Source organism: Leopardus geoffroyi, chromosome C3, assembly GCF_018350155.1.
Source record: "Leopardus geoffroyi isolate Oge1 chromosome C3, O.geoffroyi_Oge1_pat1.0, whole genome shotgun sequence".
In the NCBI taxonomy this organism is placed as follows: domain Eukaryota; kingdom Metazoa; phylum Chordata; class Mammalia; order Carnivora; family Felidae; genus Leopardus; species Leopardus geoffroyi.
In genome coordinates this window covers 35773691-35845779 of record NC_059338.1, presented here as the reverse complement: position 1 = coordinate 35845779, position 72089 = coordinate 35773691, and the positions used below count along the sequence as shown (strand labels likewise).

The window sequence follows — 72089 nt, the reverse complement described above, 5'->3', positions numbered from 1 at the left end:
TCGATTCGGGTCTGACCAGAGATCGGAGTATATTGAAAAGAAGTGGTGATGGATTTCTCTTTCATAATCGACCGAGTGGTTTCCAACAAAGCATTTAGTCTCTCTGAATCTTGGGGGTTAATGTCCTTCCTGGGGCTGACCTGATTTTATTCTCTGAGTATATCTAAGTCTTTGGATAGAGAGGCTTCAGCTGGAGCCAGAAATGAGGCACAGATACTGATTTTTTGGACATGATATCTTGACCTTGGCTCAGGACCACCATGAAGTGGAGTTCAGAGTTTCTCCTGTTGCCTATAGCCTAGCAGAGCTCTTGGAGCTGCCCTATAGCTTTGGAAATTAGAAAAGCCCTGTGGATATGTGGAGGCAAGATTGAAATTGGGCTGGACCGGATTGGATCAGTGGTGGTTCTGCTAAGAAGAGTCTGTGTTCAAGCCAGCCACACCCTCGCTTGCTTTCCTGAAGATTTAATTCACGTTGCACCCCTCCAGATGCTGTTTATAGCATCCATTGTGTCCTCTGATCACATGGACCAGCATCTATGACTTATTTCTCTCCTCTGGTCTTGCTCTACCCATCCTCTATGCTGCTGTGTGGACTTTATCACATTCCCCCCCCCTCCGCCCCCCCCGGATGCTCCTGCCCGTGGTGATCTCTTGCACTGACCTGCTTTGGCTGTTACATTTTGGATCCTTCAGTCTAGCTTTTAATGACATGCTGCTTTCTATTGTCCTCTCATTGTTTCAGGTATACTGTTTACCTCCTCACAGCCTTTCCAGATTGTGTGTTTCCTGGAGCAGAAGACCAAGTCTTCTGCCTTTCTTGTATCGCCCAATGGCCCGAGCTTGCTGGCCCACGTCTGATCTCTCATGGTCACAGGCTTTGTGCTAGATATGTTCTTCACTGGAGACTTTCCCCTGCCTCCACGCACCTCCCCCAGCTCCTGCCAGTGACAAGCCTTCCTTTTCAGCTGGGAACCTGTAGCTGCCCTAGCACGCCTGCTGCAAATCAGCTTGAAGTAAGCTGTCTGTAAGTGCCCTGGTGAGTCAGTTGCGGCCCCTCCTTGGAGACGAGGAATTCTGAGGTCTTACAAGCACATGCCTGCCCATCTGTGGAATCATTCCATGGCTAACCCTCATCTTGCCTCTGGGAACGCTCCTTACTTTTTACCTTGCTCCTTCCCTCCTCCACTAAGCTTCTTCCCTCCTCCACTGGCTGCCCTGACTTGTCAGGTGTAGATGGCAGGGCAACTCTGAACAGCCAGCCGTTGGTGTGGAGAGGCGGGACGTCTGCCTTCTGGGGCATTGTGGAATTCTGGTGGGTTTACTGTGGTAAACCCAAAAGAAAGAGAAAAAACCACTGAATCATGGTATTTTTGAAGTCTTCCCCCAAAGAGAGAAAGAGTAGGGTGGGGAAGAAGTGACCTGGGCTCTGATTTGGCTTGGCCACCAATTAGCTGTGTCATCTTGTGTGACTCATTCACTCTCAGCCTCCTTTTCTGTAAATTGAGGTAGTTGCGTTAAGGCAATAGCTTTCAAACTTATAAAACAAAGGAGCCCTTTTATCAAATGAAATAGAGTGAAGCTTTTCCGTTTCTAGAATGGGAGAGCAGAGCCATTACGGTTGAAGCAGGGGTGCCAAGGGGCTCTTGGTTTCCTCCTGGGCTTTCCAATGATCCCCTGAAATACCTTATCGGAACTTCCCAGGGACCCAGTATGAAATGCACTGAGAAGGATAACCTCTGTGGCCTGTTTTGGCTCTGTGCGTCTCCAACCTTTGCTACTCAAAGGTCCTCAGGCCAGCAGTGAGCGCCAGGGGGCTCCTTAGGAGGGCAACATTTCAGGCCCCACCTTGAGACCTGCTGAATCAAACTCTGCACCCCCAGATTCACAAGATCCCCAGGTGATTTATTTCAGCTTGAGAAGCACTGGCCTGTGTCAGTGCTCTGTGACCTGGAGAGCCAGGTAACACAGGGACCAAGGGGGCATCACATCTTTCGCTGAAGTAGGCGGGCCTGGTGGACTGAGGTTGGAAGCGTGAGCCACATCTCTTTCTTGCTTCAGGGCATTAGCTGTCCCCTGGTTGGGGAACCAGTCATGGGAATCAGCAAGACTTGTTCTTAAGCTTAGCTGAGGAGGGCAGAGGGGCGGCTACCACGTGGCCCGACAGAATGTATGGCAGGTAATGCTGCAGCCGTAGCATTTCTAAGAAGGATTCACGTTCCCAGTATGGAAGAGCTCATTGCAGATGCCATACTAGCTTGACTGTAGTAGGCATTCATTCATGCTTCCTAATGTCTGTCTCTCTCCCCATCGTGCAGGACCCCTAATCTCTCTTCAGTACCTGGGGTATGACAGATGGGCTCGGATTTCGAAGACCTGCATTTTAGTCAGAGCTCTGGCCTTTGGTAGCGTTGTTCCCTGGGGTGTCTCTACCTTCTCTGGGCCTGTCGGCGGTACAACGGAGGATGATGTCACCATCACGTAGCTGGGAGGATGAACCAAAGTGTGGAAGCTCCTTCTTTCAATTGCGAAGTGCTCAAAGTGAAGGGATGTTTTTATGTCACTTTTGGTTGGTCAGGATGTCCACAGTCTGACCTTACCAACAATGCTGACCCAGAGACCGCTAGCACCCTTGGGACTAACACCCTGGTTTCGTGTGTCAGGCTCCACTTTTCCCCAGAGTGTAGGTTTCTCCAAAGTTGGGCGGCCCTGTTGGTGGTCCTTTTTTTTTTTTTTTTTTTCAACGTTTATTTATTTTTGGGACAGAGAGAGACAGAGCATGAACGGGGGAGAGTCAGAGAGAGAGGGAGACACAGAATCGGAAACAGGCTCCAGGCTCTGAGCCATCAGCCCAGAGCCTGACGCGGGGCTCGAACTCCCGGACCGCGAGATCGTGACCTGGCTGAAGTCGGACGCCCAACCGACTGCGCCACCCAGGCGCCCCGTGTTGGTGGTTCTTAAAAACCCTTCCACGGGACTTGATTATATAGTATTGTGGGAAACTGAAAAAGAGAGGAAAAGTAAATCTAAAACATTTTAAGACGGAAAGCCAAAGTTTATTAAAAATCCAAAAATAAAAGAAAAAGGAAAGTGAAGACAAGGTTGGGAGCCTCTTCTTGGTGCGATTTTTTTTTTTTTTTTTTGGCTAGAAGCTGGGGAGAGATGGGTTTTGAGTGAACCCTGCAAATAAACTTGCTATTTTTCTCTTTCATTAGTTAATGTTTTAACGGCTATTTTCTGTGGAAAAACTTCTTGGTAACCTAGAAGCACATTTTTGCTGTTGGGTGGGGATGTTTCGGGAAGATCTCTGTTTCTGGTGCTTTTATATTTATTGACAGAGGAGTTTAAGTGTCATCTAATAATAAGATCTTTAGGATTTTCTTCTGATTTCTCATTTCCTCTCTCCTTTTTGAAAAATGCAATCTTCCTCAGCCAAGAATAAACAAATTTAGCCCCAAAGGGGTGGGCTTGGTTTGACATCTAAGCATCTGGAATTTAAGTAGGTTTATAGCTTGGCAGGTAGCCTCAGCCACGCCCCAGCTCTGGTCATGCAGGGGTGGGGGGTACTCCACCCTTTTGCCTTCTCATTGCTCAGCTCGGCCCCTGCCTTTTCATTCCACCTCACCTACGGATGGTCTCCTTTTGAATGGCGCCCACAAAAGTTCTATGCCTCCAGGAAAAAATGCTTTGGGGAATTCTGTGCTAGACTTGGTGGGGGGACCTCTTTGCTTATTGTGGTACTGCCATATGGCTGGAGGCAAGTCTGAGACAGATTGGGAAGATGTTAAAGCTCTTGGGATGGAGCCAGGTCAACTTCCTTTCAAAAAATAATTTTAAAAAGTATTGAATCTGCTGCTGACTTCCCACCCTGTGCAATCATTCTAAGGAAGCTGGTTTGGGCGGTACTGTTAAGCTGAGCCCAGGGGACTCTGCTCGTAAAGCCTTCTTTACCATGCTTCTATGACATTTGAAAGGTCCTGCCGTCACTGGCCAGGCCTGGCAGAATCGAAAGGGAGGGTCTGTGCAGCTGTATCTGCCCGAGGCTGTTTGCCTATTACCAAAAGATGCTGACCCCTTGGGCCAACTGAGGCTGCCTTTTGTGATTTCATGGAATTTTCCTCATTCATTAAGCATCTTTCTTTGAAATCTAGGCCAATGATCAATTCCCAACGCACCATGGGATTTTCATTTGGATCTTCTTACCTCTTTGGGGGCTGGAAAGATACACAGATCTTCTCCAACCCTTCCTTTCTTCCCACGTAACAAATTTCCTGAACACAGTGCCTCCAAAATTCATGTCTTTAGCCCAGATCTTCGTCCTAAGCATAGATCCATTTACCCAACTTTCTCTTGAACATCTCCACTTGGATATCTCATATGCATTTTAAACTCAGCCTGTCTGAATAATCAGATTTCCCCCCAAATTTGCCCCTCAAACATTCTTGTATTCCTTTTTTTAAATTTTTGTAAATGGCATCAACTTTCACCCAGTGGCTCATGCCAGAAATTTAGGAGTCACCCTTGATTCTTCTCTTTCCCTTACTCTCCACATCCTCTATTGTCACCAAATTCCATCAATTCCACCATCTTGATTGGCCTTGAATGCAACCATTTTTTGTCCATTCCCACTGGTGCTACACTGGTGTAGACCACAGATATCAATCACCTGGGTTAGAATCAAAAAGAAAAGATTTTCCTTTCCCTCCTGCCAGTTCCAAGCACAGAGACTGACACATTAGGTGTTGAAGAAATGTTTGCTAGGTGAAGACGTGGAGAAAGGAAGGAAAGGCAAATGAAGTTATTACCAGTCACGGCCCTTTGGAAAGACCAGAACCAGACACAGGAGAGAGATGAGAAGCTCTTCAGACATTAAGGCTCTGGCTGGAATGCTTCAGAACATTCCTTTGTTGTGGGACTCAATGCCAGGGGCTTCTTTATCTAACCTAGGTCCCAACAGCTACAGTGTAAACTCATCTTCACTGGCTCTGTCTTTAAGGAAGAAGCTATAAGGATTCTATAGCCTTTGTCCAAAGCCTTGTGCCAATGCAGGCTGGAGATGTGAAACCATGTGCTGGGAGAAGGGCTACCCCAGGGCTGGGTCTCTATGCCAGATAATTAGCAGAAAACCAACGATGAATTTGAGATTTGGACCCAACTTCAGTGTCTTCAAGGTAGCTGTGTACGTACTTCACGTGCACTCTGTCCCTTCTCTTTTCTGTGCAGCCCCCAAACCTTTTGCAGTCTTTTCCCCTCCCCCCAAAGCCAAAAGAAAAGAGCAATGAGAGAAACCAAGAGCCTTAAAGCCTCGCCCATTGCAAAGTGTTTGAATTCTCTTCTCTCTTTGTCTCCACACCAGAACATGACATAACATGTTCTGCTGATGCTAGATCCTAGGGCTGCTGGGAAGGGAAAGGAAGCCTGACAGAATGCATTGTTTTAAAACTACGAGGTCCCCATTTTTGCTCCCCTACCAAGAAAAAAAAAAAAGAAAGGAAAGAAAAGAGATGTCCTCAGTTTCACAACCCTGTCTCTCTGTCTGGACTGGCTCCAAAGCCTTGGAAGGGCCCAGATATTTTTGTAGGAGGGTGGCCTTCTGCTGTGAGGGGAAAACACTTTCTGCATATGTTGGCTGCAGTCACCCCTGCATCGTACTAGAGTAGCTGTGCCAATTTCTGCAGAGGGGAAGCCAGTCGGCCATGACTCTGCTCTCCTTGGGCCGTGGTGTAGACAGCGCAGGTGGTGGTGGTGATGGGGGTGAGGGAAGGGGCTAGTTTGTGTGTGAAGAGGTGGGGACTCGGGAAGGGGAAGGGGAAGGATAAAGAATAAGCCTCTTGAGGAGGGCAGCGTGTTAATGAACCAAATCATTTGCTCTGAGATAAGGCAAATACACAATTCTGAGCAGGATGATAATTCTCCTGGATTTGGGGAAATTCTTTTGATCTGCAGGAGAATTTCCAGGTACAGTAGAGAATAAGAAACTTGTTAAGCTTTCACTCCCTTGAAACAAAGGCAAAGGATATACAGATTTAGCAGCTTGGCTTTCTTTATTGTGATACTGTGATAAGAATTTGTCAACATTTTTTATTCATCTAGGTTCTTCATCCGATTGACTTAACTGATTAATTTGTGTGCTAGCTTTTCTGAATGTCTAGATTTGTAATTAGTTACTCTTGCTAATTTTTAAAAAATTGGAGAAAAACGTTGCCCGCCTGCTGAAAAAACCAAAAAAAAAACCCCAAACCAAACAAAAACAGACTACCTCTATTTCATCCAGAAAATGACTTTCAATAATGTAATATGTTATTGACTAGTACTTAACATAAAGTTCTTAATGATTTAAAACTTCAAAGCTTCTGTCTGCAAGGAATTACAGACGCAGAAATTCGAAGCTGAAAGGGACGTTAACGATCATCTACCAGTGGGTCCCAACCAGAGGCACTTGGAAATGCATACGGTTGTTTTGGAATGTTACAATGACTGAGAGATACAATTGAATTTAGTGTTCTGAAATTATGGATGCAAGCATTCCACATGCTTCCATGCCATATGGTTTGATATGGTTCCACACAGCTGAGAATTTCCCTGTCCAAAGGGGGCAATCGTGCCCTTGTTTAGAAGATGGCGTCCAGCTTATTGTTTGAGTTATAAAAATACTGAGGCCCGATATTCCCCAGGTTAATAAACTGGCAGTGAGTGGGGCTGATTTACAGGTTTTTGATATGATCCAGTTTCTTGTGTTCCACTATGCTGATTTTAATAGCACTTGCGCAGTTGGCATGAAGAGACCTTCTCCATTATGCAGTGAGAAAACAGTCAAAGCCTGTGTTTCTTGGTACCTGGATGTCTATTTTTTTCCTCCTTATTTATTTGTGGGGACCACAGATCTTATTTTTCCCAACCAGCAAAAGGGCTTGAAAGTGCAAGAAGAACAATGCAAATGAAAATGACCAAGGATAGATGTGCCAGTTGCTTGAAGGAACTGTAATGGTAATAGATAAACAAGAGAATATGGCGAAAAAAAAAAAAAAAAACAAGAGTATATGGGGGAAAAGAGAGAGAGAGAGAGAGAGGGGCGGGGGATGGATGGAAGACCAATGGGGGTTTAAGTTCGTTTTTCATCAGGAACAGGGAAGTCAAATGAGACAGGTTGGAATATGCGCATTAGGGGTGGGTGGGAGAAACTAATATGTAGCCATTTTGAAGCGTTCACAGTGTCCAAGTCTAGGTGCTTGCATACTCGTGTATCAAATACATTTGCAGAGGAAATCTCAAAACTCTTGCTTTCAGCAATCATGGAGAATGGAAAGATTCCCAGAATACTGCAAACAGGAAAATATTCTTCTAATTTTCAAAAAGAGAGAAAAGGTAATTTTGGAAGCCCACTTCAAGGGAACTTGTCATGGGATCTGATAAAGCTCTTCAACAGTACATTAAACTCATGCTTTAGGTATGCCTAGAAAAGATTGAGGTGTATCTAGCAACCAGTGTGGACGCTGCTACCATAAAGTGACCCATTTTGGATCAACCACACTAGCAAATTTGGGAAGGCCCACGAACCTAGCATGTCTTGATTTCTGCAACATGTTTGACAAAGTCTTCTGTGATATCCTAGTGGATAAATCTACAATGGGCGGATTAAGCGATATTGCAGTTAAGTGGATTTCCTGTTGGTTGAATTCATGCATTTAAAGAATGTTAATAAATGGTAATCTGGAAGGACAGGTCAGTAAAATTTATCTTCGCCTTAACCACGGTGTATTCAATGTAGACATCAATACTCTAAAGGAACACAGCAACAAAATATGCTTTTCAATTTCCTTGTATGACATAGAGTCATATGGAATAACATTAAAGTGTTCTCAGTAGACTAGAAGTCTGGACCAAATTCAAGAAGATGAGCTTTAACACATCTAAAATGTTAATCTGCTGCATTGAAACTCAAAAAATCAATCGCACAGCCACAGAGTCAGGAGACCTGGTTTTGCAGATGTTAATATTGAAAGGGAGAGGGCTTTCCAGGGAAGGGCTTTCTATTGGACAATAAACAGAAAATGAAACAGTAGTGGGATGTGATTGTCATAAAAGTTAATGAAATCTGAGCTGTATCCAGAAAAGCATGTTAGGTTGATGCAAGGCTGAAGAATGAAAGGCTGGAGGAGGAACGATGGAAATACCAAAAGACCTTGTAATATAAGGGGAAAGTTGAGGTAACTCAAATATCAAGGTTGTCTTCCAAAAGTTGAGGTTTCCTTGTGAGGAAAAGGAGAGGGTTTGCCTCGCAAGAACTTAAGGCAGTAGAAGGATTATACTAACACCGGACGTTATAAGGAGACCAATTTAAGTTGACTAAATGGAGAAACTTATTAGGAAGAAATGGGCTGACACTCAGTTGGTAGCAACATGGCTACTCGGTAGAAGCCATCCAAGGGTCCTTCGGTGGATGAATGACAAACAACATGGGGTCTGTGTATACAATGGAAAACTCTTCGGCATGCCAAAGAAAAGAACTTCGGACACATGCTCCAACGTGGATAAACCTTGAGGACGTTAGGCTAAGTGAAATAAGCCAGTCACAAAAGGACAAAGAGTGTATGATTCCACTTACATGAGGTGCTTAGAGTAGCCAGATTCATAAAGGCAGAAATACAGTGGGAGTCGCCAAGGGCTGACAGAAGTGAGAAACAGGGAGCTGTAGAATAGGGACAGAATTTCAGTTTGGAAAGATGCACAAGTTCTAGAGAACTCTAGATGGTGGTGATGGTTGCAGAACAGTGTGAATGTACTTAGTGCAACTGGACGGTACACTTAAAAATCATGAGGACGGCAATAGTTTATGTTATGTGCATCTTACCACAGTTAAAAAAAGTAAATTGGGGACTCCATTGCCTGCAGAATCAACCTTAAAAAAAAAAAAAAAACAAAGAAGAGGGCTGCCTGGGTGGCTCAGTAGGTTTAAGCGTCCAACTTTGGCTCCAGTCATGATCTCACGGTTCATGGGGTCAAGCCTGGCATCGGGCTCTGTGCTGATAGCTCAGATCCTGGAGCCTGCTTTGGATTCTCTCTCTCTCTCTCTCTCTCTCTCTCTCTCTCTCTCTCTCTCCCACTCACACTCACACTCACACCCACACCCTGTCTGTCTGTGTCTCTCAAAAATGAATAAATGTTCAAAAAAAAAAAAAAGAAGAAGAAATGAGAGGCTATGAGAGGTGCTGAGTTTCCCATAACTGTAGGTATCCAAGCAGGAGCTGGGCAGCTTCATGGTGGCACGTCCTAGGGGGAATTTTAGGATTAGAGGGGATTGTGTCAATGACTTTAGAACTTCTGTAACTCTGCATGCAAACGGAGGCTTACTCTATGCTCTAGACTGAGCCAGGCAGCATCCTTTCTTGATATTGTATTACATCCACGAGAGTATATTCATATATGATATATCATACAAATGTAAGGCTATGTTTTATAACAAATATGCATTTCAATATACACAGTTTAATGAATATTAAAAAAGAATTACATACCCACTTAGCCCCAGCCAGATTTGATGCTGAAATTTTGCCAGAATCTTAGAAGCTCCCCGCTCCTGCCATGAACCCTTTGCCCCCTGACATTCCTTCCCTCCTCCCTGAGATGACCCCCTCCAGATTTTCATGATGATCTGTTCCCTGCCTTTTAAAAACCAGCCTTATGACCTATCATGCATCCCTGAACGACATAGCTTGGTGGTGCTCGTTTCGAATGGCATGTACATATGATGTTTTCATTTGTTACTTCCTTCTTTAGCTCATTATGCTTACAAGATTCATTGGCATTGGTATATGCATGAAGCTGTAATTAATTCATTTTCAATTGATCAGAGTGTTCCCTTATGTGTATACACCACTCTTTATTTATTGTTTCTACTCTTGGACATTTGGACTGTTTCCAACGTTTAGTTTTTATAGGCACTGCAGCTAGGAACATTCATGTGCATGACCTCTGGTCCTCATGTGCAAGAATTTGTGCAAAGGTACCTGGGAGTGGAAATCTGGGATTCGAGGGTTTACACATCTCTAAATGTTCAAAATGCCAAACTGTTTTCCTAATGAAGGTATTAATTTACACTGTCACAATGTATGTGACACAATGTATGTGACAGTGTAATGTATTTTTTACGGTAAAGTACTGTAAATGTATTTTCTCTTCCTTGTGATTTTCTTAATGACATTCTCTTTTTTTCTAGCTTACTTTATTATAATAACATAATAGTACATAATATATGTAACATGCAAAATCTGTGTTTATCAACTCTTTTGTTATTGGTAAGGCTTCTGGTCAATAGTAAGCTATTAGTTAAGCTTCGGGCAGTCCAAAGTTAAATGCAGATTTTCGACTCTGTTGGGGGATCAGTGCTCCTAACCCCCACGTTGTTCAAGGGTCAACTGTACTGGTCAGATTCGGACTGCATCATTTACCCAAGAATTAGAGAAGGTGGTGATGTTGGCAGCCTGGCTCTTATATCTTGTCATAAAGTGGGAAAATGATTTTGAATTGCACCAAGACGAATTTAGGCTCCAAATCAATGTAGGTTCTTCTTCCGAATTAAATGGCTTTAATAGAGATAAATCCGCAATTATATCCTAAGCGCAGGAAGGGCAGGAGGTACCGTGTATCCTTTGGCTGGCTGGCCATCCCCACCTTGCCCCTCAGCTCTAGGTTTACAGCGCCTGCTCATCAAATGCTGATGACCTTGTATTCGAAATGCAGCCTTTGAAGAAAGAAGTTTCAAAGCAAGATAGAATTTACTGAATTGTGTCAATGTTACAGTGTGCTGCGGCTTACTGACTCGAATTGAAATGAACTGGCCTTGAGACGACGTTGGCCACACAGCATATTGTAGCTTTTGGCTTGGAGCTGACAGCCTGAACTTAAACTCAGTCTAGCTCCGTCATTTTCCACCAATGTAACCTTTAGCAAGATCATTGATCTCAACCTCAGTTGCCTTACCTGTAAAATGGGTAGGGCAGTAGGACCTACTGCATGTGTCGGCGTGGGGAGAGGCTGTTGTGAAGATGACAGAAGTCGTGTAAAGTACTAAGCTCAGTCCCTGACATTTAGTGTTCAATAAATGCGGCACATATTATTAGAATCTGTATCCCCGAAGAACTACTTTTATAACGGCTTCCTGGATAATACAAGCATGATTTGCCTGGGGAAATGGGGCAGGACTTGACCTCTTCAAGGTTTTTTTTTTGTTTTTTTTTTTTTCTTCCCCATCCCCCTTCCTTGGTAATTTTCAGCAGCGAACATTTAGAATGAGCTCTGGTTTTACTTTTCATCAAACCAAAAGTGACAGCAAAAACAGACATTTTTTTTTTTCCAGAAAAGAAATTAATCTCCTAAACAGGGTGGTTTTACCCTTTTCTTTAAATACTTCTAAACTCATGAGAAGCACAGCGCACATTATCCATCAGAATGAAGCATCATCCAGCGCTGCTGAGTTTCATTGACTTTAAGATTGCCCTCTGAGCTATAGGCTTTTTTTTTTTTTTCTTTCCCAGAGCACAGTTAGCAGGGATATTTTTCTTTAAATGGCCCCATTTCATTTGCATTTTTAAGCTTTCACTGCAGAGAGTAGAAGCAGTTGTAAATGGTTTCAAGGAGGTGGCTGGGATTTCTCCAAACTCAGAGCCGCCTGCCTGTAGCTTCTGAAATTGAGTGTCAGTTTCCCTCAGAGTAGAGAGATATTACTTCATATTTGTGCACGCGGTTCGCTGCTCTGCTCTTGGCTTGATGGTCTCATTTAGCCGCGGGCATTCTCCAGCAATGATTCGTTCTCCCCAATAAAATTAAATATCACCTTTCTCCTGCCCAGCCCACCCCCTTTTTTTTAATAAGACATTTTCTTGTTTAGACTGAAGCAAGACAAGGTGAGAACCTATGAGTTCTTCTCTGATTCCTTTTATTGCTTTTCTTTTTCTTTTCTTTTTTCTTTTTTTTTTTTTTTTTTTTTTGTGACAAGGAGAGAACAGCAGAAAGGTAAAAGAGGAGGAAAATCTACCATCGGAGATCTGACTGAAAAGCGATCCCAAGATCAAAGATCAATTTGACTTGTTTAAGATTTAATAGGAAAACCTTGGAGTGAGTATGGAATTCTCATGAGGGACAAAGGGACCCGCATTATCTCCCTGGTGATTCTTGAGTTCACACCATTTACCCAAATAATCCTTAGGTGCCTAAGTTTGTAATGAAGCCCACAGGACCACTGTGACCATGGGGTCCGCACACCTCCCAAGACATGTCAGGAGGAGCCTGGACTGAGTCCAGAAAGGGATGGGCAAGCAGCTCTTTGTAAGATGAGGAAACATCAGGGGAAGGGGCTTTGCTGCTTAAAAAGAGAAGGCAGCTTTTGATGACTCTGTAGCTATTGTCAGAGGCGTAAGCCACGATGCTTTGATCGATGGGATCCTTGAACCAAACAAGTTGAAACATACATGTGTTCTCAAATCTGGTGTAATATGCAGACAGCCTTCACCATGCTGGCGAGCTGCGTGCCTGGGGTTTACAAGTTGGGTGTTTAAAAACCGGAATACAATTTACTTGAAAATTGTCCTTTAATAGGGTGGTCAGGTTTCTTGGCCAGCTCACTGAAGTCCATTTAAGGCATACCGTTGTGGCCGAAATGTATTGCTAAGGGTCTTACTGGGATGGAGACAGGAATCGATGCGGTGGGGGAAGAGGAAGTACAAGCGATTTCACTCTTTTTTCCTGGACCTTGAGCCAAGTTCTGTTGAAATTTTGAAATAGACCCAGCATGTTTTTGGCGCGTGCTCTTATGACTTCTTCCTCCCCTGGTTGACAGGTCCCTGTGTTGCCCCGAGGGTGACTAAATGCAATGTGCTTAGGAATGGTATTGAAGAGGCTTCCTGCTTTGGATGATGGGTATGTGCCCAGCTAAGACTCTTCCTACTGAGATTCTGTGATCAGTTGGACAGAGTGGAGACAAAAGAGGCTTGGAAATTCAGTCTGATTTGCTTCTGCGTGATTTGGGATCAGGGTTATTCTTAGGTATTTCTGAGCTGTCCTGGTGGGATCTCTGCCAAAGTGACTTGAGAGCCCAGGGGTCCAGCTCAGGACCACGAAGTTGCTCCCAAGAATAATCAGAAAATCCTGCGGTTTCTCATTAGAGGCTTCACATCTCAAATATCTGTTTTCTCAAGTGACTTCCAGTCACCTGCTTCTCCCTGCCCTTTATTATTGCTCTGTGTTTCCTCTCACAGGCCCTGCTCTTACCAAAAATTTATGTCTGTCCTCTGGAATTTCCACAATCAAGAAATTCATTCATAATCTCTGACTTCTCACCGACCACTCCCTCCACCTTCTTGCTTGAACCTGCCTCTCCTTTCTCAAGGGGAGCTGCTCATTCTCCCATACCTCAGGGTCAGCAGGTGTCAGTGGCTCTGCTCCTTACTATGATTCCCCCACATGAGTCATGGAAACATTTCTGCCCCTTTAAGCCTCATGCTCTTTGGCATTTCCTGCCCTCTCCTAGAGGTCACCAGTGAAATGCCTACAAGTATCTGCTAGTACCCTAGGTGAGTGCCTATGGGGACTGTAGTGAGCTACAGACAGCAAGATAGTTGAAAAGGGCACAAGTTTTCCTTGGTTCTGGAGGTCACCGTGGAGGAAGATCAGCCCCACGTTGCTAGATATTCATAGTTTTTAGGAGCAGCCTTCCAAAGAATCCAGATTGTTTTTTTTTTCCTTTTTAAGTTTATTTATTTATTTTGAGAGAGAGAGAGAGAAAGTGCATGAGCAGGGGAGAGGCAGAGAAACAGAGAGAGAGGGAGAGAATCCCGAGCAGGCTCTGCACTGTCAGCACAGAGCCGGGCGCAAGGCTTGAACTCACGAAGGATGAGATCATGTCCTGAGCTGAAATCAAGAACTGGACGCTTAACAAATTGAGCCACCCACGTGCCTCAAGAATCCAGACTTCTATACGCACTCTCCTGATTTTTAAACGGTCAGAGGTAATTCATCATAGAACGAATAAGCAAAAAACCTTGTACCAGCCAAATAAAACCTGGCTGTTGGTCTGATTTGGCCCATAAGCCTCTGATTCGTGATGTCCATGGTGTATTTCTTGGTCCTCAGTAACAATCTCTTAGTCATCCAACCTTTCACTAAAGATATCAGCACATGACTCACAGCCTTTTCCTGCATCTGAACCCCTTGCCTCATCTTGGGTTAGCTCAGTGGTCATGAGGATGCCCCAACACGACTCCGACTTCCCCTGAGTCTTCTCGTGGACAGTGCCCTTCGCTTCCACTCTGCTTGAGCCTCACACATACATAGTCTCACCCTAGACCTTGTCATCTTCTAGGCCGTATCCTAATTTCTGACAATAATTTTTTGATCTTTCTACTTCTACTCCATCACTCACGCTATTTGTATCTTTTAAACTAGGGACTCTCAGATCCTTGGTCTCCCTGTACATACCTTTTTCTCTATATAAGCCCACCCCTCATTCCCTCTCCAGCTGCCTGTTACTTCAGCCTCCGTGCCGCCGATATCACTGCTCCACTGGCTTTCTTTCCTACTCGGCTGGCGAAACCTTAACCTTGGTTCTAATGAACTGCCAGCCTTCTTTACCAGTTTTGCTGAATGTTGGAGAGAAACCCACACAGATCTGCAGATGGATTTTACTGCCGCTTCATGGTTCTCAGGCTCTACTGGATGTCCACTGCTGCCCTGTAATCGTTCCATGGTCCCTTGGTCGGTCTCTGTCTGGTTCTCTACACCAGACTTTTTGTGCCTTCTTCACTCTTCTCCTGTCCTCAAATGTTTGACTTTCACAAGTTAAGCATACGGCATTGCTTACTACTTCACAGGGAAAGTAGAAGCCAACCGTGGGAACATTCCCTTCCCGCCATTTCACTGACTGCTACTGAACCTACAAATTAGCGACACTACCTCCGTGCCTCCTTCCTTGACTGCTGTTGTAATGGAAGAAGAGCATCCCCGTTTGGGCTGATCCCTTCCCTTATCCTCTGGAGCTCTTCTCTTCTAGTCCTTAGTAGCTTGGCTTGGTGAATTCTCCCTCTGTGCTCCCTGAGCAGTCACCCTGTCCCTTTCCCTTTTGGCCTCTTCCTATCTGCACTTGAACATGTGCACATCTTCCGTCCTGAAGATCCAACTCCTGTCAGGCCCCGTGGCACTGTTCGGCGACTGCTTTCTGCTTGAACAGACCTATGTATCTGCTTTTCCTCCCCTTCCACTCTACCCACTGCAGTCTAGTTTCTGCCCTCATTACTCTACTGAAACTGCTCTCGGCAAGGTCATCGATGACTATTTTATTGCTGAATCGGAGGGAAACTTTGAAGCCATTATCCTTCTGACCTCCCTGTAGTAGCTGCCACTGTTGGTCCTTCTCTGCAGGTGGAAAGCTCATTTCCTGGGCCTCCAGGACCAGATGCAGCAGCTGAATTCCCTCCCCTCCCTCTTTAGGCGCCTTTATAGGCCGCCCTTCCTGTGCTTATTCTTAAATATCAGAGTGGGTTCTGTCCCAGGTCCTCTTCTGGTCTTATTCACCTGTGGTCCAGAGGTTACTCAGCATTCCGTGACTCACCTGGGGAAACTGAGATAGAACAGGAGGGGTAGGGTGCAGATTTTGTGCTGGGGAAATGAGGTTGGCCAGGCATGATGGTGCCAAAGATGAAAAGCAAGGAAGTTTTGACTTGCTGAACTTGCCAACAGGTGAACAAGCATGACGTCAAGAATGTCAATAGTGAGTATTTTAGAAGTTTGAACCTTCCTTTGTGTTGTAAAGTATTTGCCTGGTCTTTGTCCTGGGTTCCTGGGATGGAGAGTCTAAGCCCTTGGCATTTCCAGAATGATGGGAGTGTCTTTTTTATTCATGGTGGGCCTTTGGGACCACACTTGAATTTATGCTAATGAAGTGACTCATAGTGAGCCGCTAGATAGTTTCAGCATGGGAGAGGGCCATGCTGGAAAGAACAATCATATAATTAGAGTACAGGGGCTTTGAGCCACATGATAGTGGTCCGGTCTTCGTGAATAGAGGGAATTGAATTTAACCACATAGCCAATGATTCAATTAATGATGCTTACCTTATGAAACCCCAATGAAAGCTCTCATTCTGAGACTCGGTTGAGCTTCCGGGTTAGTGAACACATCAATGTGCCAGGAGGGTGGTGCATCTCAATTGTACTGGGAGAGACACAAAAGCTTCCCATTCAGGACCCTCCCAGGCTTTGTTACATGGATTTTCATTTGGCTTGTGTGGGGATGTATATCCTTAATGAAAAAGTCTCATAAGAAGAACAGCACTTTCCTGCATTCTGTGAGTCATTCTGAATTAGTGAATTTGAGGGAGCCACGGGAACCCCTCAAGTTTAGCCAGTGGGGCAGAAGTGCAGGTGGCCTGGGGACCCCTGAACCTGTGGTTGTTGCCTGCAGTGAGGGCAATCTTGTTGGAGACTGTGCCTTTGACTCGTAAAGTTTGAAGTAGCCCTGGGGAGTTAGTGACAGAATCGCCCTGCACTGTTGCAGCTCCCCAGGAGAAAGTGTGTGGACACAGTGAGGGAGTGAGTGCCTGTCACTAGAAGAGATTTGGTTATAGAACACAGAGGAATAGAGAGGACTGTGCAATCACAGGACATTGGAGGCAGAACTGACTTTATTTAGAAACAGTGTCTCTAGCTTTTTGGATAGGATAGCCATAAGGAGTTTTTATGAAGGCAGAAAGATTGGTCACTTTAGGCCTGGTCATACTTTCTTTTAACATTTTAACAGCATTTGTGCCTCTGAGTTCTTGAATCTGTCCCTCAAAATTCTAGAATACTGTATATTTCCAGGTTAAAAAATATGACTTTTTCTTTTGTCCCCTAGAAAAAGCAGAGAGCAGCCCTTGGGGATAATAATGATGCCACTTATGCCGTGCTCTCTTGTAGTTAAAATTGTGTCAGCCATTTTGACCCCTGATGGGATTTATGGTAGCTTAGATCTCTGTTGGAGAAATGAGTTTCGGGCAGTAGACAGGAGGAAAAAGGTTTCAGGCTTGGAGCATATTATTTTAGTGAAATGCGGAGAAAATTCACTTGAACTTTTTTTTTTTTTTTTGTTACAGAATATGACTGTTCATATTCTACTATTCCTGTCTGCACCCTGATTTCACAGGGCTCCCTTGCATGGGATGCTGGCTGGTTCTGTCCTTATCAATAATATGAGCTCCCATGATGTGCTGACCTCCACTATGAGATTGGTCACTGGGCCAGCTCTTTACAGACCCTCTGTTCCTTCTTCCAACCTTTGCAAATCAGAAGCGTCCCCATTTTACAGATGAGGAAAATTGCATCCTAAACAGGGTGAGTCACTTGGTCAATGGCACCTTCTTAGAATGCTGCAGAGTAGAGCCTGGGTCTCCCTAGTGCCACTATAGAGTGCCCCTTATGGGTGGAGAAGGCACTGAACCTAGAGCAGGAGGAAAATAATAATTAAGACCTGTTCTTATGCCTCCCAGGAGCTTGGAGTCAAATTAGAGAAACTGACCTTTATCTTCTGATCAAGGCACTGTTTTGGCACAGGAGTTGGCCGAATTGGGACTACTGTTAAATACATGGCCTATTGTTAAAGCTAAAAAAAAATTGCCAAGGAAGGTCCCCAGCAGTAGCTTAGTTTAGCAACAGCTTACTTTTACTTCTTTAGCCTGTAATGACCATTGCATATAGTTGAATTTGAACCTTCTTGTCTTTCCTTTGTAACCAAGTCAAACCCCACTCTTATTACCTCCATGGAGTTGGAAGACAACACCGGTTTTAAAATTTCCAGATCGGGGGAAAAGAAAGTAACATTTATTCAGAGAACTTCAAACACTTAAAAAAAAAATTTTTTTTTTTTTGATACTTTTAGAGATCAAGATGCAGAAACCCCCTGTTCAGCTTCCCAAAGGTTTCATAGCTGTTAAGAATGAGCTCATGATTCACCCTGACTCTAAGGAAATATTGGTCACCCCTCTCAAGGTTCTCCATTCTGTATTGCCGGAATAGTAATCATACCACGCTGGTGACAATTTTAACTTTTGCAAGTGTCTTCTGCTGTTATGTTCTTAGTAAATCTAAAAGCCCCAGCTTTATGAGGCAGGGAACAGGGTCCTATTTGATTGAGGAAAGTGAAGTGTAGGTCAATGTTTAGTGACTGAACTCCTAAGAGGAGAGATAGAAGGCGAACACAAGTTTGCCTCCCCCAACAACTTTTAAGTGGATCCCCTTTTCAATCAAAAATGAAAAAAAAAAAAAAAAAAAGAAAGGGCTCCTGGGTGGCTCTGTCAGTTAGGCGTCCAACTTTGACTCAGGTCATGATCTCACAGTTCGTGAGCTCGAGCCCCGCGTTGGACTCTCTGCTGTCAACACAGTCTGCTCCAGATCCTCCACTGCTCCCCTCCCCCCCCGCCCCCCGTCCCTCTCTGCCTCAAAAATAAAATAAAATAAAATAAATAAATAATTTAAAAAATGAAAAAGGGCTGCCTTTGTGGTTCAGTCCGTTAAGCCTCCGACTTCAGCTCAGGTCATCATCTCACTGTTCATGGGTTCAAGCCCCGCACCGGGCTGTGTGCTGACAGCTCAGATTGTGTGTCTCCCTCTCTCTCTGCCCCTCCCCCACTCGTACTGTCTCTCTCTCTCTCTCTCTTCCCCATAAATATTTAAAAATTTTTATAAAAAATGAAAAAAAAATGAACATCAAAACCTACAGGAGCCAATCACGCACTGGGCACCGTTGAGTGAGATGCCCTGAAGTTGAGCGTTATTGTCCTTGTTTTACTGATGAGAATTGAGGCTCCGAGAGGTTGTGTAACGGCCCTGGAGTCACGCAGTAAGTGGCAAGTCTGCTCTTTTCATGCCAGTGCACTGTCCTCCGTGCCTAACCTTTCTCTTAGAGGAACTTTCAGTTGAACTCAAGTTAGGAAAATTCATCTCAAAAAAAAAAAAAAAATTAAACCCTCTCTTAGCCTCGTACACCTGTCTCTCCACCTTCTCACGTCTCACCTGCCCTTTCATGGGCAAGCCTTGCAGCAGATGAATCTATTTGGGCAGTCTCTTCCTTCCCAATACCCCCCACCCCCAACTCCCCCATCTTGCTACCACCATGCTTCTCTTTTGGCATCGGCAATGGTTCTTGGCTAAACTTCTAACCACCACCTCATTGCTATTCAACAACTGGCTTCTTGTATGTGTTTCTTTGGCTTCTTTCCAACCTTTGACACCAGCCCCCTGTTTCTGGAAATTCTGTCCACCCTCCCCTCCCCCCCCCCCCCCCCCGCCTTGGTTTCTGGACCAATGTTTCCCACTAGTCTCGTTTTCTCCTATCTCCCTGACTGCACCTTCACTTTGCGGGTTCTCTTCTTTAGCTTTTAAGTGTCTGTGTTTCCCCAGAGCTCTGCTCCCAGCGTTCCACAGTATTGACTTGTCTGACCAACAGCTATTACATGTTCATCATCCATCAGGTCCTGTGCTACACGCTGGGGATGGAGACAAGGGAGCAGTGACCGAATGGTCCGATGTGTGAGAAGCCCATCATGCTCTGCTCCTGCCCCACTGGCCGTCCAGCCCCTCCACTGCCCCCCACCCCCCCACCCCCCGTCTTCTCTGTACAACTGTAGTAGTTCTCAGAACTCGATGAGCTTTCTCTTGCCTCTGGTCTTTTACGAGGCTGGCTTCCTCGGCTAGGAAAGTTTTCTGCATATGTTCCTGTGTTTGCTTAGCTCTTTCTCATCTGTCAGGATATGGTTTGGGCATATCTCTTCTGAGAAGTCTTTTCAGACTTGCCCGAGGGGCCAGGATCTGCCTCTGTGCTCAAGTTCATCACAGAACCTACATGCAGAATAACTGCCCTTGTCTTATTATTCTGCCCACTCCTTGATAACGGGAGCCAAGACTTAGGTTCCTTCATATTCCCAGCACCAATGTAGCTCTTTGTGGGATGAATGAATCAAGCTTGCCATGACTGGTCCCTGCTCCCTTCCAGCCAGGACTCCTGTACCCTATACCTACCCCCCTCCCCTGCATTGTTCATCGTATGCCTCATTGTCCTCCTTGACTGAACATGAGATTCAGCTGCGGAGAAAAGAAATGATAAGCCTGGACCCTACCCCATTTCAGTTGAATTAGATTATCTAGCGGTGGGACCCAGACATCTGTATTATGTAACCCTCCCACCCTGCCAGGTGATTCTGGTGAGCGGGAAATAATCACGTGTAGGACACATCTCTGTATCGCAACGCCTAGCACGATGCTCTGTACATAGTGGGTATTTGATAATAAAGATATCTAGAATAACCTAGTGGAGCCCAAAAGCCTCGCTTTTGCATATTCAAATTCAAGCCAGCCATTTCCCTTCTCCAAGCACCCACACACAAAAAGCTGCTGAGATTTTCCAGGAAACTTAGCTCTGGAAGAATTTGGCTCCCAAAAGGGTATCGCCTAGTGTTTAGTCCCCTTTTTACAAAATAAATAAAGTTTTCAAAGCCTAAATTGGCTGTTGATTTATGTAACTAAGTGACACATGTTTTTGTTTTAACCTCCACAAAACAGTAGTCAAGTAGGTGGGGTTTGGGTGAGAAAAGAGTATATGGAAATTACTGGCTTTCATTACATAAGAATTTATGATTTGCCGTGGTTTCTGGTAAATGCTGGCAAAAGCTTATTTGGCCTCAGGCCCTATAAAAGCACCATGCTGCTTCCTTTCTGATGTTGCCGACCTTTGGCAAGAGAACAGGATATAGCCAAGTCTGTCAGGGATGGGGTAGGGCAGTGGAGAGTGGGGGCAGAGGAGGGGTGACAGCACCCAGCTCTCTTTGCCCCGTCTCCTCAGGTCACATCTGCCCTTAAAAACTCTTTGAAAGCAATTTGAAGTCTCAGTGATCTCTACTGCGTCATGACTCAGATCGCTGAGGGCAGCTAATTAGGGGTCCTTCCCTCACTGCCTGTTGCCATTCCGGCCCCCAAGTTCATAGGACAGAGCTGGGATTGGGGGGGCTTAATCACCGTGGCTGACTGAATGCGACGCCTGCCACCTTCGCCAGGCACTCCATAGGAAAAGTTCACAGGCACAGACTTTTTAAAGCTTCATGGGAATGCTGCGGGGGAGTCGTTATACCCATTTTACAGATAACAACACTGAGGCTCAGAGAAGTTCAGTGACAATGTCTGCCTACTAAGCGGCTGGACGGCGCTATCATCCCCATCTCCTGACTTTCCAGCGAGGACTCCTTCCACCACCACCGAGGTGACCTATGTGGGCTGGGGCAAGGCAGCAGGGCCCAGGCAGGCTGGGAAACCATTCCTGGAGTGGTCTGATGCAGAGGTGCCGAGGGGCCGAGGTCTCGAGCCAGGCTGAAGAGATAGGAAGAGCCTGGCGCTGATCTCGGGCAAAGCAGCGGGAGCAGAGCTGCCCGGCTCCGGCTGCCTCGTCCTCCTTCCATTCCGGGACCTGGCAGATAAGTCTGGAAGCTTCTTCCCTCTATTTGGAGCTTGAGGAAAACTCAGAGTAAACAGGCACATAAAACCTACCTGAACTTGTTATTATAACCCCATAAAAGGTTAGGAAACAGTTGACGGATGGGAAGAGCGAAATCAAGCGACCGCACGGTACGGTCGGCTTGTTTACCACGGCCTTCTTATTTATTGGCTGTGTGTCTTCCATTTGTCAGGCTATAACGATAGCAGCTTTTATGAGTAAGCAATTTTTTAATGAACTTGTTCCAAGTGTGTATTCTGTTCTTGGAACTCTCCGTGCTCTGAAGCAGCGTTATAATTATTGCCTCCAGTGGAATCGCCAGGCTCTATCCGGCTTTTATGTAAGCAGTCGCTCTTGGTTTCCCTCTTCCTCTGGTAGCTTCCAATGAAGAAGATGAAGGGGTGGAGAAAATGTAATAATGACAGCTTTTCATAAAGAGCATTTGTTACATGCTAGGTATTGTTCTAGCTATTATGCAGCCATCTGTTTATTTTATCCGAATATTGCTGGGTCTAAGGTGTTTTTGTAGCCCCCGTTTTGCAGATGAGGAAAGTGGCTCAGAGGCGTTGAACAAAGTGTCTAAAGTTACTCAGGTCGTGCGTGGTCGAGACAATACGTGAACACCGGTCTGTCTGACCGCACAGCCCGTGCTCCAGACCCCACTGCTGTACAGGGTGGGCTGCTTATAGCAAGACATGCCAAGGTGGGGCAGGGGCGGGAGGAGGACTTGAGGACACTGATGAATGCTCTGGAGTCATTTGCCATGTTGGCCCATGCAAGAGGTGTTGCAATTCAGTGCTGATGGCTCTGTAATTATGGATAATTTTCCGGTCTTTTGCTTTCCTAAAGGGCAATAGAAGAGTTTAGAGAGCTCCCGAAACTTGTTGCTGCCCATAATAATGTGACCTTCTGTCTTGGCTTAGGGCTGCGCCATTTTCCCAAAGCTAAAAAAATGTATCATAAACTGGCCTCTTCTCCGTGACACGGTCCGTTACCATCTTATCCAGAACCCTGGTCCTGCCCAGCTGGACTGAGGCTATGACCAGTCCCCTTCCCCTCCATCCTGTGCATTGTTCTTCCGTCATGTCCACCTTCGGCTTGAGCAGTGGGGGCCGTGGAAGACCGGCCCCGGGGGAGGCTCGGCTCCAATTTCTCACTCTGTGAGTTTGGGCCCGACGTCTAACCTCTCTGGGTGTCTGTTTCCTCATCAGTAAAATGGAAATAGTAGTAAGAAGAATGCCTATCTCGTAGGGTTGCTGGGATGATGAAATGAAATGATGCATGCCAATGACTGGCTCATACAGTTTTTGGGGGTTATTCTCTCAGCTCCTATGCAAACCCTGCAGTTAAGCGTTGGGAACCACTCTCAAACTGTTCCTAGTATCTTGCTTTGTTTCAGCAAATGGGCATGGAGTTTAAGGAGCCAGGCGGTCTCGGGGCCCTGTTTGTTCTTAATGCATTGTTATTTCCAGTATCTCTTCATGGGGTGGAAAGATACAATGAGCAAATTCTGCCTTGGAGGAAGCCCCTCCGTCTCCCGCTTCTCATATCGCCCCCCTGTGGCATGGGCCCCCCTCTCTTGTACCTGCTATCCTCTCGCTGACCCTGGGCTCCCCAAAGCTCCACCCTGGGACCCCCAGGCTCCTGGGCCCTTACCTCTTGATTAAGACAGAACCAGGCGCTTTGCAGAAAAGGGGAAATTTGCTTGGCTTGACCCAGGAGTGGATTTGTTTCCCTCCAATTAGTTGAAAAATCGAACTTGATCTATGAAGAAGGCAGATTTACAGCCTGAGCTGATACATGACTGCCCTAGCTTTCTTGTAATAAAAGATGAAATCACTCCAGTGGGAGGCTTAGGTGGACGTCGGGCTGGCTTTCTGATGACTGTTCCCTCTGATTTTCAGAGGCTGAGTGAAGCCGGCCAGGAAGATCGAATAGCCCTTCATAGGAGATGAGAGATAATCTGGGGACCCGAGGGGAAGAGGATTGGAGTGTGTGTTTTTCTTTGCTTTGCATCCCACCCCCTTTTCCAGAGACTTGATGGTGCTTCTCTAGATACAGACATGGAACCGATCTGACCTCGGACAGAAGTCTGCGTGGACTGAGTCCTCAGGCCAGATGGCTGCCAGTGTGGCCTTAACCCCGGACGAAGGCTGTTTCTCCCCCCTTTGTCCGTCTTTCTTTCGCTGTTGCTTTTCTTTTCTTCTGTCTCCCCCACTTTCTTTCTGCTGTCTTCTGCTGTCTATCTCTCGCTGCCTATTTACGTATCCTCCTCTTTCCCTTCCTCTCCCTTTTTCTTCCTCTCTTTCTCTTCCTTCCTTCTCCTCACCGCCACCGCATCTCATTTTCTGCCTTATTTGCTTCCCTCCTTCCCGTGGCTTGATTTCTGACACTCCTCTTTACGTCCTTTTCTCCGGGTGATTCTGGTTTCTAATACGGAGTAAGAGCGTTTGATAACGTTGGCCTGACCCTGCCTGACATCGGGTAAGTGATTCTCCTCCGGCAGCTTTTGATGTGGTCTGTGTGTGACTGATGAAAGCTGCCCAATTTGCTCTTCAAAGCTGTTTATAGTGAGCTTGGATGTGTCTCCTCGGCACGTCACTCTCTCTCTCCAGAAACAAGCCCAAATTAGAAGCCAAAACCGTGGCGCTCCCCATTTGTTCATCATTCTCACAGATCCCTTCACGCACACAAGGGAGGGCCCACAGATATACAAACCCACTATCAAAAAAGTGTTGTTATTCCTAGTGTCCTCATCTTAGAGGTTTTTATCCACAAAGACAGTTCCTTGGGCAAACTTTAATTTGAATACAACCACTTTCAGGGCACCTGGGTGTCTCAGTTGGTTGAGCGTTCGACTCTTGATTTTTGGTTCAGGTCATGATTCCCAGGGTCGTGGGATTGAGCCCCGCATGGAGCTGGAGAGTCTCTCTCCCTCTCCCTCTGCCCCTCCTCCCCCAAATAATAAAATAAAAATAAAAATAACGAAATGAATACAACCATTTTCAGCCCCAAAGAGGACACTTTGACTTGGGCACCGGGTGATAAAATAAGAAGAAAAATGCTATAAAAATGCTTTTTAAATACCAGAATCTAAACCCATTAGGCTACTAAGGATATGGTCAGAAAAGGCAAGAATGGCCTGCAGCTTCTGGTTCCAAAAAGAACAGTGGGTCAAGTTCTTTCTCGTACTGATCATCCTGGATCCCAAAAGCATTGGGGAAGATGGGACCTATTTTTCCCCTGGCTCACGTTTCCTGTAGTGCTGTTTCTAGTTTTCAGCCTAAGAAGATGGGTCGTGTTCCTGCACCAGCAACCTTCCACATTCAGCGGCTTGAAGGACGAGGGATGGACAAAATACCCTGGAGAAGATCTTTCTTACTCTCAGTAGATTCCCCAGTTCTGTGAGTCAGATAAGTTAGGTATGATAAATACAGCACGCTGGGAAGATTGCTGAGTTTCGTGCTAGAATACCTGAGTTTAAACGCAGATTTGGACAATCATGAGTTAAATGATCTTCAGTAAACTTAAATTTTTTTCCAGTTTTTTTTTTAAAACAGCTTTACTGAGGAGTAATTTGCATACCATAAAAGCCAGCTCTTGTAAGTGTACAGTTCAATGATTTTTAGTAAATTTATTAGAGTTGTGCAACCATCACGACAATGCAACTGTATAACATTTTAAACAAATCTTTAAGCTCTGTCCATTTTCTTTCTTCACCTCCAAATTGGACTTAGGTGGCGGATGGACTGCAAAAATGAGCACAATCCTTCAGCGCGTTGCAACGTGACTTTGTTGGTTCTCCCATCAAGAGTGGAATTGATTTATTCAAGCCCTTGAATCTGGGGCTAGCCTTGTGACTCATTTTAACCAACAAATGTGGTCAACGTGACCGCGTGGCAGTTCTGAGCCTAGACCTCTAAGGCGCTCGTAAGCTTCAGCTTACTCTCTTGGAAACCTGCCACCTCCATCATGAGTATTAAGGTTAGGCTACCTGCTGGAAAGTGAAAATTCATGTGGGGAGAGGCCCCAATTATTCTCGCCACCCCAGCTTAGGTCATCTTAGATCAGCTCCCCCCCCAGCTGCCCTCCAGCTGACCACACGTGCTCTCCTGAGATGGGCGGAGCCCAGCCTAGATCAGCAGAATTGGCTAACCAACATGGAGACCCACAAAAAACAAGAGGTTACTATTTTAAACGACTAAACTTGAGGGTGGTTTGCATGACATCGTCACTGTGGCAATAAATAACTGCCACAGGGTAGTCACGAGAATCAATTTTTTAAAAGCTGTGAAAACCTCTAACACCCTGCCTATCACATAGTGAGCTCTCACTAAATTAAAAAAAAATTCAATTTAACAAGCATTTATAGAGGCCTTCATATATGAAAAGCACTATGCTTGAGGTTGTAAGCGATGCAGAACTGAAAAAAGACCTGATCTAATCCCTTAACAGTCAGTTCCAGTGGGAAAAATAATAGATGCTTACACAAACAATAATAATATAAGACAAGCTGTCACTCTATTACAACAACATTTATGTCCAAGTGATTTCTCCATTGTCTGCAATTAACCATGCTCTTCTTTTCTTGGTATTTTACTTTGTCTAAAAATGTGTTCAAGGGATACAGTTTATTGAAAAACCCCCCAAACAGCACACTGACCAAAATTAAGTCTTATTAATATGTTCAAATACAGTGTTTGCATTTATAGGAAACAATCTATATGGAAGCTTGGTCATATGACATGCCTCATATAGCCAAAGAAACAAAAAGGCAGACATGAAATCAGAGCCAGGGTAGGGAGGGGAGAAAGGGTGGTTGGGAAAGTCTTAATTTCTAGAATGATCAGTAGCTTTAAATCTAAGGATGCTTAAGGAGTGCAGCACCGCCTTGGCAGCTTGTTTTTCTGCTCACCTCCAAAATATTCTAGAGGTTTGGGAGGCTGGGATTAGAGTATGGAGTGGGGGGAGGAAGAGGTGTGGTTTGGCAGACAGGACCTTTGGTACCCAGGAGTTTGGTTAAGCTCCAGCAGATTCCCTGAATTCATACTAAGGAGAAGCCCATCTGGGTAGCCTCACAGCACAGTGAGAAGAGCCTTGACTTGGGAGCCAGGGTTCCTACTTTCCCTGATCTTAGTTCTAGCTTTGGCACTAAAGAACACTTGCTGTGTGACCATGGGTTCTTTCCCTTCCTGGGGGTTGCCCTAGGTGATTTCTAAGGTCCCTTCTAGTTCAAAGCCTACAGGATATCAGAGCAAACTGAGGCAGAGGCAATGCCCTTCTGACAACACAAGTGGATCCTTGGAAAATGGAGCTGCTCAGGAAACCCAAACAGAGGTCAACAGGTGAACCCTGCGGGTCTGGGAACCCGGCCCCACTCCCCCCACGAATGTGTAGGGCTCTGACCGTCCTCAAGCACTCCAGCGGTCCTAGATGCTCCTCAGCCTGTGACCTGACTGCTGGGCCAGCTTCCAAACCCCCGACCTGGCCTGTTGAAGTCCTCCTCCCTTTCTTCCTAGAACAAGGGTATCAAAGTGGCATCTTAAAATCTACTTGAGCTCTAATAAAGGGCTGTTTAAATAAGGGTGAATATTCCTGGCAGTCAGGTGGGAGTGAGAAAGTGACCTTTTTCCAAACAATGGAAATTGAAACAATTCAAAGAATAAAGAGCTTTGCCACAAGAAACTGCCTGAAACCGGGGTCAAATCAACACTCTCCGTGCCCGTTAGGGTCTCTTTCAGCATGAGGACTGTAAGCCATCTCAGGGATAACTGGATGATTTCTGGGACATCTTTGGGGGGGACACACTCCTTGTCACCCCCTGAAGCATGCCTGGGGCATGATCAGGGACAAAGAGCAGAACCCCCGGCCGAGATCTGAATCACCAGGAGTGACCTCCCTCTCTTGCTGTGAAGAATGAATTCCTGACTGCAAGTTTGCAAATCATACCCACTGTAGGTAACACTGATGTCCCATCAGTTGACTTCCCACCACCAGGGGCCCTCTCAGGGGCAGGGGGCTCCTGTCTTCCTAGAGCAGAGCGAGTGGGCATGAGTGCCCAACAACCGCTACGAGGCTGGGCCAGTAGAGGCAAGACCTAGGCATCCCATGTGACATGTGATTACATTCGCTTCCTTTCTCACCTCAGAAAAGAAAACAGAGTACAGATCGCATCACTCAAGTCATTGCCCTTCTCTTACTGTCCCACAGAGTCATTGTCTAGTTTGTGCATTCCCCCCTCCTTTTCCAAGCACTGTTCACACTCACCTCCAGGATCACTGGATCCCTGACGTCTTGCCCCTCACTCACCACAAATCACCCAAACTCAGTGGCGTAAGACAACTGTTTCATTCTGCTCCTGGACTCTGCGGGCCAGGGGTTCAAACAGGAGATGGAAAGGGCTGCTTATCTCTGCTTCACAATGTCTGGAGCCTCGGCTTGGAAGAATCAAGGGCGGGAGGCAATTCAAGGCATGGCACTGGGGTCATCAGGAGGCTCGCCCATTCACACATCTGGCAAGTTGTGGGCTGGGACCTCAGTGGGTTGTCAGCCAGAACACCCACACGTGGCCACTCCACACGCTTGAGCTGCCTCACAGCATGGCGGCCTCAGTCTTTTGCATGGCTCGGAGTTCAGGGCTCTGAGTGCAAGTGTCCCAGGGAAAAAAGAAACTGCAAGGCCTTTTGCCATGTGGCTTTAGAAGTCATGGAGCATCTCTTCTGCCGCATTCAGTTGATTGCAAGCAAGTCAGAAACCTGCCCAGGTTCAAGGGGAAGGGACATCCCAGGGAAGATTGTGTGTGTTTCTGAGACACGTTTAAAACTCTCCAGAGTAGCCTACGTAGCCAAGTCCAAACTAGGCTTCATGTGAGTCTCCATCAGCTTCCCTGTAAGGAGCTCCTTTATCTTCAATTCGTGGACCCTGAGGTACTTTGGAGGTGATCATGGGGAAGATACTTAAGCGCTTCTTGGTTCCTTGGCCATGGTTGAATTTGAAAGTGGCAGAACTTGCGTGGGAAGCCCTCTTTCCCTTTGCTCTTTCTCCAACCCGTGACCCTCCCCCATTGTCTGACCACTGCACCCAGCCTCTGCTTTGACAGCTGTCTTGTGGGTCCCCGGGAGTGGTCTGGCACCCTCTTGTATGTCCTTGCAGAATGACTTGCATGCTGATGATGTGTGCCTGGCTCAGCACAGACGTCTCCCTTCAATACCTCCGTACCAAGCCCTTGCCTTACCACACTTTCTGCCTGAAGTTGTTCCCCGCCCCCCCCCCCCATGGGGAGAAAGACTCGTGAGCATGTTCCAGAAGGCATCGATTGGCCTGCCCTGCCTAGCACAAGGCACTTGCTCAGTCAATGATTGGTGAATAAGTTAACCCTGGCTTGCATGTGCTCTAGATGACTCCCGGGGTCTGATTCCAGCCTGAGTCACCAGAGGATTCGTGGGGACTAGAGCAAAGGAGAGCCTTGCATGTTGCCAGAAGGGAGGTAGTTCGATATATGTGGGGTGCCGCTGTGCCCGTGTGTTTCGGAGGGACCGGGAGTGGGTGGTGATGGTCCTGTGGCACGGTATTGCAGGCTGGAGCCAGGACTTGACACGTTGGCATTACCTGGCTTCTGCACATCCGCCCTTTATGATCCCCAGTACTTGGAAACTTTTCTGGACACACTGAGAAGACTCTCCAAGAGCCAAGCTACCTGTCAAGTTTCCAGGGCCTCCGACCCCTGCTGCCTCTTCTTTTCCTCCCCAGAGTGTGTGGATAAAGCACCAGAATCTCTCTGGGGAAGCCTGACCTCACTTGAAAAAGGACCTGTTTGAGAGAGGTGTATGTGTTGGCGGGGCCGGGAGGTGCCTAGACTTGTAGGGACCTGTATCGATGAGAGAAATGACAAAAATAATCTTCTACTCAGTCAATCCAGCTAAAGATGCTGCAGTCCCAGGGAAACGTTTAGCAAGGATCTGCTTTTGTGTTTCTCGTTTGTGAAAAGCAACAACAACAAACAAACAAAGGAAAAGACTCCCAGGCTTCCTGCGGTGAGGGAGCTATGGGTTGGTGCCCGAAAGAAAGGGCTACAGACTGACTGAAGGAGTCTTCATTGTGGGGGGAAGCGAGCTTGCTTCTTTTTCTTTCTTTTCCATTCCCTGTGCAGACTCACAGCCCTGTGCACTTAATTCTCCATGCCTGTGCATCAGCATTGCAGTAGACTTTTCCATATGCTCCTTCCACTCTGAACAACAGCATGGATTGTTATTTCCAACCTACAGAGGAAAGAACCGAGGCTCAGAGAAGTGAACTGAGTTGCCCAGAACATATTGCCGATAAGTGGATGAACCCGATTATTTATTTATTTAATGAACATACTAAGTTATGCATTGAGCTACGGAGAGAACAAAGATGAATAAAATGTGTTGGTTCTGGCCAAGAAGAAATTCAGCGTAGGAGCGGAAGATAGCAATTATACAACAATATGGTAAGTGCAATGACAGCCGTACATGGGGCATGAGGCTAAGTACCAAGAGGGGCATCTAATGCAGCTGGGGATGTGCAGGGTGGACTTCCTGGAGGAGGTGGTGTTTGAACTGCGGATGATAAGCGGGAGGTAGTTCCGTGAAGAGAGGCCATGGGGTGGGGCAGAGCATTCCAGAAAGCGGAGGCAGCACAATCGAGGCGTGGAACTGCAAAACAGCAAGGCAGGTGGAACTATTAACGAGTTCCATGTTGCACTAAGGTTGGTCCAACTGGGCTTTATCTAACTTCGAAATGCAAGCCCTCTTCCGCTGTGCTGGACCTCCTTAACTGGTTTATTTTGGAGGTCGTGGCTCGTATGGTACTTCCTGGGGGCTTTGGATACCCAGTTTTTACTTTTTTTTTCAACGTTTATTTTTATTTTTTTTGGGACAGAGAGAGACAGAGCATGAACGGGGGAGGGGCAGAGAGAGAGGGAGACACAGAATCGGAAACCGGCTCCAGGCTCTGAGCCATCAGCCCAGAGCCTGACACGGGGCTCGAACTCCCGGACCGCGAGATCGTGACCTGGCTGAAGTCGGACGCTCAACCGACTGCGCCACCCAGGCGCCCCCCAGTTTTTACTTTTAAAAGCCCCTTGTGTAATTAACAAGAGTGTGGGAGGCGTTTCCTGGCACTTCTCCACCGTGACTTCTCAGCAGGGCTTCGGGGGGAACCAGGAGGTGGCCGTGCCAAAGGCTTTTGACTAACTGAGGGAAAGTCAACCCACCGCCCGGGGTGCCATGACTGCCCCACGGCATCTCGGAAGAAGTAGGCCAAAGATCATCAGGAAACAGCGGCTTCTGGGTTCACTGCCGCAAAGCAAGCTATGGTGAGTCAGAAGGAAGCAAAACTTACCTGCACCAACAAACAGGTCTGGCGGGCAGCAGATAAAGATATTACCTCAGAGAAAGACCAGAGCTGAAAATGGGCAAGGCCTAACTGTGCCAAAGATCCGCTGTGTCCTTTCTTTTTTCTTTTTCTTTTTCTTTCTTTTTTTTTTTTTTTTTGGTAACCATGGTAGGGGCGGTGTGGGTGGTGTGGGGGAGGCGTCTGATACGTGCATTTACATTTCCAGCCCCTAAATAAACACAACCTGTTCTTATGGCTGCCCCCAAACTGTTCTCACCCTGTGGCTTTTTGGTACAGTTCCTCATGGGCTCACTGGGGAGGATGTGAGGATACAGACTCTTGGGGTTCCGTCAGGATATCCCTTATCCCACAACCCAGGCCTCATGCAAACAGGTGGAGCTTCTGTCCTGCTGTGCGAAGTTCGTAGGAAGGACAGTTGTGGCCTGTCAAGTTAAGGTGACCTTTATAAGAAGCCCTTTCTGGTAGGGGACCCGGAGTCAGAGCACGGGGCGCCGGGAGCAACCTTTGTCATTTTATGCGTCAGGAAACTGAGTGGAAGCTGAGTCTTACTTTGCCAAAAGTCAGTCTGACATTAGACATAGAACCTGGGTAAAGTCCAGTCTCTTGACTCAAAGCCTACTGCTCTCTGCACAATGGCTTGGCCCCTCCCTCCCCCCCGCCATGTCGCTCTTCTGCCTGCTGTCACAAAGTCTAAAGTACTGTTTAGTTATCTTTTAAAAATTTTTTACTATTATTTAAAAATTTTTTTCATAATTAAATAATTTTCTTATAATATAATTCATTGTCAAATTGGTTTCCATACAACACCCAGTGCTCATCCCAACAGGGGCCCTCCTCAATGCCCATCACCCACTTTCCCCTCCCTCCCGACCCCATCAGCCCTCAGTTTGTTCTCTGTAGTTCAAGAGTCTATTATGGTTTTCCTCCTTCCCTCTCTATAACTCCCCCCAACCCCTCTTTCCTTCCTCCGTGGTTCTCTGTTAAGTTTCTCAGGATCCACATTTGAGTGAAAACATATGGCATCTGTCTTCCTCTGCCTGACTTATTTCACTCAGCATAATACCTTCCAGTTCCATCCACATTGCTGCAAATGTTGCCAGATTTCATTCTTTCTCATTGCCACATAGTATTCCATTGTATATATAAACCACATCTTCTTTATCCACTCGTCAGTTGATGGACATTTAAGCTCTTTCCATAATTTGGCTATTGTTGAAAGAGCTGCTATAAACATTGGGGTACAAGTGCCCCTATGCATCAGCACTCCTGTATCCCTTGGGTAAATACCTAGCAGTGCTATTGCTGGGTCATAGGGTAGCTCTATTTTTAATTTTTTGAGGCACCTCCACACTGTTTTCCAGAGTGGCTGGACCAATTTGCATTCCCACCAACAGTGCAAGAGGGTTCCCGTTTCTCCACATCCTCTCCAGCATCTAGAGTCTCCTGATTTGTTCATTTTAGCCACTCTGACCGGCATGATAGTTATCTTTTTTTAAAAAAAAAATGTTTATTTATTTTTGAGAGAGAGACAGAGTGTGAGTGGGGGAGGGGCAGAGAGAGAGGGAGACACAGAATCCATAGCAGGCTCCAGGCTCCTAGCTGTCAGCACAGAGCCTGTCTCGGGGCTTGAACTCATGAACCATGAGATCATGACCTGACCTGAGGTCAGATGCTTAACTGACTGAGCCACTGGGGCGCCCCTTAGTTATCTTCTAAATGAGCATTGCTGTTTATTTACCTTTTGTTTACTGAAGGAAGCCACTTGAAAGGCCATCTTTTATTGCTATTTGTAGGTTCAGTGCCCATCACACGCCAAAAGTGTCCCTGTAGTATTTCTACCCTGGAATGCACAAACAGAGACCCCCCTGGGAGCTGAGATTTGGTGGATCATTTCGATTTAAATGGGACCTCACATTTAACAGGTCTTCTTGTCCATTATCTTGCCTGGCCCTGTTCAAATACAGCTATATTTTCTGGGTTACTTCGGCATTCATAATTCTTGACAGGAAAATCCTCCCATCGAATCACTGCTTTATTTCTTTGTTTCAGGAGATTATCTAGCGTCTCTAATAGAGCAACAAGTCATGTCCCGTGGCTCCAGGTCTGCTATTCCATAGCATACCGAAATCAACCACAAGACCGTGCCTCCCACCTCACCCAAGTCAAGGGGAGAGGTGGGGCCCCTCTCTGCCCTCTGTGGAGGTGGAATCTCTGACCAAATGCATGTGTACTTTCTTGATTTCTCCAGGGCTCTCCAGAGAGGTAGCATTCCTGGATGATGGGGGTTCAGAGAAAATTGAGATTAACTTTCCACGAAGCAACACAAGCTCAAATCTGAGAAAGAATTGTCCAGCTGGGAGTCGCTGGAATATTGATGGAATATCACTTCTTGCTATTTAATTCATTCATCTGGGATAGAAAAGGCATCTCTTGGGGATGATTTAGGTCAGTGGTGTCCAAGTATTTTTAGTATGGAGGCACATTTTCATCTAAAAACATTTATAGACCTGCAGATAAAGGTACTCACATTTGAGAAATGCATTGATAGAACAAATGCTTAATGGCAGGGGCCATCACCTTTAAAGTAATTTGAATGCTGGTAATCACAACCTTTTTAATATACTATCCCAAAGTTGAGTTACTGCTTTCCTTCTGCAACTCTCTGTGCCTGTCTTCACCACTGGACCAGAAATACCTACCACAGGGGCAGAATTGGTTTGACTTGTCCACCATCTGTTGTATATTTCAGCACCCAGCACAGTTCCCAGCACAAAGTCGGCACCTTCTGTATATTTGTGGACTGAATCAATAAATACAATAGAAGTGTCAGAGTATATGTACATGAGTCATACTATTTAGCCAGTCCGTAGGTACTGATTCATGCAAATATGGCGCCCCCAACTATGGGAGCCCACAGACCGGAAACTGTGGATTCAGATTTACATCTTTGCATCCAGTATTTTGTTCCCTTTTCCCCACAGGGAGTTTATGTTCAGTAGACCACAACCACCTGGACAAATGATAACTACAGGTGGGAGCCTGTGCTAGTTGACCTCCCGAAGTCCCTTCCAAAATGGTAGGTCCATGAAGAGGACAGAGTGCACCGTTCAGAAAGGCTGGAACTTCCCAACACCCACGGAGAGAGGGACATTGATGACAGCTTCTTTCAAGAGCCAGTTTCTTACATTTGTAGGAGCAAAAGGTAAGCTAATCTCTGTGAGCCTCCAGGTAGTCTGGTTGTTATTTCAACCCCAAACAGGCTTGCAAACGTTCTTTGCCCATTTCCTCTGTCAACCGATTTGTGTGGAGTGTTGATAACTGAAGTGACACCCAGTAAACACTCTTTGTCTTATAAGATGTTGACTGGAGTGGAGACATGTAGGGAAATGTAGGAGTTGAAAGAAAGAGTGCTGGGTTAAAAAAAAATGTGTGTGCATACATCTTCGTAGAGTGTGTGCATTACTATTTAAATGCTGACATCTCTCTTCCTTCTTTAGAAAACAGCCTTTTGTCTTGATTCTCCCTGCACCTTTCCATCCTCTCCAAACAAAGAGAGAGTGATGTTCCAGGTGTGAACACATCAGGGAGGTTTCCTGCTTGGGATTCAGAAATTCACAGCCCTGAGGAAATGAGTAAAAGAGAGGACAGAACAAGAGAGATGAAAAACAGAATCTTCACCACCTGCTATTTAGTGATTAGCTCCCAGATAAGGAAGGCGAAGACACATTCCAGAAGCTCAGGACTTGCCCAGACGGAAACTCAGAGTAAAGAGGGGCTCGGAGGGAAATGAAGCCAGAAGTGGGAGGGGACAGCTGAGCCACTGAAACACTGTCTATCAATTCTGTCTCAAAGCCTCCCCTTTTCACGCAGCCCTTATAAACTTCAGTCCCTCCCTTCACCCTCTCTCTCATTCACCCCACCTTACCTGCTTTGGTTTATGGGAAGGAATCTTGTCCAGATTGACTCTTTCGCTAAATAACTGTGTGACCCGGGGCAATTCACTTCTTAGATTTTGGTCCAGTGGCTGCTGTCTCTTGACTTGCAATAGCTTAATTGAAAGCAGAAGGAGAGAGGTCACAATAACACCCAGCCCACTAAACAGAAGATCCCCCACGATGCCACAAAGCTGGCAAGGGGAGCCCTGGTGAGTGTGCAGGTAGGCCGCCTACGTTCTAGCTCTTACCTGCGTGCACACCAGGCTGCTGGACGAACCCCACGAGGAGAAGCAAGTGCTTATTCATGCCCCTCCTGGGGACCAGGCTGCCCAGTTGAGGTGTTTTGTGTCTCAGTAGACACGGGTGAAAACAATCTTTGCACAGCCTACCTTTCTGCAGCGGGCACCTGTGGCCACCGACCTGACCCCAGGTTTGGAGCCCCGGGGGCAGGGTGCTGTGTACCTGTCTGGGGTGCATAGCCTCTTCCCTCATTAGGCTTTTCTGCTCCCTTTGTTGTTATAACCGACAGCGTCTTGTCCTTGACAACAGCCATGTGTTCAATTTTTCCGACACGGTGAGGTCAGCACATCGGCTTTTAGCCTCTAGAGCAGGTAACAGCCACCGAGCCTTGACAGATACAAGAGCAAGTTACTAATTCACCCGGATTTTCATTTTGCACGGCTCCCAGAAAAAATAAATGTGGAGCCATGGACAATTATGCTATAGTAGAAAATAAATACGCTGGCGATTAAACACTGGAAATCACTAGCTTCAAAATTTCTCCCAAAATACAGTCCCAGATGTCACGCAAGCTCCAATCAAACACGGGCTATAAAAATCAAACCGTAGACATTGCCTTATGAAGTGTTCGCAGATGTAACAGGAGTAGAAATTCTCACAGCTCAGAAAAGCAAGATTTATGCTTTTTTCCTGGTTTTTTTTTTTTTTTTTTTTGAGGAGGGGGATGGGGCATTTTGCATCCGACTGTTCATTTCAATATGTAATTTGCCTCAAAGAGTTTCTGACTTAATTTATTTTCTCACCAACCTAAACCAATTCAAAAAAAACGTTTACTGAAACCTGAACAATCTACTTTTGGTTGACGAGTGCTAATAGGTGCAATGTTACCTCCGTCAACTTATAAGATCACCTACTGAGCTTGGAGCTAAACAGGAAAAAGTAAATTGAACTGGAATTTGAATCTTTTTCCTTCTAAAGTCTCTGCCATAGTTGGACAAGCACAGTGCTTAGTGAGAGATGAATTGCATTGTGGGAATTTCTTTATTAAAAAACAGATTTTTCTTTTTTTTTCAAGTTGGAAGATGTTCACATATTTAAAATTTTTTTTTAATGTTTATTTTTGAGAGAGAGACACAGAACACGAGTAGGGGAGAGGCAGAGAGAGAGGGAGACACAACATCGGAAGCAGGCTCCAGGCTCTGAGCTGTCAGCACAGAGTCTGATGTGGGGCTCGAACCCACAGACCGCGAGATCATGACCTGAGCCGAAGTCGGATACTTTACCGGCTGAGCCACCCAGGCGCCCCTGGAAGCTGTTCACATCTTAATGTTGGAGGCACCTCTAATGCAAAGGGGATATATGTGTATGAAAAAAAAAAAAGCGTTGTAGAAAAAGTCTCTTTTTTTCAAGACTTCTTTACTAGATCTTGGGCTAAATAAGTCTTTCCAGTGAAAACTGACAAGTATAATCATTTCTGGACTCTTTTATCTTTCCCAAGAAGAGACCAGCCTCTCTTCCATCTTGGATTCCACGGATAGGTAGATTCCCTTGAGCAACTTATCAACATCGTGAGAGATTTTGTGGGAGCGTCTAATAGGAGCAGATGGGAGGGTGTGAGTGAGCGTACGTGGGCATGCACACTCCCAGCGTGGGCGCGTGCAGTGCCAATGATGGCGTATCACCGCTGCGTGAAAATTCCACGCCAGCTCTTTGAATAAGTCGGACAATTTGCTCCAAACACGTGGCCCAACGTCGTCTTCTTTCTCCTCTTGACTTGTAGTTAACTAAGAGCATGTGGCCCTTAGCGTGGATCCTAGACTTCACCAGCCGGTGTCAAAGATCATCTTCTTCCTCCCTCCGCGTGCAGGCTACTTCTGGTTTTCTGTAAAGGACAGCCAGAGTTCAACTGATCTCTTTTCATTTAGTCGCTCCCTTACACAATAGGGAACAACCAAGCACCAGCCCCGTACAGGAGGCAGCCTTGCAGGTGCTGAAGGTGCCTAAGAGAACAGGACAGAGAAGGACAGGTCACAATAATGACCGCGGAGATGGAAAGCCAGAAACGCGCAGGTGCGGAGCGCGATGGGGACAGGGACGTCGGCAAAGTGTTGTCTGAGAAGGGGCTGTGTGAAGACGGGCAGGTGGTGCAAGGGGGGGATGCTGTGTGCGGACGAAGCGGGAAGGTATAGCACTTCACTCGGGGGGGACAAGCTGAGCGTTGAACTTGTTTAAGTGAGCTGTCCCCTCACTACATTCTCACGGAGGGGATTTTCTCGACCCACTTGTAAATACCAAGTGGGCAAGTGGGAAGACACTCTCTGGTAGGGGTGGGTATGAAGCTCTGTGATACTTTATCAAAGGAAACGGAAGTGTCGCTTTCCTTACACTGGAGGGCTTTGCAGGGGAGGTTGAAAAACTATAGCGCTGTAACCCCACCTTTGCCCGTCATAGATTGGGTACCTTTGGGGAAGTCCCTTCCCCTCTCTGACTCCAGTTACTTCCGGAAATGATGTTGTATTGGGTGATATTAAATTCCCTTCCAGGGAAGACAGTCTCGGAGTCCTTTGAGAACAGAAGCTAGACTTGCATTTCCCTGCTTGAGAATATCCTATGAATATGGACTCACTCACTAGGATGTTCAAAGCCAAGCCCTCATTAAAAATAAGCGTACGAACTGGAGTTACACCTGATTGACTCCTCCTGGAGTCCAAAGGAGCCGTGTTCAGGCACCTGGCATCTTTTAATCTTGATTTGATCTGTGTTATGGCATAGTTAGTAGGGAGCCCCCTTCAACAGGCAACCAATAGAGAGAGCTCTATGGAGAGGTCAGATCTCCCAAGGCACACTGAGATGTGGCATCCTGTCCCTATGCAACTGTGTGCAAAAGGGCAGGTCTGATGGCAGAGAGAGGCCAGATAGGGGTCCCAGGGCCTTAGCCTTTAATAATAGATGATCCCTTCTGGTACAGGTCTTTGGTTCAAGACAGCCTTTTACCGTGATCCCTTGACTTACTGGCTGAAAGTAGCCTTCTTTAAATCCTGCTGTAATGAGCAGAGAATGCCACGGCTATCTTTCCTCTGTTGGGGCTGCTGTATGGGGTTTTATAAGTTCAGGGTGGACAACATCTCAAGGCCCAGCAAAGGTAGAGGATGAAGTAATACTATTCACATGTGTTTTGAGCATCCTTACTATATGGAAGAAGGTATCTAGAGAGACACATAGGGTCTTAGATGCAGTATTTGACCTCAAAGAACCTCCTCCATGTAGACCCATAGGTAGATACCTAACACTCACACGGGTCAGAGAGAAGGGAGTGATGGATATAATGATGGGGGGGTGGTGGTGGCCAAGCTGATACTTTGACTCAGTCCTTACCACACTTGGAATAATTACGACTTTAAAGGTCAGAGAAAGGGGCAAGGAAGGGTATTCCCATCCAGGGGAACAGAATGAGAAAAAGCTAGGCACGGCATAGAACTCCCAGGAAGACCATCAATTTATCTGGACTTTGAGGGGAGAGACCCCCAGAAGTTTAAATTTACACTCCAAGAACTTGACACAAAGGAAGCCAGAGCTCTGCCCTGTTTGGCATGCAGCTACTTTTGGTCCTGGTGTTTCCAGTCCCCGTTCCAGGAGTACAGCAGCTTCCTGTCCTCCTCTCCGTCCTGCCTCCCTTTCCCCACCGCACACACAACAAACCTACCAGGAGGACAGGGCTGTGGTTTTCAGTAGCTAAACTTGCATCATCTATAGTCAGGGAAATATTTTAAAATTCCATCCATTTTGACATCCTGATGATTTGCCGCAGAGTTGGAAATCAACTGTAATCTCAGAATTCTTCCTTGTTTCCTTGCTGTGATTTCTAAATGGCATTTCTGCCTCACCTTCCTCTATCCAGATAAGGTTTATCTGTCTTTGGAAACTTTGGAAAGCTTTACAAGCCTTTGAACACAAGTCTTTGGAAACTTCCTTTTTCCTCCCTGATTTCAGTCTCCAGATCTTCTACAAAGACAGTCACCTGCCTGTAATCCTCATCTTCCAGATGCCTCTGAGAAACAAAACCACACGCTTCCCGTAGCCACACATTGGTCTGGTCATTCACACATCACCGTGGCTTTCTCTCACCCTAATCCTCCCTTGTCATTCCCATCGATAATTTTACAACGCCAAATGTGCCAGCCAACTGACTCATACTTACTCTTGATAAGTATTTGATGATCATGCAGAATTGTACCAGCTAGTTATTTTCTGGCCTCTTTAGCTTATAGTCCTTGTACTCCTAATCTTAACGGTGGCAATGTTGCTAGTTAAGCAAACTAGTCTTTTATTATCATGGTCTTGGTCACATAGAAACAATGATGGTAGCAGTTGATCATGCAGTGATCATGCACTGCTTTTATAGAAGACTGTCACCTCCCCAACGCTCAAGGCAACCTTTGAAACAAGTGATCCCATTTTACCAATGAGGAAATTGAGGCCTAGGGAGGTTGAGGGACTTGTTTACGCTCACTCTGTTAAGAGATAGGAAGGGTTCAAACTCAGGACGGTTGAATAGATTTGGTGGTTCTTGGGCTATAAAACAGGCTCAGAATTCTGTCCTGGACCTCCTGTACTTCCTGGAGACCTGGCAGACCAGAGGTTCTCAAACGCCAGTGGGTTTTAGCATTACCGGGAGGCTTGTATAAAATGCAAACTCTCCCCCTCCCCTGTATACATTCTGATTCGGATATGATGGGACCCTAGAATTTGCCTCATTCCTACGGACTCCTGATGGCTTCGATGTGGGAGCACGTGCAGAGAAATTGCTGAGCAAAGTGAAGAAGCTGGAGTCTAGTAGCCTAAAATATGCCCTCTTTTGCATTTACCCTTCATTGTATGCAAATTTAAGTTCATTCAGGGAAAGACAGTTTGTATTCTGCTTTCGTTCTTATAAAATATCATTTTAATCTTATGTTAAATGGCTGCATTTCTGGAAGACCATTTCATCCCAAAGAGAATTTCATTTCTGATCATTTCAGATAAGTCTCTTATTTTAATGCTCCTTTTCCTTCTTTTAATATGACACCATAATCCTCTTTGCATCTAGATTTTGTGTTATATTGGTGTTTTTTCATGGAATATTGCCAGGGCTGACATAAATGATGGAGTTGTCAGAATTGTATTCTAAATGAGAATAAAATTCAAATAAGGACCCAAATGGAAAATATGCCTATAAATATTTGAAAAGATTTCTCTCTCTCTCTCTCTCTCTCTCTCTCTCTCTGTAGTTTTTTTTTTTCCTTTAAGCAAAGGGAAATGTTGATTTACATAGGTATCTTAGGGGATACATTTTTTGTTATATGTACCATCTTGAGAAATATTCAGCTAAATTCTGCTTGTCACAACTCCAATAGAGGTCAGAACACTGGATAAAAAAAAATAAGTCCAGTTTGATTTCCTTATGTAAATGTTTTATCTAGGTATGTCCATTATGCCAAACTTAATGGTTCTAAAAACCACTCCAGACCTGTCTAATTTAATTTAATTCTCCCCGATCAAAAAATACAAACCTAACTATTTGAAAGACAGAGATTAGCTCTATTTCTACCACTAAAGGAAAGGAGAAAGGCATTAAAGCGATGAAATCTCAGACAGAGCTTCAATATTGGTCTCATCTTCCCTAAGTTTGATCTTGTGTATAGTACATAGAGCGAGATTTGGTATGAAAATGCGCATTTGTAAGGCCCAAGAAAAGTGGAACAAATCATCTGTATTCATCTCTTCTTTGGTGGGAATTTCCCTCTCCTTGGGGTCAGTGCAAAGGGTTGAGCTTAGTTCTCTCAAGATTTCAGATCATTGTCCCATCGCCATATTTTCTCATGAGCTATAGCTTTGGCCTCTTGCGCAAGATGCCATATTTTACAAGAATATCTTCTTTCCACGGAGCAAAATGTAAACTCTCCCTTTGCATATTCAACCCTGTCTTGAAAAACACCTAAGAAACCCCCCCTGGGATTTGGCCAAGGCATTCCAAGCTCCTGCACAGCCTAATGGGAAAGGTCCTCTGGTCATTCACAATCTTGCTTATACCCATACTCGATTTTCATCCCTACCTGGGCTTTTAAACCATCTGGTAGATCTGCGTAGCATACCTTCTGCCCATCCCTCCCACTTGCTGGCTTCATTGGTGACGAGCTGCTGTAGGACCTTCTGTATTTGCATCTCTTCTGGGAGCAGAGTTCTTCCAGTCCCAGGCAGGAAATGGGGCAGAGGTCAATGAAGGCTCTTAGCGTATGGGTACCTGGCTAAGCTGTGGGAGCAGCGGAGGACGGGCTCTCCCCCTTGTGAAAACGATGATGCTCTAGCGAGAGGTAACGGGTCTAACAATAGAAACAGCTCCTATTCTTTGAACACTTGCTCTGTGCCACATCACTGGCGCTAGATCAGTTCACAGATGCCGTTAAGTTTCATCCTCACAAAAGCCGGAGGAGTTACGTGCTGTTATTCCCACTTTGCAGATGAGGAAATTTGGGCTCTCAGTGCTCTGGCCCCCAGTGAAGATGTGTCAGTGTTGGCATTTGATCCCTGGTCTTTCTGGTGTCAGAGCCTCTTCACTATGTATGCTACGCTGGCTGAAAATATAAATAATAGTCTATGACTGCAGCCCAGGAAAGATCAACAGAAGAAGACATTCATCTACAGGGTCAGAGGGATTAAACCAGAAGCTGGAAGGCTTTATCCATTCCAGTGTGGCAGTGCCTCTCCTTTTAATGACTTCCCCCTTGCAGGCGGAATTCTCCGGAAGAATGCTGTTGACAGCCTTCAATGCATCATAAATAACATCCCAGGTGCTCCAACTACTAGCTTCAGTCAAACTCCTCTAGAGAGCTTTGCAAAAGCCTTCAGTGTTAACCCCCTTTCTACCGGCGCTCCTTCCCATTCCCTGCCCCTCCCTCATTTTGAGCTCACTCTCGTTTGCCCATATTTGATGATTGCTTTGAAGTGCTCTTAAATATTTTTGGTAAGCAATTTTTTGCTCACATGAATGTCACCTCCACAGAGCCAGGATCTATTGCTTCTGGGTAGTTAGTATCTAACAATTCTGAAAACATTTTTTTTTCTTTGTTTTTCAGTGGGATAGAGAGATCACTTAAACTGCAGGTTCCTGAAAGGCTGGGTTGTGTGGGTTTTGTTTGCTTGTTTGTCTCCTCCTTGGTCCCTGGCTGAACAAGGCTCAGCATAGGTGCTCATAGAAGTTTGATGAGCTAAACCAAATATGGAGGCAATTGTCTTAATCTCTGTGTTGAGGGAATCTAGATTAATATATCTATAAATGATCTTCACATAAGTTACATTTTAGTGAAGAAAGGCAAGTGTGGAGATCAATTAATAGAAGTTTACACATTGGGTGCCTGGGTGGCTCAGCCAGTTAAGCATCTGTCTCCTGATTTCGGCTCAGGCCATGATCTCACGGTGGGTGAGTTTGAGCCCCGCGTTGGGCTCTGTGCTCACAGCGTGGAGCTTGCTTGGGGTGCTCTATCTCGTCTCTCTCTGCCCTTTCCCCACTCTCACCCACAAGACCTCATCTCTCTGCCTCTCAAAATAAACAATAGATAAACATTAAAAAAGAGATAAATTTACATATAACATAGTGCAGAACAAGATAAAGTATTGTAAGAGGGATAACAAGTACCAGGGCACTTCAGAGATTGGAGAGACCTTCTCCACTTATCTAAATGGGGGTATGAGAGAGCTTTAGTTGGTCACCAAACTAATCACAACTCTTACGCCTGGCACTGGGGACGTGCCGGGTTGTTGTTCTTGATAGTGGTGATGGATGTAAGGCATGGAGAAATCTCCTACTTTATACTCTCCTGGCATAAAGAAACATTTTTATAATAAATTCATTCTTCTTGCAATTGTAATGAAAAAGAAAGGACTTCTTGATGAAGGCAGCATGGGACTGAGTTTGGAAAACTCTATGGATGGGCTGAGGGGTGGGAAAAGAATTCCAGGCTGAGGAGACACATCACAAGGAAAACCACAGAGGCGGGCACACATTGAAAAGATTCAGGGAGCCAGTCTAAGAAGGCTTGGCTCGAGTGCTGGACCTGGGCAGGGACATAGTGGTAGACAAGGCCAGAAAGGAAAGTTAGGGCCATGATGTGAGGGTCAAAGACGCCAGCACTGAAATCATCTGGCCATGAAATCTCTGGAGCCTTCTGAGCTGAGTAAGGGAAGATCATGCCCAAGTTTTAGAGGAGTCATCCTGGATCTTGCTCAGGACTTGGATGTGTGCTAAAGGAATCCTTCAGGACCCTAACAGCCCTGTCAAGGGCTGACATCTGCTGCATATGCCAGCCCATCCAGTCCTACAACCCCAAACAATGTGATGGCTGGTGGGTCTTCCAAGAGCTATTACCAGAAGAGAAGGGAGATGATAGGCATCTTCAGACCATCCCTAAAATCACCCATAGCTTCTCCTCTTCTTTGCTCATCATGTGAAGTCAAGGTGGACAGTTCCAGAGGTTATTCTTTACTTCAATAAAATAGAGCTTTCTTAAATATTTATATTCTTGCCCTTCTCCTCCCTATTCCTTTCCATTCTATTTATGTCTCACATATAAACACATACACACACGCTCAACATATTCATTCACTCACTCTTCTCCCTATTACCTTGGTTCTATTGGGAGCAATGAGGACAAAAACTCAACTAATTCCTATGAAATATCCATCTACCGCTTTAGTCAATAGCAGGTTTTTTTTTTTTTTTTTTATCTGTCAGCATTCTCCATCAGCCATTTCCTGTGGTTTGAATCATTTTCTTCTCATTTCCATCTGTTCCATGCTATCCAGTATGAAGGCCCAACGTGCCCTCTTCTTGCTTTTAAAAAAAATATTTTTTGACTCTGAAATGAAAATTCATTACCTGTTCCTTGAGCCTAAGTCCTTCAATAATGCATTTCTTTTAGTGTTCAAAATATTTCCAAGTATTTGTTTGAGCAATCTGTCCAATAGAGACTTTTTAAGCAAAGAAAACCCAATGGCAAAAAGAGGTCTCTCCATGAATATCATTCTATTGTTGGGCAAGACTCTGAAGGTCTTCGTGATGGTAAATTTTATACGTCAATTTGGCTAAACCATGGTACACAGATATTTGCTCAGACATATCTGGATGGTGCCGTGAAGGTATTTTCTAGAAGAGATCAGCATTTCTTCTTTTTAAAAATGTTATTTATTTTTGAGAGAGAGAGAGAGAGAGAGAGAATCTGAAGCGGGCTCTGCACTGATGGCAGAGAGCCTAACATGGGGCTCAAACTCATGAATTGTGAAATCATGACCCGAGCTGAAGTCGGGTGCTTAACAGACTGAGCCACCCAAGCACACTGAGGAGAGCAACATTAGTCAGTAGACTTTGAGTAAAGCAGATCATACTCCATAATGTGGAGTATATGTGGGCCTTATCTCATCAGTTGAATATCTTAAGAAAAAGGCTGACTTCTCCTGAGGAACAGAGAATTCTCCAAGCAGTGGCAGATGGCCTTTGGACTCAAAGTACAACACAACTCTTCCCTGGATCTCCAGCCGCAGACCTACCCTGTGGAATTTGTACTTGGGAGCCTCCACAACTTGATGAGCCAACTCCTTACCGTAAATGCATCTCTGTCTCTCTCTCTGTGTGTTTCATATATATATATATATATATATATATATATATGAATATATGTATATATGTATATACACATTACATATATATATGAATATATGTATATATGTATATACACATTACATATATATATATATATATATATATATATATATATATCCTATTGGCTGTGTTTCTCTGGAGAACCCTGACTGATACAGTCTTCATATCCATAGTCATCCAGCAAGATCACCATTTCTTCTTCCACCCCAGAAATACTTATAGGCTATCCACAAAGTGCCAATAAGACAGATCTTTAAATTGACAATACCCTCTCTACATCCCCCATCTGTTTCCCTGCTTGAAAACCTATATACACGAGAACCCCAGCTATCACCCCACTTTCACTTTGTTTCCTATCTTTTTCTTTGCTCTTGCAGTCGGTGGAGGGAAGCACTTTGGCCTCCATGACTAAGAAAACAGACATGGCAACTTGGAAGTCACCTGTCTTCTAGCTGAAAACTTCACCATTTCTATGATCTTACCTGCATGGGTCCTAGTTAACAGCACTTTACTCATCTTCATTTCTCCCTGCAGATTCTCTCCAAATTCACTATTTGACTTTATCGGGACCTTCACTTTGATCTCAGCGAGGAAACAGATGGGATTACACGGTGTCTCCGGGATGAAGTCAAGTAAGTCAGGCATTGCCAAGATTTCCACAGAAATCTGTTCCTGGGTAGAGGTATGTCAGCCTTAACCATAGCAGTCATTCGCATTTATCCTGCAAATGAGACATGAGAGGCTATATTGACAATCCCCCAATACTCATGCCCCCAATTTTAATAAGCAGCGGAACCTCTGAGTTTCATCTGGGTACGTGGACACTAGGAATAAAAATGAGATCTTCCAGCCCCGCTTTGCATGGAGATGTGGCCAGATGACTAAGTTCTGGCCAACGGACTACGAGAGGGAGGGTTATGTAGAACTTTCAAGAAATATCCTTTTTTTTTTTTTTTTAAAGTTTATTTACTTTGAGAGAGAGAGAGAGAGAGAGAGAGAGCAGGGGAGGGGCAGAGAGAGAGAGGGAGAGAAAAAATCCCAAGCAGGCTCCACACTGTGCAGAGCCCAACATGGGGTTCGAACTCATGAACCATGAGGTCGTGACCTGAGCCAAAATCAAGAATTGGGATGCTCAGCCGACTGAACCACCCAGGCATCCCCTAAGAGGCTTAAAAGAGGCATAGTGCATTCCCCTTCTGCCTAACGGCTGAACTTTGAACAAAGTCCCTGGAGCTTGCAAAGCCATCTTGAAGTGTGTGGTGTTAAATATGTGTTACAGAAAGGTAGAGCAACCTGATGAAAGGAGCCTGCATTCTGGATGGGTTGTGGAACCATCGTACCAGTGGCAAATTGCTTGCATCTGAATCACTTTTTTCTCTTTTGCATCTTGTTTAAGGCACTTGGGGTTTTAGGGTGTCACTTGTAGCCGAATCCAATATAATTGACCTGGCGGGTTCAAATATTCCCATTTAAAGGAGGAGGAAATTGAGGCTCAAAGAGGTTCGATAACTTGCGTAACACTGCATGGGGAGCAAATTGTTAACTGGTGGATCCTGGTACTCGCTCATTCCCAAAGCCTACCGCAGAATCTCTTCCTGCTAGCGAATGCGGGCTGCTAAAGTGAACTTCTGATCTTCTCTCCCGGTCTGCTGATTCTTCTAAGCACGCGTAGTCTGGTTGAGCTGCCACTGTCTGTAAAGAGGTTCAGAGGTGCCTCACTGTCCTGAGAGACGTTTGAAAAAAACCTCTGTACTCCTGAGCATTCAGGGAGCCTGGAGAGATTTATCCCCTAGCTTTTTGATATGTTTGCCAGGTAGCGCCTTCTTAAAATGCAGAGTAGTGTGGGTATCTTGCACATCCTGTCAGACCACTAAGCCTGCCTGTCCAAACAAATCTACTTTGCTGTGACTTTATTCCCCTGGCATGTCCATACACAGGCTTCTCCCAGTGGGGCTTGGGGCCCAAGCATGTTTGAGAAATTGAATGGCAGCAGGTTTTCCTGCCAAGACCACAGCACACGTCCCTGGAAACAAGGAAAGGGACAGACTTACTGTGAACGCCTGGCTTCTGTGTGGATCTTCTGCCAGAGGATTCCAGAAACTTCCTTTAGATACAGAGACCCTCAAAGTCCTTCAGATGCTCAGCAACAGTCTTTGCCACAGTTGAAAACACAATCCCAACAGAGAAAAAAAATGTGTCTGCTTTTTGCTTGTGTGAACTTACAGGGGTCCCATATACTGGCTTTGATCTAGTTTACTGTGTGACCTTGAAGAGAGACAACATGTTGTGTTGAAAGAGCACAGGTTGAGATTCTGAAAGCCTTTCTGGTAGTTTTAACTGCCACACTATCTAGTTCAGTCTTGGACAAGTCACTTAACCTCTCTGAGCCTCTCAGTTCCAAGATGGGAGTTCATTCATTCATTCACCTCCCCAGGCATGCATGAATGCATCCATCCATCCATCCATCCATTCATCCATCCATCAAATTCAGTGTTTTTTAAATGTGCACTTTTCTGGGTTCTGGGCATACCAATAGGAATAAGACATGGCTTTCCCACCCAAAGAGTTGATCTCCTACCTGACAGTGTTATCATAAATGTCAAATAGTTAATAAATACAATGGTACCTGAGAAAGCATAAAACTGTACATGACATAAGTTATTTTTAAGTCACAACTTTGGTATTTCCCCTCCTCCAGGGTGGGAACCCCAAAGTATGCCAAAAGGAGTCAATGGAAAGGTGGGCATAAAATTAATGAACTGGCTACCGGGGCCACCAGCAAGAGGCAGATCATAGATGGGTATTCAAATGGTGAATGTGGAACCATCCTAGGAAAAATATGGACTGAGAAACACCTTGAAACTCTCCCTCCTCAGGGCCCTTGCCTGAGCTCAGTATCTAATGGGAGCCACAGGTCACAGACTTCTATCCTTATGATTGGAAGATGCCTCTGTCAGCCAGGAGAGAAATTTCATATTTTATTGAAAGCATTTTGCAGTGAGAAATCCCCCCCCCTTTTTTTCCAGTGCCAGCATAATTTAACTATGATTTAATAGCTTCTTTCATTTACTTGTTAAATTATGCCTCTCCATCACCTTCCCTTTGGGTTTTCCCGCCTTTTGGTCCTACAACCTCCCATTATTTATTAATGCCCCATAATACATGATCGAGGCAGGCAGAAAGCAGCCATTTCACAATGATTTAGGAGGCTCCTGGCAGCGAAACAACAAGAACAGAAGCATATGTTCTGAGAGTCTCCCCTGTACTTGCCTTTTTGGAACAGAGTTGGTTAGTTGTTAGCCATCAACTACGTGGGTCCTCCCCTCTCCTCCCCTGCCCACCCCCCTGGCCGTTTTCCTGTCCTGAGCAAATTCAAAATACTTGGCTCAAAATGACTGGTGAGTCACAGCTCATGTTTTTTCCAAGTGCCAACTGCCAGAATGAGCATGCTTCTCCACGTTAGGCTTAACCTGAAAAGACACTAAAAGGTAATTTGGCTTTCCCTCCAAGGGAGGAGTCCTGGGTGGGATGAGGAAATTCCAGATAATTTGAATCCTTAGGGACTCGGTTCTTGCAAGGAAGGTTGAAACCAACTAGGGAGGTGGTCCTTGCATCCCCCACCATCTTTTTCCGGGAATAACTTGGACGGTGTCTACTCAGGGAATGACTCTTACAGGGAATGGAGTTGGGACAAGCATTTTCCAAGTGCAAGTGGGGAAACTGGGGTGTTTTAGCACTCACTCAAGAATATAGGTTGGGTCATATCTGAACCTGATCACCGTTCTGCTTCCCTCGGGCATTTGTGAATTTGTGAGAGGCACATTCATTCACTTCCCCATCTAAGTTTCTTTTGCCCCGTCTCTTCTTTTGTGCTTTGGACTGGACTAGCACTGATTCTGTGATTCAGTGGATGACATATGGAGGTTATACAAACCAGGGAGATGGTCACACTAGGTGCCAGAGGCAGAATGACACCTGGAGAAGTGCCATGACGAATCCAACATCATACAGTTGAAAAATAACAGAGCCAGAATTACAGCCAAGTTTTCTATATGATGGTAAACTTTTATTGAGCTAGACTAGTGTTTACTCTTTTGGAGATAATATATATTCAAGCTTTTAGCACCATGCCTGGTATTTAATGCAGGTTTGCCTTCCTTTACTACAGACCGTCAAAACTGAATGTAGTGCTTAATAGGAGGGGCAGTGTTGTATGTGGATAGATCCTTGGAGTGAGAGAGCTGTGACCATTGGCCAACCTTGGATGATTTGCATTGCCTCTACGGGCTTCAGTCTTCTTCTCCGTAAAATTTAGGAGGTGGGGTTTGATAGTCTTTGAGATACTTTCTCGTTGCAACTTTGTTCTTGAAACCGCCTTATTGGGACTGTGAGTTCATTAGAGCCTAGAGAGAGATTCTAGAGTCTAGGGAATGAGCTGCCCATAGTGCAAGAAGCTCAAAGCACTTGGGGCTTCCTGATTGTTACATTGCGTGACAGTGAATCAAAGCAGGGGGATTTCTTCTACTTCTTGGCTGTCCAGACTCTTACTTCTCTCCAGGTCCTAGATGCCCCTTGGCGTATACTGCATTGTGTCCCCACTGGTTCCCTTTCCAGCTTTTGGAGAAGCCTGATTACGCTAAAGGCTGGGCATGCTTGTGACTCCTTCATCCTTGAGTACACTCACCCTCCAGATGGCAGTAAGAGCCTCGGAGTCTGGGGAATTGCCCCCTGGAGACATGTTCTGACTTTCCCCTGGGGCCCAGGCAGCCATTCCCCATCTGGTAGTCTAGAATTAAAGCCCGAGGACAGGAGAAGAGAGCTGAGCTAAAATAACAACGGGAATAGCAATCCTGGTCCCTCTGTCCCTCCACGATATTACCTTCTGCTCCCTGCCCTGCCTTGCAGAGGGTGGCAGATGAAGTCAGTCTGCCTAGGGACTGGAGCTTGGCTTTCTTTAGCTCACCCTATGTTCTATTCTTTGCAGCAAGCCCGACTTTGTGGTGACCTCCACAATCCCAACATTTGCATTTTTGCAGTGCCCCAGGTTTGCAATGACACGCTCCATTCCTCCAGAAGTTTTCATTCCCGTGGCGCCAAGGCTGGAAAACTTCAGAGGCCCAGGCTGTTCTGTAGCTAACGTCAACGTGGAATCTGCCTAAGCCTTGACTAATGTATTCTTTGCATTATTAAACACAGATTAAATATATATGGATATTTAAATGTAATGTGTTATTTTCCTAAATCTCGCTCTACTCGATGTTCCTTTGACTTACGCCTTTTCATTGCTCACAATTGTCTCAGGGATCATGAATTACAGGCAGGAAGGAGCTGGAGCTCCCTCAGCACCAAAGACTTTGCTGTCCCATTACATTTGCCCAAGAGATGCAGCCTAGAAAATTCTTGCTGGGGTTCTGCACATGGGAATGTATTTTTTTTTTTTTCCTTCCTAGACAGAGCTTATTCCTCACCAATGATTCAAAAGCTAAGGCGGCCAGAGCCTGACGGGTTTGTTTTTGTGGTGCCAGAGAGGGTTGTCCGGGGCATGTCACCGAATAACAAATTCAGACAGAGTCAGAGTCTGTGGTTTCAAGCTGGTGGCACCTGCATCCACTTTCCACGAGTTGTAGAGCCTGTTACTTGTCCTCTATGGGTTCTCAGAGTGCCCCAGAGGATTCTGAGTGTTTTTCTTCTTTAATAACCTAGTTTATTAGGTTCCTGCTCGATACCCCAGTCCTAAACTGTCCACGAAAGTGTGTCTGAAGCAGAGCCTATCTAAATCACCCCATGCCTACACGATCCAGGTCCCCTTCTGGAAGGGCCTGGATGAGGGGATTGGTCTTGATTATCCGCACGGTCTTTGCCTGCTCTAACAGCCCGCGGTGCTCCGTGCTTCCGAGGGACCAGAAGGGGAAACAGAGATACTGTTCTCAGTCTCCAGTTTAGAGATGTGGTCATTTTTTCCTGCTCTCCCTAACTCATGCTCCCCTCTGGGTCTTGGCTAAAGATTTTCTATCCGATGCCAATCGGTCAAGTGATCAGAAGATTTTGCCAATGTGCCCTGTGTTTCTCTGTATGAGAGGATTAGAGTATAAGCCTTTGGTGTTCTGGAGTTAGTTCATAGTAACCAGCACAAGCTGATTGTAGGCATTTCCTCCGGACTCCTCATGCTGGTACCTTAAAGTCAACCACTGTGGGAGTATTTATACCATAGACATTGGCAAAAGCTAGAAAATAGGGCTTTCTCCTCCCCTCTGGAGAACTGGTTATTAAAATTGTAATCTTACCACTACAACAAGCTCCCTGAGGGCACTGACCAGTACCCACAGCTCTCTTTATATATTACTAAACACATATTGAAGTTTACTGAACGCTTTGTAAAGACAAGCAACAGAAGCCATGGCAAGCCACAGATCTTCTAGTTTGACTGTAAATGAGCTATAGTCTCCGTTAAGTACCACAGTCTGCTAACCTTGCCTCCTTCCTATAGTATTCGATTATTTCCTGTATTTTCTCACTTGGGAGACATGTTGGATCCCACCATCCATGTTTCTCTGAAGTGGATTCTCCCTCTCCTGGGTATGCTAAACAGACCTCCCTGAATCAGGAATTGCCTTCTACCTGCCTCTGGACCTAGGACAATTATTGATAATATCCTTCTTCCAATAGGAGAGTTACCAGAGCAAGGTGACCTAGGCTTGTCTCAGAGGGATAAAAAGGAGATGATGGAATTATTGGGGAGGGAGGGGGTTACTTGGCTGGAATGACTCCAGCAGACAGGTCACTTGCCGGCTGGACCCACAAAAACCCCAAAGAAGGAAGGGAAAAGGTGATGTTCAATGTTTGCAAGGTCCAAGCTTCACTTGGTTTGTCAAACAGTTAGAGGCGCAGGATGCTCATGTTTCTTGTGCCTCCTGACCTTGGTCATCCTCCCTAAAGGCCTCGTCTGGAGCCTGAAACCGAGCAGGCATTCGACAAACATTTATTCGATTAGTGAATAATTTCATGGGCCATCCATGGTTCTCAAGGCTTAGAAAATGAATATAGCCTGTGGTGGGGACAGGGAGGGTGGCAGGGGAATTCATTCTTTCCTGAACCCTGCTTCAGTCCTCTTGCCCTAGTCAGGGTGGTGACCGGGACCCTCAGAGGAAAGGAGCTGATATGCAAGATGCGAGGGTGCAAGAGGAGAGAAAATCCTGGGCGGAAGAGACGCTGGGCCTTCGCAAGCGTTGCACCTTCTGACTTCAAGGGCCCTTTCAACAAAAGTGTCTACAGCTCAGGTAAGCAGGGAGTTAAGGTTGGAGGAGAATGGAATTTTCCTTGTGGTCGTACAGACTTGTTTTAACCGCAGGAATGAACACAAGATTCAACTTGTTTCCTCAGCTATTGTCTGGAACTCTTTTTCCCTCCAGCCGCCGGCAGCTGGAGGTTTTAATGTGACATTTTTCTAAGTATTATGATTGCTCTCTGGCCTTCTCTTTATAGGCTTTTTGCTTCTCTCCTTGCAGGCCCTCACCCCACTGGCCTCTAAATGCTTTCCAATGAGCAAGTGCTCCCCTTTCTGCCTACCAGCCAGGGGAGGACATCTGGGCTTGGTTTATTTACTTGTTAAAGACGCGCGTCTCCTCTCCTTCCTGGACCCCCACCCTGCAACTCCTCCTTGAAACCACAAACCACCACCTTCCCACTTCCCAAATCCCAAAGCACAACGTGGAGATGTGTGCAGGACGCTAAGCTCAGTTCCTGTGCTGCTTGAACCATCCTAACAAGTGTTTTTCAACAGCCTCATCAACACAGGGAAAAGATAGGCACGTTCGTTCTCAATTAATTACCATTGCCTGGTCCAAGTGTGAAATGCCTTCCAAGCCTTCCTTAGATCTTATTCTACGGATCTTGCTTTAGATTTTCTAGTCCGTGTGTGCCTCCCTGTAAGAGTGCCTACCCAAACCCACACATCTTCATTCATTCACCTTTAACTGAAGGGGAGCTCAGAAAAGTGACCCCAAAACCGATCGACAAGATGGAAGTCCGGGAGATGGAGTATTTTTCAGACTCTCTTCCTCGACTGCCCGATGATCTCGCTGTACCTACTTGGCTCAAGCAAGCTGGAAGCTTGGGGCCTGCCTTCTCCCTGCTAGTATTGCAGTGGAAAACCGCTCCTGCAGACCATTGTGTTTTTCTATTTTGTTTTAAAGCAGCATTAGACTGAGACAGATTTCTTTCCAAAGCATCCCCCTTTCGGCGAGGTGCAAAAAGGGGACACAAAAAGCCAAACTTTGGTTTCAAATATGAGACACCTTTATTGTAATTATAATTATAGTGATTCAGTGTGTTTGGGATTTAATTATTTGGAATTAGAATGAAAAAAAAAAAAGACATCCTGTAATTACCATTGAACTTATCTTGAGGCATAAATCTAATAATTAAATACTTTCAGATTTCATTCAGTGAGTAATTAAAATTTAAAAAATACTGTGGATCCTTTTCCACCTCTGCAAGGAAAGTTCTAAAATTATCAGCGGATTTCAGTGGAAAGGTCCGGATATTATTGTGTATAAAGCACAGTTCTTAAGAAAATTATCATTTTAGTTATTTATAGTCCTTTTCCCCGGTGATCAGGGTGTTTGAGCAGGTGAGAAATGACTGAGTGAGGAGTTAGATCTGAATGAAAAATACTTCCTTCAAGAAAGATAGCTCCCTGAGCAGGAGCTTCATTTTTATTGTCGGCAAGGAGAAGGAAACAGGTACTGTGCAATTTGTATGAGAACGGAGTTTTGTTCTCTGATCAGTTTTGGCAACAAATCGCGGTCCATATGCTTTCCCCTCCTGGAAGCCGAGCGCGGGAGCGAGCCTTGGCAGGAGCAGCTGGTGGTAAAATCCAAGGGAAAGGCTGGGTAGAGGGTGTGCTTTAGGGTGGTCTCTTGCTTGGGAATAGGCCACAAATGGGACCACAGCAGACGCATCAGCTCTGGATGGGGAAGGGGAGGAGCTGGCTGATGTGGGGGAAACTTCTGCTTGCGCCACACTGTCTCTTTAAGCTGAATTGCAAGCGCGCTGCCCAGCTCTCGGCTCCCCTCCCCCCAAGGGCACGCGAGGCATTGGCATTGTTAGCAGGAAGGGAATAGGGGCTCAGACCCCTCTCCTGGATCTGCTGCACGGCCCTCAGGCGTCTCACCCCAAGTGTTCAACCCCCTGGGGCATTCCATCGCCAGCGAGGCCCCTGTGAAATGCTGCTTTCCTGGGATGGCTACCACCTCAAACAAAGACCACCACAGCTGAGTGGTGCCAGTGACCTTGGACTTACAGAGGGAAATTGGGAATAGGTTCAGGAAGAGACTGGAGCTCAGGGGGAGTACCGACAACAACAGCAGTAGTAACCGTAATGGTAACAGCACACAGACACTTTACTCATGCTTCACCAATTTAACCTTTACACCCACCCTGCAAGGGAGGTACTGAGACCCAAGAGGTAGAGCAGTTAGTCACATGTGGTCAACAAGGAGGCCATATTTGCTATCGCCCATTGCAGAATACAGCAGGTTCTCAAATGGGGTGCTCCCAGAAGCACCGTAGAGCTTCAAAAATTAAGACGTGTGGCTTTTCCTCCAAATATACCAGAGACTAGTTAACGACAGTACAACTGAGAAGGTAAAGTTTGATTTTTGGAGCCAGACGCCCTGGGTTTGTTTATTACCTGGTAAACCTTGGCAAATCGGTAAGCCTTACTGAATCTGAATTCCTCATCTGTGAAATGGGCATAATTGATGTACCTGCATCGTACGGTTATGGGAGAGAGATAATACCTACAAATTGTTTAATATAGTGACTGGCATTCGGCCCATGCTCAGGAAATTCAAGCTACTAGTCATTGTTTTGTAAGAATTTTGTTAAACCTTGAAAGATGATGGTAATTTAACTGAAGGGAACATTAGAGAACATTGCAGATGAAGGGAAAATATCATGTTTAGACATGACATTGTTTTTTTTTTTTTTTCCAACGTTTATTTATTTTTGGGACAGAGAGAGACAGAGCATGAACGGGGGAGGGGCAGAGAGAGAGGGAGACACAGAATCGGAAACAGGCTCCAGGCTCTGAGCCATCAGCCCAGAGTCTGATGCGGGGCTCGAACTCACGGACCGCGAGATCGTGACCTGGCTGAAGTCGGACGCTTAACCGACTGCGCCACCCAGGCGCCCCATGAAAGTTTAAAACTAAGGAAAAAAACCCTCTTATTTTCACTTTATTTTGACTCCAGGGTTGTCACTAACTCTATTTTCAAAAAAATATCTCTGCTGAAGCTTGCTGTTTTGGTTCTCTGGACACAGCCTGACTTCCCTCCTCCATCCTTGGCTGCCAGCTTTACCTGGTGGATTTTACCCCTTCTTCAAGAGGCTTAATGCCCACCCTTCCATTTACTTGTCCAGATCATTCAGGATGACAAAACCTCTTTTTATTTCTCCGTACGGCTGGAGCATTCTGTGTCCCTTTTGTGATGGTGATATTATCTTGTGTCATGGTTTTAATCAATTAATAGAAGCACCTGGAGGCCAGAGACCTGCTGTCATTCATTTTATGTGTGATCTCATTTAATCTGCAAAACAACCCCCTTAAGAAGGTTGGCATTTTTCATCCTCCAGATGAAGAAACTGAGGCTCAGAACTGTGAAGTCAACATTCCAAAGGTTCTACATGTATGAAGTGATTAGATAGGAGAGTCATTTTAAACCCACATTCGTTTCGTCCCAAAGCCGCCCCGCGATACTGCTGGGTTGGTGGGGAGGAGGAGGAAGTGGAAGGAGGGAGGGAGGGTTGGAGAGGTATCGAGGAAGGCTTTAACTTAGAGGCAGATTCTGAGTTGGGCCTTGACCATTATGATTTCAGTAGGTGGGTGCAGGGGAAGGCATACTAGGCAGGGGCAACAGCGTGAACAAAGGCGTGGAAGTTGGCCTCCAACTGCTTGCTGGGTAAATGGACTAGAAAGCAGGTGTGGTCCACTTTCCTACCTTAATGAGGGACCTCCTTAGCAGTGGGGCTTTGTCCTCGGTGGGTTCTCTACTCCCACGTGCTTTTGCAGACCTAGGGAGAGGGGAAGCTGTTCGGCGGAAAGTTCTGGTACTCATTGTGATTTTCAGGAAAATGAAGGTCCTTTCATCTAAGTCTTCAAGCTCGAGATTACAGTGAGACCTGCCTGCTAAGTAGAATCCCCTCCATGCCAGCTTGGGTGTCCCGCTTCCATCTGGCATCAGCCCAGGCTCAGCAGGAGACACTGGCTGCATGAGTCCACAGCTACCCCTCCAGGTGAGGCAAGAACAAAGAGATGGCTTCCCCTGAGCAGTGGGCAGTCGTCCTTGGGTCTTTTGCAGTAGCCTCTTCAAGTTCTATCCTCTTAAGCCCTTCACTCCCTGATCCCCTTTGGCCGTAGCCTAAAGCAGGACAGCCCGAGTTGAGAACTCCACGGAGCTTGGACCCCAAATCATAAAATCTCTGCCCTCGCCTCAGTGATCCAACGGAGCAGGGGAAGTAAACCAGAAAAGTTAAACTGCTCCACCATGAAAAGCAAAAGATGAGTCATATGTTTCTTAACTGAATAGAAAGAGGCGGTAGGTTCTCTCTCCAGAAGGCTCTTTACTTAGTTTAAAAATCACAACGAATTAGGACCTCAAGTACAACCCCAATTAGAGATGTTGCTGCCAAGCGTTTGGATGCAGCCACAGAACATGCCCGTTATTTAAAGCCTGATGCCAGCCCTGCAGGGAGTTGCATCCTTGTGTTTCAAGTGGCTGCCTTCACAGAATTCTTCCAGCAAAAGACACGAGCATACATTTCAGGCAAGCAATCAAGATGGATTAATAACCCCACTAGAGAATATTTATATAATATTAGGAGAGGCGAGGCCCACGACACTGCAAAACCACGGCACTAAGCATGAAACGAAACCAAAGGCGGGCGCTTAAAAAAAAAAGAGAGAGAGAGAAAGACCGATCGATTTAACTACCAAAAGAAGGCAAAAGCTCTATGCATTAAAAACTCAATTAAAAAAAGAAAAAGCACTAAACTGAGAAAATTATCCGTGGCAGAGTGACACAGGGTTAACGTACAGCTTTATCAACACTTATTAAGAAAAATGCAAGCCCTTTAGTATAGAAAAAAGACATACGGTGGCAAGTGACAAAAAAACTGTCAAGCAGAAAATATATGAAAAATATTCAACCTTACTGGCTATCATAGGAATATGCATTAAAACAATTGTGGGACTTCAATCAGTCTATCAATTTGGTAAGGGATTTACAGTCTGATCCTGGCCAGGATTCTGAGCGTGTGGAGTAGAAGTCTGGATTGATACTAACTTCCTGCACACTTGGGCCGTATGTATTTCAAGGCTTAAAAGCAACCACAGCCATTGGCCGGGCAATTGCATTTCTGGAAACCCACCCTCAGAAAATGCCAGGAAAACATACAAATACGTGTGAACTAGAATGTTACAACATCATTGGCAAGTACAGGAAACTGGAAACAAACTACATGTTCAAAAATTATCACACGATATCATAATAGAACATTGTACAGTCGTTACGATGCTGATAGATACCGTTAGAGCACTGTCCATGTGGGAGGGTGACGACATTTTACTGTGAAGTGAAAAAGCACATTGGAGAGTATTCGGTAGAGTTTTGTTTTTCTTGGAGGCATCAAATGGAGATATTTTAAAACTGGCTACATTCTGTACCTTCTTATTTTAAACTGTTCTGTATTTGCTAGTTTTTCTATAAGGAACATGGATTATTTGTGCCAAAAGACAGAGGAGAAACGATACATGTGGTAGGCAAAATAAAGACCCCTTCCTCAGAATGTCCATGTTCTGATTCCCCAAACTAGTGAATATGTGACGTTCCATGGCAAAAGAGACTTTGCTGCTACAGTTAAGGATCCTGAGATGGAAAGATTATTCTGGATTATCTGGGTGGGCCCATTGTAATTACTATGGTCCTTGTAAGAGGGAGGCAGGAAGGTCAGAATCATTAAGATTTGAAGATGTTATGTAGCTGATTTCAAATATGGAGGAAGGGGTCATGGGCCAAGGGAATGCAGGAGGCTTCTAGAAATGACAAAAAGCAAGGACATAAATTCTCCCGTAGAACTTCTAGAAGGAATGCTGGGCTGCTGGCACTCTGACTTTAGCCCAGTGGGACTTCTGACTTCCAGAACTGTAAGAGAATAAATTTTTGTTGTATGGAGCCGCTAAGTGTGTGATAATTTGTTACAGCAGCAATAGGAAATTCACATAATCTGTAAAAGCACTGCCCACAATCAGACCCTGCTGGCTGAAGCGTAGTAGGATGGGGTGTGGGAGGGCTTTTGGTTTAGGGACAATCTTCCCCAGGCCATCGCCAATAAAGTGGGGTAAAGTGTGTAAATGCAGGTAGCCTGAGACATCCTCCATAAGAATCCTTTCTCCTTAAACTTGGCTTCAAGAGTTTTTTTTAATTGTTTCATCCTTTACCTTCCCTTTAGACTCAGACAAGTCAGGGATCTGGGCTTGCTTGGCTCATCCCCTGGCATTAGCATCCCTGGCATATTAGCACCATGCTGAGGGGCTTGTCGGCTGCGATCACCAGCTCCCAAGTGGATGCATAAATGGATGAATTCCAAACAGCACTGTCTACCCTCTGAAGCACATCTCCTGAATGACACAGCAACTCAGCTGATTTTCTTCCCTCTTTTTTTTTTTTTTTTTTTTTTTTTTGCAGGTGGTGTAGAATTTAAAGTCAACAGTGATCTTTCCTTCATGTTTAGGATGGTTTTTCCTTCTGGATTTCAGAAGCCCATGACTGAGATTTCAGCCTTTGAACAAACACCCACCCAGCCACATTTCAAACCACAAGTAACAACCGTGGCACAGGAGTGGTAGTTTCATACCCAGTGTGTGGATCCTGTCTCTGCAGGATTCTGGTTTTAAGAATGCCATTGGCTGACTTCTCCAGAGGAGAGTTCCAGGTTCTCGGAGTGGGCTGGGACCATGACAAAAGTGCCAGAAAGAGGTCTTCTATGCTTGATTGTCCCTCGAGTGAATAGACCAGCTTCTTTCACCAAAGTCTGGGATCCTTGGAGGCCTTTGGAGGGGAAGGGTAGGGTTGGTTGTGTGTGTTGTCTCCCCATAAAATGTCGCCAGTTCACTCTAGGGACCCCGGAGGCCGTGTAGTGCTCCCACTGGTGTCCTGTAGCAGAGAAGTATCAAATGCCAACTCTCAGGCTCAGCATCACTGAATCGCTCGGTTTAAGTCTTAAAGGGGGAAGAAAAGGAAGAACGATTTTTCAGGTATAGTTCTTCCTTACTTACAGGAAGCAGACTGCTTCAGAAAGATACAAATTCCTTGCTGAGTGGGTAAGCATTGAGGCAGAATCTTAAGAAAACACCCACTGGGAATACTATAAAGAAGGTACCAGATCTGAGTGGAGCTAGAGTCTCTTCATGATGGTTCTGCCAGCTCTGAATCATGTGATTCAGTAATCCTTCCATATAGGCTGGTTCATACAAGCTTGTAGTAAAATGCAGTCACATACAGTTAATGGAGGAAATAGGGTCTTGACCAGTGTGGTTGGAGATACAATTTAAGAGTTTAAAGAATAGGTAATAAAAGGGGGTAAAAAAAAAAAAAAAGAGGAAGAAGATTATTTCACAGAATAAACCCCACTGCGTGCTAAATCCATAGAAATCCTAAATCCACGAGCGTGCAGATCGAGGAGTTCAGTCCATAAGGTGACCAAAATAGCTCCGTTTAGGCTCTGAACTGTGACCTCTTCCAGACTGGGTTTGGCACTTCCATTCTTGGTGCATTTTGCCCTCATTTAAATTTTTTTTTTCAACGTTTATTCATTTTTGGGACAGAGAGAGACAGAGCATGAACGGGGGAGGGGCAGAGAGAGAGGGAGACACAGAATCGGAAACAGGCTCCAGGCTCCGAGCCATCAGCCCAGAGCCTGACGCGGGGCTCGAACTCACAGACCGCGAGATCGTGACCTGGCTGAAGTCGGACGCTTAACCGACTGCGCCACCCAGGCGCCCCATTTTGCCCTCATTTATACAAAGCTGGTTATTTCTGCCTCCTCTGGTCTCACTCCCGTGCTCTCATATCCGGGAGCTGGCTGACCCTGTTAACCAGAGTTCAGGTGGGAGGTGCAGGGGACTGATATTTGCATGTCGGGTCTCTGTCACAGGGGGCTTTCCCATTCACTGTCTCGTGTAAAGAAAAGCCACTTGACATACCTCCGGAGGGATTCAGGGATTCAAGAGCCTGAAGCTTGGTGTCGACTGCTTGCCTTTTAGCAGCTAAACCCATCGTTGTGGGAGGGCAGGGGCCGTATGTGGGAGTTGTACTGGACAGCACACCTGATCAAGGGTTTTTTGGGTTTTGTTATTTTAACAGTGAAATCTTGGCACTAGAGTATAGCGGATCCTGGCTGTGGTTTGCCTACGACTCTTCTAGATAAATTCAGCAGACCGAGGCTGCTATCTGACGTGGAAATAACAAGCACAAGAGGAAATAACAAGAGGTAATCAGGTCTAATATTCCTCGGGTTTCCTCTTCCTCTGTGCTATTCCTCTGTTTTCGTGCCTTCCCACGGCAGCAGGCCCTGAAGGCGCTGAGCCTAGGCTCTAGGAGCTTTTCAGAGGCTTTCGGACTTAGGATGATGGCTAAGAGCTCCTCTTTCCCCTAAAGCCCCACACTGGATCCATCATTCAAAACAAAATTGCGAAATCAAAAGAAATCAATTTCTGCAAAACCTAGCATGTCGACCAACTCCAAACCAACTCAAGTCTTAGACGGTCACATGCCAATTTACTTCGTGTGGGATGTGGGTACATTTTCATACCTTTGATGGGATGTGGAATGTGACCACAAAACCAAGCTTGCCTGGGGCCGAGGAGAGATTTACAGCACTCTTCTCGGTAGCTTCTGGAAGGCTCCAGCCCCTTACGGAGCCAGCATGTTGCAGGGCCTTCAGCGGTTTCTCCTGGGCCTGCGCTCCAAACACTGGGTGGCAGCACAGAACTTCCTAAGCTTCCTCCAGACTCTGACAGTGAACTTGAGAATTCCACCTTAAGAGGGCCATGCACAGAACCATGCAAAAAGTGCAGTAATTCTTGGATGTGGCTAATCTCTATAATTCACCCGATTGCAGATACAAGTGACAGCTGCAATAGGGGTGATGTTCTCGCATTCGCTGTGTCACCAGGATGCTATTTCGAATCTTCCTGAGATTAGAAAAAGGATTACAATTGCCCCCAGGGCCTTGCCATGTAATTTTTATCAGTCTTGATCTGTGAGTTTCCCCCTGGCAGTGTGCATGGGCTTCCGTGTGTGTGTGTGTGTGTGTGTGTGTGTGTGTGTGTGTGTATGTGTGTGTGTGATGAACTGGCCCATGATGAGATGAGATGTAAGGCTCCCGAGGACCACATGGTCCATTTTTTCTGCCACTGGACTCTCTTTCCAAGTTGGTCCCCAGCTCCAAGACTCTTTCTTTTGTTATTCCTTGCATGCGGCGCAGCAGGACCAACTTCATGGGCATCCAACCTGTTCAGCTAAACGAGGCCCCAGCGCTCAGAAGTCTCCTGTCTTTGGTTAATCCTCTGTTATTGCTGTCTTAAAATTCTTAATAAACATTGGGGAGCCTGGGTGGCTCAGTCAGTTAAACATCCGACTTTGGCTCAGGTCATGATCTCACGGTTCATGGGTTCGAGCCCCACGTCAGGTTCTGTGAGGACAGCCCAGAGCCCGGAGCCTGCTTCAGATTCTGTGTCTCCCTCTCTCTCTGCCCCTCCCCTGCAGGTGCTCTGTGTGTCTGTCTCTCTCTCTCAAAAATGAGTAAACATTAAAAGAATTAAAAAAAATTCTTAAGAATCTTTGAACAAGGGCTCTTGCATTTTCACTCTGTAGTGGCCCCATATCCCAAGTAGCCAGTCCTTCCTTGCCTGTGGAGAAGTGTGGCCAGACGTAGATTTCGCTCGAAGGTCTGACTCCACTCTCTCAGCCTCATTTCAGGGACTGGCTTGACTTAGAATTGCGAACTCACAAGCATGGGCTTTTGGTCAGACATACTTGTGTGCTGGGTGGGACCCTGCCACCTACTGCCCCGGGTGACCTGGAGTGCATCTGTTATCTGTGATAAGGTACCATTATCCTTACCCCATAGCGTGTGTCGAGTATTGAAGGCTAGCACACATGCAGAATGGCCCGGCACTGTAGACATTCAATAAACATTGTTTGCCCCCCTGTCCCCATCACCGCTGAAAGTCTGCATTGATTCCTTCCGCATCACCTTCCTTGCCCCAGAGTAGCTGGCTCCAGTGAGAGCTTGGTTTCATCTTCAACAGAGCAAGCCGAAGGCGAGTGGTCAGTCCACAACCCAACTCCCTGTAAGCTGAAAGCAATTTCTCGTTGTGTTCAGGTCTCTATTCTGAGAAAGGGATGCTTGGCCAAACTGTGGTTACGATTTCTGCACCGCAGGAAAAGCTGGCTTTACAGAGTCACCTACTGTTCAGGGAGCCTCTAAAGTGACCTTCTGATGAAATGCCATCTTCAAGGAACGGCCTCTGTACTAATTAGCTTCATATGTTGTACTTTGATGGTGCCTTTTTCTCCAAGGATCTGTGGACGCTTGGCCAGCAACCATGAATCACACTCTCCTGCCTCGATGTCAGATAACTGCATTGACACGTTTGTTTCCCCACCTGGATGGGGAGCTGAAAGGCCCTGGGGCTGGGCCTGCCTCTGCTCAGGACTTTTGTGAGGTCTTGAACAACTTTTTGGACTTCAGTTACCTCGGGTTAATAGTTTCTGTTTGATCTCAGAAATCCTGTGAAGATGAAATGGTCCCACAATGGAAACACACTTTAAAAAGTAGGAATAAGCTCACAATGCAAGGAATGGCAGTATTACATTTGGACGGTGAAGTTCAAGTTTAAAAGCCAATGCCATACCAAATAATATACTTTTGTAGGCATTGAAATGTCCTGCAGCTAATGCTGGGGTCAGATGTCCATGAGACAGATGGGAAATCCTTTAGAACACTGAGAAAATTAACTTTATAATACTGCTCTATGTGGAGTCCATTTGCCCACAGCTGAAAAATACTGTGCAGATACCGGAGGCTCAACGAGTTCTCACTGGACCTTTCCAGAATTTCCCTGATCACCTTTTTGTCAGAGTGATTTTTTTTACAACTACCCACAGAGTCATGTGGCATTGAGCCAGGTGAACCTTTTTTGCCATTTGCAACTTGAAACGTAGCTCTTTGTTTATCTTGATGGTAAGCTCCCCGAGGGAAATATGGGGTAAAATACGTTATTTGGCCGCTCACGACCCAGCACAGTGCTTTGTACCAGCAGGGCGCCGATAGTGACTGTCAGCCCTGCGAAGACAGTTGAGTTAGTCTACCTCTTCCAACTTCTCAGGATCTACAAGATGCTTAGGAGTCGTGTAAGAGAAAAACCTTTGGGTAGCGCCTCTGTGTGGTCTGAGCTTACGTCTGCCATCAGAGAATGTATTGCCTGTACCAGCCTGATGTTAATTTAGCCTTCGATCTGCAGAGTTATTAACAAATGCAGCCACTTCTGGGGATGTAATTAGTCTTGTAAGGGATTTTTGGTGACTTTCAGGGGAAAGTTTCTCAAAATGATAACAAAACTCTTTCAAACCCCCCCCAAGCGCTCTTCTCCTATTAAAAACCGGAAAGCTCTTTGATGGGCATATCGAGAGAATAAGGATGTAGATATGAAGCACCTGTGGTTTCTCACTGGTAAAACAAATGACAGATAAGATCTCGGGCTGCTTTGCCCTTAAAATTAATCATGCCAAGTATACCTGTACCAATTTCCCTTTCTAGATGCTTCGACATCTGTGTAGTTCTTAAAGGTTTCCAGCCTGTCCCTCTCCACCAGCTTGCACAGCCCTTTCTATAGACATCATACAAGGAATGAACCTGGCATTGTGATTACTCATCATTAAGGATTGATGCTATCTCTCTTTTAATGAAAGGAGATAACTATTTACGATATTGATTAAGAGCTGAACTTGGTGTGTATCTGGTGAGTTGCAGGAAGAGTAGGGACTAGACCTCAGGCCATCTGTCCCTGACTAATCAATCTGGCATAATAATTAAGGCCACAGTCCTACAGTCTTTTTTTGTTTGTTTGTTTTTGTTGGTAAAGTTGGTCTGAGAGGGGGCCTAGGATCCCAGGGCATTAAATGGCCTCTGAGGCAAAAGGCCAATTTCGCCTAGTCCCAAATCATGAATTCCCTTCAGCATTACAACCCTCCAACTCTTCATTCAAATTGCCTCTCTTCCTTGCAGAAGGAGGGTGACCTTGACCTGTTCCATAGCTCTCAACTCTGCTATCAGAAATGGAGCTGAATATGTCATTGAAACCTTTCACTGGGGAGGGGGAGGAATAAGCAATCTCTATTTTAGGCTGAGGTTTTCTAAAAGCTATAAAGCTAATGATCCCTAGAAGCAGCTCGACTTCACTCTGAAGCTTTGAATAATCTACTTCTGGTGGTAAAAAGGAGCCACAGTAAGTCATGTAGTCCATCCCTCTGTCTCTGGGCTGGATTATGTATTAAAAGTTCCAGAAAGGTGGAGTCATAACAATCCTTATGCTTGATAGCCCTTTAGTGTTTACCAAGCATTTTATATACATCATTTCATTTACTGCTTTTCCCAAATACTTCAAATTAGTTATTACTGTCTCTGTTGTACCAAGCAAATTGAAGGTCAGAGAGGCTGTGACTAGCTGAAAGTCACGCTGCTTGTAAGTGCCAGCTCCTGGGCAGGGACCTTGTCAAATGTCCTTTCTACAACATTACTACAACAAGCTATCTGGCGGATTTTGGTTTTCCCCAGGCAAGGAAATTTCTACTCCTTCCTTTTAGGTCCAACAGCTTTCATGGATGGCTACTGCCGATTTCTCCTGTACCTAAGCCCATGTCCTCTGGTCTCTTCTGATCTAATGCAAGTGGGGTTCCATCCTTTAAAGAATAATCTTAGACTGACCTGAAATTTGTAACAGCGATTCCTGTAGCCCATCTTCCCGAGGCTGAAGACGCCAGGCTTCTTTAGCATCTTCTTTCACTGGCTTGCGCGTCAACAGGGTCTGCCGTTGGACACGTCACTGAACTGACACATGTTTTCTCACCTGTAATTAAGGGATGATGTCACATATATCACAGGGTTTTGTGAGGATTAACCCAGAAAATACACAGAAAGTGCACATATGAATTGCACAACAAATCAACATACTTAAATTATTTTTTTCCCTCTTTCTTACCTTTCCTTAATCTTCCTCTCTGGCTTTTTCATCATCCTTGGAGATCCCTGGAGAGAGGGTATCCTCCCCACTTACGGGCATAGATGGGTAGCCTGGTGCTTTGCTAAGAAAGGGAGACTCTACTTTTGATAAACTTCCCCTAACAAATCGTGAAGATAATCCTAGAAATACTTGAGGAGCACCTCAGAGGTTAGCATCCCTCTGCTGACTCAACGCCTTTTATTCTTGTATTATCTATGTGCACCAATTATAGGCCTAAAACATAGCCAGGAGGTGCCACCTAACAGCATTTGATTTATTAGTTTTATTAAACATAGATGCCTTTAATGTGGACTTGTTTGTAGCCTGTGCTGGATTTCTAGCTACTTTATCGCATCTATTGGCCAATGTATGAATTATCTTCAAAGGACACGGCTTTTGCTTTTTATCACACTTTCTCTCCAACTACCAAGGAAGAGGTCACTGGGGAGACACATCCTTTCATGGCAAGAAAGTAGCCTCGTAGATCAAACGTGTGTTTGTTCTGGAATGGCGAAGCAGCCAGGCCAGGCCTGGAGGAGGGGCTGACATTGCTCAGAAATCCTCATCAATCACTCACCAAATGGGACCCACAGGTAAAGGCTTTGATGGGAGGGGAGTCTGGGGAATGGAAGTGGGTGGAAGGAGGGAGTACTATAGAGTGGGTAGCACATTTGCTCTGGGGCCGAAGAGGGTTTCAAATTCAAATATGTTGCAAACCTACTAGCTTGGAGGCAAATCAGTGAGGGTCTTGAGCCTCAAATACCTTATCTCTAAAATGGGATTAACACTAGCTCCCTCCCAGCATTCCTGTAAGCCCTGATGAGACTCTTGACACATACGAATTGACTCCCCATTCCCTTTGCTAATTACAGCCTCACCTGAGGGTCTTAACCCTGAGAGTTGGTGTCCATGCAGGAGAGCTTGGTGGGAGGCCCAGGAACCTTTGTTTCCTTGTGGTTTGATGTTCAACACTTACATTCTTCCATCTTTCTCTATTACTTTTTAAGTTGCCTCAAAGCAGTGCCCCTATTGTAATTCATTTCTGACTTTCCCCCAGCACCTAGCACCCAGAACACATGGTCAGCAAACGTTATTGAAATAAAGTCAAGGGGCTCTTTTTTGCATCTCTGTGATGATTTTGTTTAGTTCTTGTCTGGCTCAACAGACTCAGGAGGAAGATTCTGAGGGTGTTGGCTGCTGATATTTATTCGCTTTTGTGTTCCAGACAACAGCCTGGTGTTTGGGAATGAACACTGGGTGGTGAATTAAGAGACCAAGGGTCCTGGCCTCACCTGAGTGAGCTTGAGCTCTGATTCTGTGTGACCTTGTGAAAGTTGTGTTGGAGAGGAAAACTTTTCCTCTACCCTTCCTGATTCTTTGGCTCATCCAATAATCAAATGAACACAGGACTGGGGTGCCTGGGTGGCTCAGTTCGTTGAGGGTCTGACTCTTGATTTCGGTGCAGGTCATGACCCCAGGGTTGTGGGATCGAGCCCCATGCTCAGCGCTCAGCATGAAGCCTGCTTGAGATTCTCTCTCTCCCTTTGCCCTCTCCCTGACTTGTGCTCTCTTTCAAAAAAAACAAAAAAAGTTTTAAATTAGCATAGGACCAATTAATATGAGAAAAAAATTTTACAAATTTACATAAGAATATAGGGCCCACAGGAAGTCAGGCAATTCAGGTTATTATGCTAAGGATAGGGGATAAGTGTAGGGGTATAGGACTTCAGAGGGGAGGAAGACAATTCACAGGAAGTTAGGAAGAAGAAAAGCTTGGTAAGGGAGTGTTTGCCATGACAGGCAGAGACCATGGAACGCACAGGGGAATGTGATCTCCCCCAGCTTACCACACCTGTCTTTGTATCTTTGTGGTAACTTTCAGTTATAGCTCTCTTCTCTGGGAGCAGGTCCTCCTTCTACATTCTTTTAGGCAGTTGAGCAGGAGGTAAAAATCTCTTCCTGAGTCTTTTGGGACTTGATTAATTTCAGCTCAACGTAATCAACACGCCCAATGGCGTATTTTGGGGAGACATATTCTGAACCCTGTTAGTTACTTAACCTCCCGAGTCTTGGTGTCCTCATCCAAGAAATGGCGATGACCATAGTATTTACCCAATAAGGTTATTGTGCAGATTATATGAGTTACTATATTTAAAACCTTAGAACAGTGCCTGGCTCATAGTGAATGCTGTCTGTGTTTGTTGCTCTTACTACAACTATAACTACGACCACTACTATTTCTAACCAGCTATGTCAGCTCCATGATGTTGAGAGGACTTGACTCTTCCAGCTCTAATATTCTGTGACTTTGATGAGTCCAGAGGGAATAAAAAGGACCAAAAAAATGGGGGAGGGGGGCACAAGAAAAGCAAGACAAGGCAGAGCTTATGTGCAAGTGGCCTGCAGCTGAGCCTAACTTCTGTGGTTCTGGGCTCTGAATGTATGTGAGTTCTTGATGGTGCCATCCCCTAGGCCTTTGAGGGCAACACTTGTCCACATGCTTGCTTTTCACCCTGGTTGGATGCTGAAGCTAATAGATCGAGTCCTGTGACACACTTAGCAGATAAGCTCTTCTGGCTTACAGAAATGTAAACTCATAAATACTGGAAAAAAATTCCAACTCCTTGCAATCGGCAGTAAACCTCAAAGATGTGAGTCAAGGTGGGAGCTTCCATCCCAGGAATGTTCTAGAGAGTTGCAGATCTGGAGGCCGAGGCTTCAACGGGGGGCCTCAGAATTGCTCAGGTTTTGTTATTCCAAGCACTTTTCTACCTTGAGGGGGGAAATGGGCCAAGAATAGAAGAGCGGGCTTAGCTGTCATTTTTTTGGCCCTTAGCTCGTTCTGTCATCAAAGACTTAATATTTTGGTAACTAGGACATGCAGGACCGGGTGATGGAAGCAGGTGGGGTTGACAAAGCTTCTTGCTTCAAGCAAAAACTGTCTTTAGGATGGATGGACCGTCAGAGGAATAGCAGAACTAGATACCTACTGTGGAGTTGTGGAATGCAGCCCCGGGAGAAACACCTACCAAGGAGAGAAGCATTTATAACTTTCATGGGGCGGGGTAAGGACAGAGTAATTTATTGCTGACAAAAGAATGTTTTTCTTCCATCAGAAATAGAATTTATCGTCTGTATGATGTGTCGTATATCCAGACTGGAAAAGCCACATTTTGTTAGAGATGCTTCACCTGGTACATCCACCTCAGACACCAGAACTATTTAAAAAATCAAAGGAAACATTTCTCTTTAAAATGAATGCGGGCTATTGTTGAAAATGTCTGCATGGACAAATTAAAATCTTTCATAATCTGACTACTGAAGATAGCCCATTAGCATTTTGTTATAATGCTATATATTCTCTGTAATCTTTCCACGGTTCAAAACGGTGCATGCACGTTTTAATTCTAAGTTTTCAATCTGACGATTAGGCGTAGGCATTTCCATGTGATGAGAAAGGTTCATAAAATGATTGCGATGAGGTTACCATGTACTGTTTGTTTCTATACTGGAATTTACTAAGCCATAATAATGCTGGCAAACACTTCGTGTCACTCCCCGTGTGCCAGATACGGTTCCAAGTGTTTTACATACACCAACTCATTTAATTCCCAAAACAACGCTGTAAGACTTACGTTTCAGATCGCCCGGGTTATAGATGAAGACGACGAGAGGTTAAGTGACTGGTCTGAGGTCACTCAGTTGATGAGCGATGGGGCCATGATTGGAATGGAAGCAGTCAGTGCTCCAGGGGCTCTTACAGCTCCTCTATACTATTCAGCCACTCGACTACTGTTGGCTCTCATGTTACATTATAGCCCTTCTCCCCTACCTCCTCCTTCTCTATCTTCTTCCCCTTCTTTACCCCTTTTCCCTCCTTCTCCTTCTTTTCTTCCTCCTTCTCCTTCCTCTACTTCTTCATCATCATCTCCTCCTTCTTTTTCATCTTCTTTCTTCTTCTCCTTCGTCTCCTTCTCCTCCTCCTTCTCCTTCCCCCTCTTCCCCCTCTTCCCCCTCCTCCTCCTCCTCCTTCCCATATCTCTCTCTCTCCTTCTCCTTCTTTCTAAAAATAAAACTGCTGTGAAGGAAGTGGCCTCTTTTCCTTACAAGCGAGACCTTGGGCTGCTGGACACGGGCAGGCTCTTGGCAGTCAGGCTGGATGCAGGGATAAAGGGGCTGCCCAGCCAGGGGGCTGCTGGGTATGTGGGAGACAGAATTTTGCAAACCCCAGCATGAGAGCCTGTCTGTGGCAGAGTCGAAATTAGAACACTGTTTTCTGACTCTTTCCTACTCTATTTTTCTTTCTACTCCTTTCTGCAAAAAGACACACAAAATCTTTTCTTCATAAGGAAGGATAATGAAATCTCTTTTAAAACCTGATGTCTAGAATGAGCCTTTGGTGGGTATATTAATTACGGCAGATTATTTTCTCCCTATGTCTGTACTTACGTCTTGGCCGAGCAAGTAACTGGCTTTTCTGAGCTTTGTTAAGTATCGGGAAGGAGTTTTGCACCCTTCTAGTCGCATCGGCAGACGAGACTGATATGCAATCAAGACCGAGCCAAGGGCAGGGGGCAGGCATGGCTCAACCCTTGTGAAGACTTCTCCCTGCCGAGGCCTGCTTTCCTTCTGACCCTGCTTCCTTGCAAGAAGATCTAGACATCCACCTGTCTCTTGGGCTCTTGAATGCCCTGGGCTCAGCAAGGCATGTGGCGGACCAGGCTCTTTCTGGAGGCTGGCAGAGTAAAGTCTGCTCTTCAGACCCCACGTCCCGTATCTGAGCTCTGGGGACTACGTTCATCAGAAAGCAGTAGGAAGCCTGATCTTGACCATGAATCTAAGGTCCTGCAATCCAGGTTCACCAACAGATTAATTTGTATTTGCATTTCCCTAAACCTGTAATGCCTAGTTCTCAATTGGTTCAGAAGCCACAGGAAGAGGTGTGTAATTAAAAGCCTTTTTCCTTGATCTTTATGTATTGGAGACAAAAAGTATTCACGTGAGAGTCATCCTCCCCACCTCCAGCCCCAAGCACTTAGGGAACACAGTCTGCCATTGGCATGCCTCCCATTCTCTACGAAGAAAATCTAGCTCGAGAGGCAAATTTCTGAAGCTCCCTGAGGTTCAGGTCTTGCACTTGGGTGATGCAGAACTCCAACAAGGTGCAGGGGCAGGCAGAAGAGAGGAGGAAGAATGGGCGCGTTGCATATCAAATGAGCAGAGATTCACTCACGGTAAGGATGAAAGAACAGGGATGGTTGGGTAGGAGGAACAGAAGGAAAACCAAGAACTCACACAAATGGCCAAGGGACTCTTCGGGGAAAGGATTCAGATCCGTGGGGGTATGTGAGTGGGTATTGAGGATCAGAGGAACGGGGAAAGATAATCTGAAGAAGTGTTTACCGGGAATGATGAATTGAGTTCCTTTGACATTTTTGTTGAGAGAGACACTGGTAAATAGTAAAATTCTGTAAAAACTTGCGGAGATCAGATTTCATTGAATGTGACTTTCTGTATTGAGTGGCTGTGACGTGGCCTCGGCTGTGACTGGGTTACGTACGTCTCCCCAAATATTTAATTGGGCTCAGGAGATGTTATCAAATGGATATGGAAAAAAAAAAAAAAATGCCTCGAAGTATCCTAAGCCCTGGGTCGTGTTGAGGTTGGGTATCTGTCTGTGTATGTGTTCAGGGGCTCAGGGAGATCTCCACTGGAGCCCGTGCTGTTTTATACTAAAGCTGGGCACCTGGGGACACCTCCCCCCTGCCCCCCGCTGGTGCCTACCTGTTTGAGATACCAAGGATATGTGGAGAAAGACTATGCCCTGGGGGAAAAAAGATGGAGGGGTAGGAGGCGGGTCAAAGACAAGTAGCAAGAAGGAGGGAAGGGGAAATGTGGACGTCTGTCCCTCAGTAACCAGACCCGACAATAAACCCAAAGTCTGGCACGAGGGGGTGGCAATAAAAGACGGTAAAACAGAAACATGGGCCTTCACTGGGTGTCACCTTCGCCAGGCAGCACCAGGGAATTCTCGAACACCGCCATCGGCTGTGACAGCAGAGGTGATGGGAGGTCTGAGGCCTCTTCCCAGACACCTTGGTCTCGGGCCTCTGTGGCCTCAGCAGCAACCATCACCGGAGGGGCTGAGAGAGTCAGGAGACACCATGTGGAGCCCGAGAGACGTTTGCGATCACACGGGGAAAAGGACACAGAAACGCTCTTCTATGAGAGCCCTAGAATAGGCTAGTGGAGTCTAGGAAACACAGCTTGCTTTTATTTTTATTCTCCCTCTCCACCTGGGTCAGAGACACCTGACATTATCTCAGTGGGTAGAAGGAAAGGAGACACTTTCAAATAGGTGTCAGCTGCACCGGGCAAAGTTTTGAAGAAGTTGGGCAGGAGCCCCAGCCGGCAGTTACATCTGCGTTCCTGACATCGGGTCTGTAATAGTTGGATTCAAGGCCTCGGCAGATGGACCATTTGCCACGTGTCTGCTTTTCCTGGCTCCTGTTTTCCAACAGCCCTTGCTAACTTGGATCAGGCTATTAACGGATCTGACTCCTATGCAGCCGGCACTTTGCACACATATGCGTCCGCACGCACACAGTTTTCTGGTTATCCGTGCGAGGACACGAACGAGTAGCGGAACAAGGTCCTTGCTCTGGCCTCGCCTGGTTCCCTTCTGCCCGCCTCAAGCAGGCTTGGCTCGCACTGGCATTGCTGGTGAGGATCCTTGACGGACTCTCTCAGGGCCAGGCGGGCCCTTAATAGTGCGTCCTGTGGCAGTTTGGGGAGCCAGTCATAAATCGAAGATGCATACCCTGACCTACAGGAGCTGGATGTCACAGTGGGAGTTGCGGGGGCGGGGGGTGGGGTGGGGAGACGAGAAGATGGTCCCTGAAAAGCTTTGGGTTCATCTCCAAAACCACAAGGCTGCACATCCGCATACAGATGGTGCATACTGGCTGTTTTGGGGCGGGGGGGCTTCACTAGT

At 45.7% G+C, this 72089-nt stretch overlaps 1 long non-coding RNA gene across 1 annotated transcript; it reads left to right on the top strand.

The window, feature by feature from the left end:
• Positions 1 to 27082: 27082 nt before the first annotated feature.
• LOC123584814 lies at positions 27083 to 61446 on the top strand. Its single transcript, XR_006705689.1, has 6 exons — positions 27083 to 29977; positions 30627 to 30844; positions 33867 to 34087; positions 51874 to 52028; positions 58497 to 58874; positions 60174 to 61446. It is a non-coding gene; the product is annotated as an uncharacterized LOC123584814 (long non-coding RNA).
• Positions 61447 to 72089: the final 10643 nt, after the last annotated feature.